The sequence below is a fragment of the Numenius arquata genome, chromosome 5, assembly GCF_964106895.1.
Source record: "Numenius arquata chromosome 5, bNumArq3.hap1.1, whole genome shotgun sequence".
NCBI classification, from domain to species: domain Eukaryota; kingdom Metazoa; phylum Chordata; class Aves; order Charadriiformes; family Scolopacidae; genus Numenius; species Numenius arquata.
Window position 1 is genome coordinate 51,223,166 of NC_133580.1, and position 63,999 is coordinate 51,287,164.

Below are 63,999 nucleotides of genomic sequence, written 5' to 3' on the forward strand. Positions count from 1 at the left end.
TGCAGCTTGGAGGCAGCCAGCCTATAGGATACTGCCACAGAGGTTTTAAAAAGAGAAAAAGCTGAGAAAAGTGCCATATTTCATCTCAGTGCTGTCTTGGTAATTCAGCACAATGAAAGCTTGTTGAAAACCAAGATGGACCAAGAGTTCATGGCAGCAGCATGATCTTTTCCCATTCCATCCAACCTTTCAAAGCAATGCAGCCATGTGGCCTGCTGCAGAAACCTTTGTTCCTCAAGTCCGAAAATAATCAGACCAAAGATGTGAAAACTGGGGAGCAGACCAAGTTCCCAGCTACAAGCAAGGCAGGAATATGAATGACCCAAGCAAAAATATGGGCTGAGACAGAGGGAAGCCCAGCTGTGATTGGCAAGCTTGTGACCAAGCTCTTCAAAAAATGGCTAAGGGCTCTTGGGTTGTCCAGCTGGACTTGCATTGGAGAAATCCATGACTGAATCAACAAAAGCCCTGGCTTGTAGCCTTTCACATTTGGGGTAAGAAAGTCACAGTGTAGAGCCCAGTCTCAGTTCCCAAAGCACTGAGGTGAAACCAAAGGCTTCCCAAAGCCTGGGAAGTCACTGGTGGGATAGATAAGAAGAGCAAGAGAGGAGAGAGAGGCAAGGAACATGAAAACATTCAGAGACCTCCACAAGGCTGCCAGGTACCTTGTCCTGGGATGCATCAAAGTGCCTCTCCCCACACAGTGCTGTAACGTCCTTTTCAGAGTTCAATCAAAATTTTAGTTCAGGCTGGAGGATACAGAGAAGGATTTTTGCTGCAGGAGCCCTGCCACTCAAAATCTTGTTCCCTGCTATAAGACCCAAATCATCAAGAAGCAGGGCACATAGGAGGGTGGTTTCCCAGTGCCCTGGCAGGCACTCAGTGAAAGTGGGAGCTGGGACCAGGAATTCCAGGGAAGGGCTGAAGGAAAGTGATAACAGCCTGCAACTGCTCCGCACCCAGTTACAGAGATGACAGGACCAAACTCTTCTTGGTTATGGCAGATGTTATAACATGAGGCACCAGCCACAAACTGCACTTTGGGAGGTTTGGGTTGAGCACTTCTTCGAGAGGTGGGTGGTGCAGACCCAGGATGGGTATCCAGAGCGGCAGAGGGGGTGGTTTTCGAGATTTAGCCAAAGCCATGGCTGAGCTGTTCTGGTGCTGGTGATGGTATTACTTTGAGCAGGAGGTTGAACCGGAGACCTTCTGAGGTCCCTCCCAGCTGGCTTTTCTCCCACACATCACCTTGGGACATAGAGCATTTGGATACCTCCATGGCTAGGAGGAAGCTGAGAAGTTTTTCATGTCCATAGCTTTGATTCAGGTGCAAAAAGCAGAAATCAGACACTTGTGTCTTTTTTTTCTGACAAGCTTCTAAGATCCTATGCTTTATTTTCAAAGCAACTTAAACATGGAAGTACCTGCTGGCTTCCCAGAAGAAGTAGCCTCCTCAATAATTTTTTGAAATGATCCATGCCTCTTCTCTTTCTACAAACCAGGTCCAGGCTTTAGGGTATGTACTTAGTTTTAATCAAATGGTCAACTGACTTGGCCTTGTGTTAGTGGAAATTGGGCGTGTTTTCTTGCCATGAAAAGTTAAAGTATTGTCAAGTTTTAAAAGATCCTATATTCTGATGGGGAGATGTAAAAGCATTCTGAACTTTGCTATTGAGATTAAGTTTATCTCACCTGGCGTTTGCTCAGCAGACCTGGCTAGGTAATAATTACCCTGGCCAAATTTCATTCAGTAGGGGTTTATTCTTTTTTTTAATAAGAACTTCTGCATTTCTTTACTAGGGGAAATAAAAGAACATGAGTCCAGCAGAATACTCGCAGACAAAACAAAGAGGTTTTGTTTTTTATCATTGATCAAAATCAATTGGCTGCATTTCCAAACCTGCCAGCAGTGATCCGTAGTTCACATTTATCCAACGTACTGAAGCTGGGAGCATAGATATATTATACCTATCCACAGTAAGTGAGAAGAGCAGAGGATCCCTGCAGAAAAGAATTTGGGTCCCAAGTGGGGTGAATTCTCTTGTGAGATGCCCATTTCTGCCAACTACCAAGAGAGTCCTGAACAATTATATTCTCCTTTTAATATTTGGTGCGCAACAACCAGACCTTAGGAGCCTGGCCTGTCCAGGGAGAGTTCTTATCCAATTTCTAGTGGTTTTCTAAGTGGTTCAGCTGCTCAGATTAGGCATAATAATGATCTACTAGTTTGTGGAACCAAACCTGGTGGGCTTTTCCAAATCCTGTCTCATTACCTTGGTGGTCGTATTTCCTTTCAAGCGGGCATGGGTCTCCCATGGATATTGTGAGCCTAGGAATTCTGCAGTGGCTGAGATGGGGGCAGGGTCAGGGAAAACACCAGGCCCTCCTTCAAGGACCTAATATTGGATTCATCTTGGCTAATATGAAACACTTACAAATGTCATGTAGGCTGCTTTTGGAGAGGCTGGAGAGGGATAGGTAGCCCTGGGACACTACTCATGATGTGTTTCTCCTATTTCTTTCCTTGGTCATTGCACTGCGCATAGTGGTGGGTGGTCATTGCACTGCGCATAGCTGGGCTTACCTGAGAAACGTCTGTCCCTACTGACACAGTGGCCACCGCTTCTTCTTAGTCTGCATGTGGAAATGGATGACAACTGGGCATCTACCCCAGCAGTGGAATGTGGTCAGATGTGGCAAGTCCAGGAGTGCATCTCACGGAAAAATGAATGAAAAACACAACTCCAGGCTGCTCTAGTTGACAAAGGTGGGGGGAAAATGAGCTCTGCAGAGCCGGAGCTTTCCCATGGTGACCACCCCACAGTGCACTGAGAGTGCTGGGGTCTAAAATGAGTCAGATGACGGAAAAATATTCAGATGTTTTTCCAAGTCTGAATCTCTCTCCCCATTATGCAAAGAGAGTGGACACAAATTGCCTGGAGGAGCAGCCAGAGGTCCAGGGCATGAATGCGTGGGAGGCACATGTGTGCTTCCAAGTAGCCCATGGCTGGAGGACATTCCCTGGTGGGACACAGGGGTCTGCCAGCTGCGGCTGCTGCCAGAACCCGGCCAGAGAGGTCAGTCACCACTTTCCCCATGAAGAAGATACTGAAAAGGGACGTCTGGCAGCACAGCCCCATGTGATCCCAGGGTATTCACCTGGGGCAGGGGAAAAAATGAAATGCAATTCGTAAAGTGACATCATTCCTGTTGGGAAATGCGATAAAAGGGAAAAAAGCTGAAAAGCTGTTTGGAAAAATTGCTGAATCAACCCCTCCATGAGCGCTCTCTGAACTCTCCGGGCCCAGGCCACAGCACAGAGGGATGATCTCCCCCATGAATGCACCCTTCCCTCAGCCAACTTCACCCACCGCCCGCCCCGCAGGCAGACACCGCCTGTACTAATTAACCAGAAACTGAGGCTGAATCTCGCCCGGGCTGCGTCACTGCTCACCACTGCAGCGCAGAGAGTGCAGGTGGGCAGCTGCAGAAGGCTCTGGCAGCTTCTCCAAATTGGAAGGAGGCAGATTTTTTTCATGCTTATCTGTGATTTTGCTTTAAAAAAGGCCAAAGATGCTATGAGATGGCAGAATGGAAGAATTGCAAAGAGAAGAAGGCATGTGAGTGAAAAGGGGGAAAATCCCTCAGCTGGTGACTTTGCGAAGGAAGAGGAATTCACTGGAGCAGAGGATGATGTGGGAGCAAGAAGCTGAGTCTGGGAGTCCAGACGCAGAGGATGGATGCTCACACACCGTGCCAAAATCCAGGACGCTCAGCCAAGGAGATCACTGGGAGAGGAGCCCAGCCCCAAGTCCTGCCTTGGAGGGAGAAATCAGGCTCAGCTTGGAGACTGCTGCTGGCCCTACTTCTGGGATATCATTTGGGAGAACTGCAGCTCTGAGGGCTGGGATGCTCCTTCAGTACATGAGTGACTGTGGCTCCTCTGGGGAAAGGAGAGGAATGGGGGTTTTGGTGTGGCTCCTGGCAGCAGCCTTGGTTGATGACTAATGGCACCAGTCCATCTTTCCACACAACATCCCTTTCTGGAGGCAAGGCCATAGTGATGGATTCTGAATTAAACTGAAGTCTTCAGGACAGGCCAGTTCAAGTTCAGGATTTGATTGAGAGTTGTGCTTTTGCCCTAGGGGCAAAAGTCCCCTGTGACTCCAGGGGACAGCATAACTTTCACCATTTTCTCCTCTTCCAGATGTGCACTTCCAGACTGCAAGCTCACTAGATAAATTGGCCCATTCCTCTCATAATTAATCTCTCTGCACTATTTTTTTTTTATCAATTGTTTATGGATGCCACGTTGCTACCCCCATAAAATGGGCTTATGGGATTTTCCCTGCCCCCACATTGTAAATCGAGGTCCGTAAAATGTAGAGCAATTTATCACTGAACATTGCCCAGTTTTATGTTAATGTTTGAACATGGCCATAAAAGAATTACATCATCTTACCTCTGACCAACTTTTAGGGCAAAAGGACCTATAAAACCAAGCTCCGCTTACCAGCAAGGCACCTTCTCTTGTCTTGGGAGCACTGAGTGCCTTTCCATCATGAGCTTCACTGGAAAGTATGAGCTCCAGTCCCAGGAAAACTTTGAGCCTTTTATGAAAGCCCTTGGTAAGTGCCTGCATGTGCTGTGTGCTGCTTTTCCTCCACAGATCCCACCGATATTTGGGACTCCAACTGTGCTGATGTGCTGATGACATAGATTGAAAACATCTCTCAGACTTCCTATTTCTGTCTGCCATCTTGCAGTTGTATTTCTGTGTGTTTTTTAAATACTTGTGCATGGAGATGTGATCTCAAAATAGAAGAGAAAACATCTCTCAGGCTGGTGGCTGGAGGTCAAGAGATGCTGGGTGAAATTTTATGGCTTGCAGGAGAACGATCCCAGCAGTCTCTGCAGCCACAGGCCAGCGCGGCAGTGCTGCACACACGTGCTAAGCCAGCGAGACCTTGGTGGCTTAGGGTGACTGCAGGTCTGCCCCATCAGGCTGTGAGATTTAAGGGTGAGCAGGACATCACTCAGCCTACTGTGCTGCTTCTCAGTGATGCTGCAAAGCCCACCATTCATCAGAAAAATAGTTGTTGGGTTGTTTAAATGCTTAAAGATGAATGTGGCTAGGAAGATTTCCACCAGTGTCCATGCCAGGGAATGTGCTCCTGCAGAGATTTAGGGGACTTTGCACTACTTCTGCACAGTTATGTGCCCGAGGGGTTCTATCTGTCAGATCAGCTTCAGGCTTTGGGAGAAGACTTAAGTGAGCTAGTTCTGAAGGACCCTGAATCTCATTAAAAAACCCCTACTTGGTTCCCTCCTTCTGCCTCAATGTATTCCATTTTCTCTGCTTGCCTGTCAGTGAAAGAAGGAAAGCAGGGGTCTTTCTTTCCCTCTGATGCTTGGCCAGGGAAGTAGCTGTTCTGCTCACAGTCAAGTTGGTGGCACAAGGGAGAAGTCTAGTTCCCACACAAACCCAGGACGATAGCATTTGTTATACTTCCTCCCCAGCAGACTCAGGGCCATGTGGCCCTTGGGGAACCATCATCCCTGTGAGGCTTTTCCACACGAGATTAGAAATCCTCCCAGCTATGGGTCCCCAAATCCCACCGCATTTATACAGCAGCAGCAATCTACCCACTGATGGCTCCAAGGTCCATCTAACTCTCTTGTTCCTGGGCAGGGCTTCCTGATGACCAGATCCAGAAGGGCAAGGACATCAAGAGCATCTCAGAAATCGTGCAGGATGGGAAAAAGTTCAAGGTTACCGTGACCACTGGCTCCAAAGTGCTGCAAAATGAGTTCACCATCGGGGAGGAATGCGAGATAGAGATGCTGACAGGAGAGAAAGTCAAGGTGAGTGATCAGCTCCTCTTCTGCCAGGAATAGGGCTCAGGGACATTAAATTAAATTAGCCAACCCCCCCACTCTTGAGCCAAAGGGGACCAGACCACAGATGTTAAAGCTGACAAGGACAAAGACCTGGGTAATTCCCCAGCCTGGTTCTGTGTCTCACAGTTTGCATGCATGATTTAATATAATGGGAAGGGGCCAATTGCTGAAACCAAGTCTGTAGGTGTGACACCCACTGCCTTGCTCCCTGTAGGTCCTCACCAAATCTCTCAGGGACACATTTCCAAAAATGACAGTCCATTTCTGAGCCACGCTCCTAAGAAACTCAGAGCCCAAGACTGAAGTTCCCACCCCCCCTCTTCACTTTTACAAAACAAGATCCCCAACCCACACTTCTGCAGATGAAGCCTTGCATTTCTGAAGCTATTTTAATAGCTAGATTGGAAAACGCAGGAAGCCAGTGTTTAAATAGCCCATTTGGAAAAGGAGGATAGAGATGCTTTGATAAATTTTTCTGACAGCAAAAGGTCTGAAAGATTTGAGGTGGAAAAGGGTCAACTTTCTGTCATGTTGCAACACGAAACATACCCCCACCTTCGTTTTGTTGACTTAAAGGTATTGCAGGAAAGTCAGCCAATGAATCATAAACCAATAAATCTCTCCTTTTAAATCCCAGCGGCTGTTAGCTTTTCTGCTAGCCTTTTCCACTGCTTCTGTTTACACTGGGTGAGATAATTTGGCAAGGTGAGGATTTATCACCCTTGAAATTGGGTCAGCTCCTGTTCCTGGACATTAGTTTCCAATAGCTCATAAAATGTCAAGACAGCGCCACCAGCAAATATTGCCTCTCACCGTTACCTCGGGAGAAGATGATATTGCAGTGACTTTTGAAAGCAGGAGGGATGATCACCAAAGAAATGCCCCAGTGAATTGGGCTCTGAGAGCCGTACGGACTCTATTACGCTTTCCAGCACCACTGAAGTCACTCGCACATAAACTAGGAGGAAACAGCTATTAGAAGAGTCTTACTCTCTAGATCAGCAGCTCAAGGGCAGATGAACATGTCTTATAGCTGGACAGACAGATGAACAGAAATGGGTTTTGCTGGGCCATTTGTTTGAGTAATTTCAATGATCAGTGATAGCTGCCCTGGGGGTGCTGGTGGTTTCTGTAGCCTTTTTAGATGTGCATCTTCTGGGGTTCTCAGCAGACAGATGTGCCTGTCCCTTTGAGAGCTTTGCAGCCATGATTGAGTTTCTGGAAGCTCCTTAAACAGTTTCCCATCTTGACCAAGATTCCCCCCAGCCCCATATTGTTGCCCATCTCCCTGTCACCTGACCCCAAAGGAGGTTGCTGCAGCAATGTGCAATAGGAGAGTGGTGGAGAGGAGACAACATGACACACCCTGGCCCAGCTGAGATGGTTCTGCAGTCCTCTCCCTGGAGGTGTGCAGCTCCTCTTCTTCTGGGTGCTGCATGAGGAACTGCCCCAAGGAGCATCAGGGCTTCATGGAGGCAGCAGCATTGGCAGGGTGAAGAGCCTTCCTTCTTCTCCCCCAAAACTCCTCATCCCTGGAAATGTTCAAGGCTAGTTTGGATGGGACTTTAAGCAACCTGTTCTAGTGGAAAGTTGTCCCTGCTCAGGGAAGGGGAGTTGGAACTAGATGATCTTTAAGGTCACTTCCAACTCTAACCATTCTATGATTATTCTATGATTCTGTGAAAAGTCAAGGATGCCAAGGGGTGCCAGGGGAGCTCTGGCATCTAACAGTGCAAGGAGCTGTGATTGAGTCTCAGTTTGAAGGGGAGAGAATAGTCTCCAGCAATAACCTGAATGCCTCTGTCTCCTCCTACCAGGCTGTTGTTCAGATGGAGGGTAACAACAAACTGGTCACAAGCCTGAAAGGGCTGAAATCCGTCACTGAACTCAACGGAGACACCATCACCCATGTAAGTGTAGAAGAGAGGGGCAATGGCCACCATTACAGTGCCTAGTGAAGCCCTACAAAGCCTACAGAGATGCTGGGCACCTTACAGAGGTGCTGGAGATGAACACGTGCTTGCACTCAGGCTCTGTAGCCAAAGCCGGTCAGCTGGCCAGGCACTGAAGGCAGTTTTTCAGAATAGTCTGATTATAAAAGTACTCTTTGAGACTTTAATAGGTATTTTTGATCAAAGTTTCATGCAATGAGAGCATGTTCTCACCCACCCAGATGTATATATTTGTGGCACTTATAAAGAAGAGAGGCGCAGCAGACTGATGCCAGTTGAGGGATGCCAGATTATCCCTACCTGCTTTGGCATATTCATGAAGACATCCTAAGCTTTAATAATTCAGTTTATAGGAGATAGACTGGGGGCCAGTCCTGTTTTGATTTTCAATACAAGATCCTTTCCAAGTAGAGTTTGTGGCCAAGTGTCATGAAAAGCTAATGCTTTCCATTTGTATTTCAGACAATGACCATGGGAGACCTCACCTTCAAGAGAATCAGCAAGAGAATCTAGAGACCCTGCACATGCCAACCATTTTACTGTGTAAAATGTCTCCATTAAAGTAAAATTTGTATTAAAGGCCTCTTCATTATCATCAACCTCTTCACTGTTGCTATAAATAGATGCAAGCCTCCAAAATTCACGCAAGCCCTGGTAGAAATTGGGCAACAGGCTAAGCCAAGGCTATGCTGCTGTCAGTGAAGGGAGCCAGGCTAGGGAGCAGGCTCAGAGCCATTGAGTGACCCTCTGCGATGTGCTCCATGCTGATGAGTGCTCTTCCAGCCCCTTCCTGGGGACACATGCGCAGTTTGTCATGCATCCATGGCTGGCCTGGCTGGGTGGATGGAGGAGCATTGGGCAGGGAAAGGGCTCAGTTCCCTTTCCTTACAAATATAGCCAAAGTGACCACAAAGTGAGTCTGAGAGGACCACAAAGTGAGACTGAGAGGACCAAAGGATAGGGAGGCTTAGGTGGGCTCAAGCAAATATCAGTGATCCTGCCTAGGAAGCTGTCTTGGGGAAGCAACCAGCATGGGGACAGTTTGAGTGTCCCAGCAACTGTCCCCATTCTCACACTTCTGCAACAGAATCCAGTCCTATGCGCTCTGGCCACCCCAACCTCATCTCCTCCCCATCCCTTCCCACCAGCAGGAGGGTCCTGGACAGCCTGCAGGTGTTCAGTGTGTGTTTTGCCCCAAACTATGCCTGATAAATTAGGTTGAACTGGAACTGAACTCTCTTTCCAGGGTGAAATACAGGTTTTCTCTCCTGGTAGGAGATGCACACTGGTTGTTCACAGCGTAGACACAGAAGGAGCACCAAAGTCATCTCCTGTGCTCTCACTTGGCGCTGCAGGTTGAATGGAGATGTGGTTTTCTGATGCACACAGGCAAGAAAACTCTTGCTTCTGAGCTGCCTTTCCCAAGCTCTGCGCTTGGATGATGATTGGGAATCATCACTGGGAAACGGATATATGGCTGTTGTGATCTACCTAGGTGGGATGATCTTCTTACAACTGCTCAAAGCTGATCAGGATGCTAGGAAAACACCACAAGTGCTTCTCCACCTCCTCCCGCAACCCCAACATGTGCCCCTAAAGGACCAATTTGTCCTTGCGTGCATCTCTCCCATGACTCCCCTCTCCTCAGGGAAGGTTTTCATGTTACTGATCAACATTGATCCTCATGCTGAGAACTGAACCAATACGGATTGTTGCACAGGACATCAGATGGGCATCTCATGGACAAATGAAAGGACTTAGCTCAATGGCGCCCAAAGAGCAAATGTTGGTCTCCAGGGAACTCATCTTAGATCTGGAGAAACATCAGCAAAATCACTGAGAAATGTCAGAGAGGAAAAGCCATGGTTTGGTTTTCTCACTATTGTGCTGAAAAGCAGCCAGGGGATTCTTGAACAAACCATTCCTTTTCATCTCTTGGCTGCCACTGGAGGTCTGGAGTAAACCAGTTGCATTTTGAGATAGGTGGGCAGGCAGCAAAGACTTTTATCTATAAATCCAGCCATTGCCTTTAGACCTTTCCTTAGCTCCGTTGGCTGCCGACTGGCAGCTGATCCATGGACTATCCCTTTTTTTGCTTAGCGCAAAACTGATTAAGCACCTGTCTGAGCTGAAAGGCAAGTGCTGAAAGGCATCAGAGCCCCCAGCTCACCCTGAAGGTGAGCAAAGGTGGATCCGCTTGTTCAGTTAGAACAATCAAGACAGCCAGTGCACCACACCAGCGCAACTGCCTTCTGGCACGGACTCGTCTTATGTCCACCTGCTGCTGCCACTGCAGTCATTTTCTGATTTTTAACTAAAGAAACTAATTTACCCTAATTAATTTATCCTCATGTAGGAATTCCACTTAGTTTCGCTTGCAAAGTGCCTACAGTTTGATGTTGCACGTTTTCAGCTGCAGAATCATTTTTCAGCAGTTTTTCATCAGAAAAACACCACTTTACACAAAACACCCTCTGTGGGTCTTATTCAGTTTGCACTTAATGCCCACAGACATACATGACACGTTCTGGAACCAGCTTCCCACTTCTACCATCCCTTGGTCAACCACCCATGGACATCACTGGAAAGAAATTATGTCATTAGGAAGTAATGGGAAAGAAACGCTTAGGAAAGAATCAATTAAAAATTTAACCCAGGACTTCAAGATTAGGAGTTATGTAGAGAGAAACAGACTTCCAATAAGAATGTAAACAATTTTATAACAGGTTTTTTGCTTTGATTTTTAATGCTAGTGGTAGAAAAGTGATGTTGTTTCTGCCAAGATCTCTTCTGCTTTGAGTGCTCAGAAGATAATTTTCAGGACTCTCTCCTAGCAGGTCCATGCTCTCAGACTGGTGCCACTGGGAACAATCCTTATGGATATATCACATTCCTATATCACATGCCCCATGTTTGGAGGTGCCACAAGTGATGTTATCCAACAGGCATGAATTTGTCTCAAGCTCAGGGTTATTCCTTCTTGTGGAAGAGGCTTGGTGAGGTCTCATTGCTGGGTTCAGGCATGACTTGAATCTTTTGGTTTTTGAGGGCAGCTTCCCTCATTTTGTAATACATGAACTCATTCTGCTGGAACATGCGCAGCTCCATCTCCGTCTGGACACGCATGACCTGAGGGACACAACAGATTATAAAACCTGTGATGCAGGGGATCTCAAAGCAAGAGAATAAAAAAACATGGACTGTCCTTCAGGGATGTACTACACCATGTAATAACTCATACAACTTAATCTAGGTGTCCCACCAGCAGGACCAAAGCTGACTGGACACAGATATCCAGTTACTTTCTCAAACTTGGTTGCCTGTATACTGTGAAGGTAAAGAAGGCACCAGCCCTTCATGCACCAAGCTCTTCCACAGGCTGCTGGGAAGCCTCACACTCCCAAACATGATGCACGACCTAGAGGTGATGCTGTGCAGAGCCAGGGAGTGAACGCACTTCCCATCCACACCCTGGGCCTGCCCCTTGGTGTGACCCACCACCTCATATGGAAGGAGGTAGGAGAGAAGGAGATGCTCAGCCCCTCTTCACCCACGTCACAGTTGCACCCCCTGCATCCCAGGATTCACCATGAAGAGAGTCATTCCTAGAGCTGCATTATGGCAGAGGCTCAGAAGGGATTTTAGGAAATTTTTACAGCTGTCTGTGAGTTTATTCAACCCTTTCTTTAGGAGCACAGAGATAAGTATGTGCCATATATCCACTGTTTTCCTCCTAAAGTAAGTGGGAAAGGAAATGGAGGTGCTGAGATCTCACCCTCTGCTATATATAGGGAAACAGTCAACAGGCAGGTTGGCTTTAGGTACTAGATACTCATTTTTCTGATGATGTAAAATTCCACTAATAAAGGTTATAGCTCTGCTATAATGGGGACTGAGACATCAATAAGAGATTTCATTTGGTATCGTGCAATTTTTTTTGGCTAATACAGGAGAATGCTGTAAAGCCAACAGGTCACATCAGGTGAAATGATGGGTCCCGAGCTGCAATTGTAAATAATTCATCATATCTGAGCAGCTGTAATTCCCTGGGATCTGCAGCTCTTAACCCTAAGCTGGGAAACAGATCTATTAGTCATTTGAGGAAAAAATACACTGCAGCTTAGAAGGACTGGGGAGGGATAAATAAAGAAGAACGGACACCGATAAAGAAAATCAGTTGGTAAACTGGGAACATCCACCATACATAGTTTGATATAGTCAAATTGTAATGCCAACCATCCAAGAGCAGCGAAAGTGGGAGGCTCTGTCCTCAATCACAGCATTTTCAAAGAAGATTTAGCGGCTCAGTGACCATTTTTAGTATATGTCTCGGAGCAGGATAAAAGCTATTTCTCAGGGATGAAAATTTCCCATAAGAAGGGACATGCATTTCCCAGCAGACTATAATATAATCTAGAGAAAACCACAGCACTAGTAAGAAGCAGTCAGTACTTGATAGATCTCTCAGCTCTTATGGATGGATTGTTTCGAGAGCTTGAATGTAATTTTGCCCAGAAAGACAGCAGAGACAACACAGGAGACGATACCTACCTCCAGGTCTTTGGTAATTGGGTGGGAAGGTCCATGGGTTATCAGGAGAATGGCATAGGCTTTACAGATCAAGCCATGCCCGGCTTCAATGAGACCAGCATGCCAGTGAGTCACTCCTGCCCGCATCACGGCCATCCCTAGCTGTGCATTGTTGGGATGGTATATTTTCCTGGAAACATGTTGAGTAATTTTAGTTCAGGAAAGCCCTGGGTTCCCAAATGTTTGTTAGTGACATGATGTGTTTGCCAAACAGCAGACTGTTTACTCAAGTGAAGGGCCTATTGCATTCGGTGCCACTGACACGTGCAGCACTGCTTAGAAAGGGGCAGGCATGAGTTACACAAGGACATGAGTTGTTGTGAAAGAGGATGAACAACCTGCAAACGGGGACAGTTGGACACCTGGATTGGAAAATGCCAAGCTCTGTCATTCCACATTATTTTGTCACAAAACAAAACCCAGATCTGACCCTACAGCCTAGACAGCACTAACTTAACTTCAGAAGCTGAATGCAGTGCCTAAATTAAGAATGCAGCAATCACCAGCTTCTCATTCAAAGTGGGGAGAGAAGCAGGTGGTTCCAGAAATTCCAGAAATTTTCATCTCACACCCTGGAGATGCATCCCTGCCTCTAGGGACTGTCAGATCACGCCCCTACGGTCAGTACCCTAGGTGGGCAAGATGAATTCTGGCCGCTACATTCAACTTTAGAAGCACAGGCAGAGTTAGAGTCGCTTGGATTTACCTGAAAACCTGCCTTCAAGGGCTTATTTGGCATATTGAATTGGCAGATCTTAAAGCAAGGAAGGAAAATACTGCAGTCCCCACTCTGGACTGAAACAGGGAGGGGAAGCAATTTCATCTGTGTCATTCAATTAACTCAGTGCCACGGCTGGGACACAAAGTGCCTTGTCAAGTTTGCAAGCCAGGGAGGTTCACTCTAGACTCTGTCACCCTTTTGAAAAAGAACAAATTATCACAGGCCTTTTGGGATAGAACTGACCAAAAAGGCAAGAAATGGCAATGAGATGCTCTCAGCAGGAGGGTGCACAAGATGGCAAAATAGGTGTTTCTTTCTTCTGTGCTCTATGGTTTCCATTCTTGTTAATATTATTTTTTTGTTGATTAATACTCATCAGTCCTGTAGTAAAACCTCAGTAATAACAAAGTATATCATTCTTACTCAGAGGTTTGCCCTGGATCTACGGGAACTAAGCCTGAATTTCTTTATTCTCACTGAGCCTTTACCACAGGACTTGTGCATACTAATTAGTCAAGACAAAAATCCATGTATTATTCAAGAGCAAAGGGATATCCTGAATCACAGCCATTTGACACAGTTTCTCTTTTCTCTGCAGCTTTTCCTTCCTCCAGGGTGCAGGGGAACAGACCATCTCCTGCAGTGACAGCCTCTCTGTGTCTTGCTACCAGGGCAGCCCTGAGATGATTCTGAGACAAACTGAAGAGGTTAATGAAAGATGTACCCAAACCATTTGCCAGTTACAGATTAGCAGCTCTTGTGCATTTAGGAAGGGTCTGGTGATATAATCAGGTCCCAATCTGAATGCCAGCACTGCTACCCTGATGGGAGCAGGCTAAGGAAGTTATTCCTATAACAAACTGCCTAACATTGCATAATCAGAGAGAGCTGCCAAAAATAGGGCACAGACATACATGTAGCCATCCACCATCCTCTTGGCATAGTCAGCTGCTTCCTCAAACATCTGGAGGTAGGAAAGCACCTCAGAGGCAATGCTGAGGATCCTCAGGAGGTAGATGTTCGTGTCCCCCAGCACGGGCTCCTGTTTCTTCAGGCATTCACGGCACAGCTTCACAACCTGCGCTCGGGGGAAGCAGGGAGAGGAAGGGAAAGTCAGAGCACCTTTGGCCCTGAACCTGCCACACCAAAGCCTCTGGGTTGCATGGTCCATACCAGTCCTAGAGGCCAAGTCAGCCTCCATGAAAGTTGGGGAAGATAGGATATGCTTTGATTTGTTGAGAAAATCAGCCTACCAAAATTATTGCTGCTCAAAGCATTCTCTCCCACGGTTACATTCATAAAACTGCTTTTCCTGGCAGTGCATATACAGCAAGAGAGCAAATGCAGCAGGACTCACTTCGTGGTAAAGTCCCTCCATGCGGGCCTTGTTGATCTTCTCCAGCGTGTCCTTGGAGAACTGGATGACCTCCTTCACCGTCTCTGCAGATGGCTGGGGACAACGTCAGGAAAACCAGTGAGGAAAATGCACTGCCTCATGCACGCCAAAATACCCTGATTGAAGGGATGCTTGTTCCACAGTCTGGGAACACAAATCAGCTCAGCAAGATGCTTCCCACATCACTCACTACCTTCTTACCACTGGCTGTATATCCCAGCACGCCTCCTCAGACCTGCCTAAGACTCAGTGCCACTACCTAATGGAAAGGTGAAGCTCCTGATGGCTTCAGCGAGAGTTGCTCATCAGGGTTGCAGCCGTGTACATTTGGCATGCATAACTGGGTTCCTTGACTCTTCCCTCCGCTTCTCTCCTCTGGAAAAGGGACAGAACTGACCCTGCAACTGGGAGGTCTCACAAGATGGCAAAGAGCCTATGAAAGCCACTGGTTGGCATGTATCAGGTGCTCCTAGTGCAGCTGCTTGAGAGAATGAGGCTCTTGAATACCAGATGGGTGGAATAAGGGTAGGAAAGATCACTAAACTTCACCCATCCTGAGAAATGCTGAGAAATAGGTCCAACCATCATAAGGGTTGACCTCAGATTTCAGTTGCATCCAGAGTGAAATGTGTTTTCTCACACTCCTCAAAGAAGTTTGGATTTTATCATTTTGAAGGCACGATGCACATCTAGACATACCTGACAAAACACTACCCAGCTCCTAATCAGCTGCCTCCTTTCCCTTCATTCAATGCTGAAATACAGCATTATGATATCCAGTACCATCATTCATCTTCCATTTTTCTGAGCCTTTCAAATTTGCATTTACAAATTATTCCTTTCCATAAATGGGAAATCTGAAATCAGCCCATAATCGCCTGACTCCAGGAGCTTGCAGGAAGAGTCTGGTCTGGAGACGCACAATAGAGCCAGAGCACAGGCATGTGCCCAGTAGCCAGGAAGGACCTCTGAGTGTGAATCAAAAGCAGAGACCCAACGTTGCAACGAAGGATGCAAATATTTGGAGTCAGGACCGTGGGGCTGTCCTGTTGTCTTTTTCCCACACCTAGTCAAACAGATTTTTGAGGAATCTGTGAAACTCAGCTAGTCAGGAAAAGCTCTTGAAAGTTTTGTATGGAAGGAAAACCAGTAGCTTTTCAGAGCCATATACCCCCCATCTCTTTATGGATAAATATGTGTTACGATTTATTACTCTATATTATTAGATTGAAGTTATCACAGCTACTCAGATCCTGGCAGCTGTTTGAGCAGCATGCAGGGTGTCCTGATACACAGAGCACATTCAAAGGCAATGTTAACATCAGTGCAAATCACATCACTCTGCTGTCTGAGTAAAGACTCCCAGAATAGGTACTTCAACCAGCACTTCCACAGCAGCTTTGTCTAATAAAAATCCTCTCTTGCATTTACTAGACCCCTAAGCCTGTTGCCATTATAAACAATGGGAACAATGCTACTATTTGGAAGGGGTGAAGGACTGGAGGTCGGAGCAGCTGTTGAGGATGTAAGCTGTCAATCTTGCATATATTCATAGCGCTTTTTCCACACAGCTGTGAGTGTTGCCACTCTCAGGCAAGCGAGTCTGAATTCAGAAAATGTGATACAGCCTGTGGCCAGCAGTCATGCTCTGCGGGTGAGGTCAGTCTGGGTACGTATTGTCTGTGGATGAAGTGTATTTTTAATAGCTGAAATCATGCACCTTGCATAGTTACAGGTTTTTTCTATACAAGCACTTCACATTGCAGAGGACATTTACCTAAAAGTGCATGTCTTCCCGCTGCATGCTGCAGAGCACCTCTAATGCTCATGAAAAGGGGATGGTGCATCTCACTGCTTGGTCAAAGCTTGATAGCAGGTGTTGAATGAGAGCTGAGATTTTTTTACACTATCCACTGGAGGAGATGTTCAAAAATACTTCTACAGAAAGTCAGATGAAAATGCTTCTGCATCAGAGGACTCAGCTCTGGGACAGCTTTACATTAGAAGTGGGGAGTTTCAGTAGTCATGATTAGCTTAAAGATGGAGCTTGATAATTTAGTAATAAGATTATATAGCAGAGATTTTTCACTAGTGGGGAACCCAACAAACAAAAGGTTTCTTCTATTCCCGTGTCCTACTTCCCATGGGAGCTCCCTGATATCAGTTCTATCCCATTTCTCCAAACCTTGCTGAAGAAGAGACTTTTGTTCTGCAATACCCAGCCTTTTCTGACCGCCACCTACCTGAAAGAAGAGTCACAGGACTGAGCTTGGCTTTCTGGCAACTGTGCTAAGCTGGAGGCTGAGGGTTTTGGACTCATTTCCAGGAAGGTGCAGCTGCACGGGCCTTTCCCGGTGGCAGTGCTGGTTTAAGAGGTCATGGTTCCTCATCCCACCTTTGCTGTTTGGTCCTGCCCCACATCAGCCCCTGAGCTGTACTCTCTGGCTCATTAAGTGAGTGTTTGATAGTGCACATCCATAACTTGATAATACATTAAAATGCTCTTGTCCTGCCTTGCCCTCCTTTATACGCTTTGTAAAGCTTGCAGGAGTAGAAACTCCTAAGCTAACACTGCAACAGAGGACAAAAGATATGAGCAATTATATGCTTGGACAGAGGAACCAAAAAGAAACTCTTAGAGCTACCAGCATGCTCATAAACTGGAGCCACTGGCCAAGCAACACATCCCACTGCCGACAGCAAGACACAGCCTTACACCCTCCCACTCAATGACTTGTGAGACCTCCAAGGAAAACACAGATTACTTAAAAATGAACAGTCAAACACATTAATTCTTCACAGTCAGTCTGCCCACAGCAATGGTACAAACTCCCTGTGACAGGCTTTTGCAAGGAGGGACTGGAAGTTCAGGCTTCCCACCTTCCTGGAGCCAAGGTGATGGTACACATTTTTACAAACTGAACAGTGAGTCCTGTCACCACAAATCACCTGCAACACATTTTCCTTTCTGCTGTTCAAAACTTGGATTCCCTTTCAGTTCCTTCAGAAACCCCCACAATCTGAATGCCAGCAGTTTTTCTCAGCTCTGGACCTAATTTTCCAATATTTTAGTATTCTGTTTGTTGACGGACTTTTAGGTCAGAGTTAAAGACAACTTTTGTGGGTTTTTTTAAATTAAAAACTGGACTTATGTTGCATAATAGGGATTAAACTGGCCTTGCATGGTGGGCTTGAATTGGTGTTGTGCTCAATCAAGGTTCAGTTCTGTTCTTATTTTTTACATTGACACTAGTCAGGCTTCTGCCTAAATCTGACTCTGTTTCTATTGAGAGTGTCTGTGGGCTGAGAAACCACGATCACAGAGACACACAGATGCCTTAGTGGAGGAGATTCAGCTGCCTCTGGGTTTGGACACAGCAGGACAAACCATACCTTGCTTTCTCCCTCCTTCGCTGCCAGCATCAGGTCATCCTTAATCTGTTTCTTGCAGTGCTCGCAGGCACAGTCAAAGTAATACTGCTTCTTCAGCTGCTTCCGCCGCTCCTCACTCACATTGAGGAAATCCACGTAGGAAACTGTCAGCTCGTCACCAGGAGAAATCTTGCTCAGTGCCCGCAGCTCAATCCTGGGTGCAAAGGAGATGAGATGTCGACTTGGAGAAGCAGCAGAAGCAAAGGTGCAGCCATAGAGCCATCAGAGACAAATCCTGTGACCTGCTCCTGCCTTGCAGAGGTGAGCCCTTGCCCTAAAGTACTGTGTTAGCTTTTCAGGGAGGCAATGTAGAGATGGGCAGCAGTCTGGTTAGCTGAATACAGAGTAAAAACACGGTCACACCAGTTTCTCCTGCCCCTCTGCCCATCCCTGGCAAGGATACGTAAGGATCTGAGCTATAAACAGATAAAAGCCCCACTACTCTATGTGGGCAGGCGCTGAATCTAGGCATAAACTTTTATTGTGTTGCTGGAGATCTGTCTGGAAGAAAACCCTGAGATCAGAAATACAAAACGAGCCTAGCAAAATGCTGAGTTTGGACTTCAGGTCTTTTTTTAAGTACTCCTTTGCATGCTACCCGCACATCCCTGGCTAGACTCCCAGATCCTGAGCCATGCTGCTTTCGGTATCATTTTTGCTCTCAAAAGTTAAGACACATTCCCTTTGGGTTCTGGGAAAGAGATGCCCTCACCCTGTTCATGCATATCTACATAAAGGCTTACAAACAATTCTCTGGAAATTCTCTGGCTATATTTTTTATACAGCCCATTTGATCTGAAATTGCTAATATCAAACAAAAGGAAATCACTAGTCTCTGTTACTAAACCAAAATCCACAGCAAATCCTTAATGACAGGCTTTTGGAAAGTCAGATCTTTGCACCTGCCTTGCTCTCATGTCTTTCCCTGTAAAAGGTCTTAAATAACATGGACACTCAAAACTATTCCCTTACTGTTTCACTCTACACACTTAATCTCCTGATTACTCTGGGCCATCTCTCAGTCATGCAGTCTGGACAGACACAACTGGCTGAAGAATTTGGCCAGACTGAGAAAACCCTCTATCAAATGCCAATTTGCATGGTGGTTCTTCTGTACCCATCTACTCCCCCATCTGCTAGTGACACTACCCACAGTTAGAAATGATTCACTTGAGACCAGCAACCTTGGGCTCTCGGCTCAGACCAGTTAGTTGTTTAAATATATTTTTGCAGCTAGGCATACTAACAGGTTACCAAAATGAAGCCAGTCCCATGGTCTGAGCTCCCACCCTACTGTTACCCTACAGTGTGGTACATCAGTCCCAGGACTCCATCACCTCAGGCAGCATGTGCCTTGATCATCCTCCTGCTGAGCTCAACAGCATGTTTCATGAACACACCTGCTACAAGATGGACCTGGGGGGCACCTGCTGGCTCCCACCTGAACGTGAGGGGCTTTAGATGGGACCCCATGAAAGGTCTCACCAAAGATATAGGTGACATAGAACCCAAAGGTCTCACCAGGTACATTAAAAGTAAGTGTTTTGGGGAGGACATGACTTTTTCTGACATTATCTTTTCTGTGTGATCACATTTCTGCAAAGGGACTGTAATTCCCTTGTAATTCCCGTTACAAGCTCTCAGCACCAAAGGCATAGCTCTGAGCCTTTCAGCTGTGCTAAAGCTGCTATGAAAACTACTCCCTGAGGCTGGTCTTGACCTTCTCTGGCTGTTAGATCATATCAACAGTGTATTTCATACAAAATTTATCACTAAACGTGCCATCGTCACAAAGGGCAGCTATTAGTTAAGTTGCAACCATGGGAAAATTCCAGCCAGAGAAAGGTGCAACCTGGTACTCCAGGAGAAAGTGCATGAAAAAGAGCAATTCCCATCAGAAAAATTTACACATATAAACATTCCTGTTCACACTTAATGGGATCCTCATTAAAGGGAGTCATGCAACAAGAGAAGCAAAATCAAGCCTCTGACTTTTATGATGCCCCTGATAGCCTAAGCACCACAGGTATATTTTAAGCAGCCATCCCTTGTGCAGAGGGGATTGATAGCATTTGGGATAAGCCTGGAAACACATGGCATATTTTAAATGCTATAGTTAAAGAGACACTGTCAGCCGAGAGCAACCCACCGAGCTTGTCCTGTGCTCTTTCCCCAGTGTCTGCCCCAAGCACCAAGGACCTTCAAAGACACACACACAGGCACAGCGAGTGCCTGATAGCTCAAAACTCAAATTGCCCCAAACAGCAACTCTAATCAGAAGTTAAACTTATTTGCTTGTTTTTATGGTCCTATCTACAATGCATCAAGTAAGTGTCAATGGTGAAGAAGAGCACTTCAAAAGTATTTCACATCTTATTTGAGGAAATTGTATGTTTGCTTGAAATTAAAGTTTGAAGACAACAGTGTCCCTTTAACAGGACTGACTGTAATATACCAAGTGCAGTGAGCTAAGCAGACAACTTCTTTTTTTGCACATATTCTTGTGATTTCCTTAGTTTGGATCAGGTAACAGTGGCATCATTAAAAGGTAAAACATTAATCAGGTATTATGATAAAAAAGGATGAAACCTACATCTCATGGTATTGCTACTGTAGTCAACACATTCAACAGGCACCGTTTGTTGCAGAAGAAACGTGGACTATTTAGTATGTCAGTAATGCAATCATTTCTCATCTCCTAATACGCAAGGTTTTATTTTGGGCTGTACAAGATTAGCAAGACCTTGTTCTGACTTTCATGCTCTTGCCGTAGTCAGGGGAGGAGAAATGAGAAGTGGAGAGGGAAAATACTGACTGGGAGAAAGCCAAGGGAGAGAGTGGGAAGGCAGAGAGGGAATTTGCAGTGGGGGAGACAGTCACAGTATTACTATTATCATTTTAATTTACTACAAAATGCAGAGTTAAGTAAGGTTTAGGTTTAGTGGGGCTTTACACAGGGAGGAGCAGAAGTTCAGAAAATGGGGAAACTCAAATTTCTGCAAACAGAGGGAGACCCTTGGGCTGTTTGCAGTTTTTCCATTAAATACGGGGCATGAGGGGTACAGGGTAAGGGGGGAAGATGATGCTTTCAAGACCAACCCACCTCATCTGTGTGTGGAACATTGATCTTACAGCCTCATGACTGAAAGACAAAACAAACATCTGCAGTTTACACAGGTACAAGTACAACAAAAAAAATGGGTACACGGCATAGGGCATCAGGACATTCCTGATAGAGACAAGGGGGTTCCCTGTGCCTGGCTCATGTTTCACTGCGTGAGAGCTTTGCTTTTGCTATGCAGCTGCCATAACTAAATTGCCCATCACTGAGCCATGGAGGACTAGGTGGAGAACTGTCCTGGCACTGTGATTTTAGGAGTGGTCTCAGCCAGGGGGTGAGCAAAACCCACCTCTGATGTTTGGCAGGCACAAGAGGACTAGTTCTCCTGTACAGAAATGTCTCCACTGACATCAGTAGTCATGCTCTCTAAAACACAGCTTGATATGGAAATCAGACTGGGATATCAGCAACAACGACTGTGCTCTGTGTGATGAGTTTAGCGGGTCCTCAAGTCCGATATCGTGCCTTAAGTGCTGATAGAGAGCTCAGTGCCCACAACAGGGGCTTATCATTAGGCTATTAAGAAAACTTCATAATTTATCTAGCCAAAAAACAGATGTTCAAGTTTAAAGTCAGTTACAAGATACATGTGGGAGCTTTGACAAGCTGCCAGGCAAACAAAATGCCATTCCTCTACTTACTGCCCAGAAACTCAGACTTCAGGGTTGCTATCCCTGCTAGTTACCTCCTCTGCTTCCCTGGTGGGTTGGAGAGGGTCTCCTCATCCCACTATGAATCTGATCCAGGGCCATTGGATATCAGAGCACAGACTCCAATCTAACTTTGGATCAGACTTCATTTCCCACCAAGGTAATCATCCTAATGCAGTTTTGTTTTCCAGTTGCTCGTTTACCAGCTGCTTGATAAATACTGATATAGTTTTATCAGGTAAAACCAGCAGCGAGAACCAGAGGGCACAAGCAATGTGTTAGTTAAAGAAGGCAAAGTTGGATGGTTAACTTCAGCACTGAAGTTTGGTAAACACAGTATTTTGTAAAATCTTAAGACCTAGTGGAAAATTCGGATGAAATACTGCGGCTGTGCAGTTTTTGGCAAGCAGTTTCCTACAGTTAATGTCTTGCACACAATGCAACTTGCTGGATCAGCAGCAGTTTTACCTGTTCTGGTCTGGGAGGAGACTGGGAAGGGCAGAGCATCCTTCCTGCAGGCTGCCCTGAGCACTGAGAGCAGCAGCCTCCACTCCCAGCTCTGCTGAAACATCCCTGCATTTCCCACTTAATCGCTTTCCATCTCACATGTCCCACAGAAGTTTTCCTATAGGACTTGGGTGAGAATGGGGAATGCCCAGCAGCTTAGGGCATCCTGCACTTGCATGTGACTCGGTTTGCAGATAACAGTCACTAAGATCCCCTTGCTAAAGAGTTAATCGGTGACTAATAGAGATGGTACACTCTCACAAAGATGAGGGTTTGTGTTAGGGATGGTTATAAACACATCACAGATAGTGATACACAGCTGATTGCAAGCTTTGGTTACAAGAAACTCTTGGACTGTGGACTCAGTATAATCTTGAATTATTTGTTAATCATATCTGTTCCTTAACTATTTATAAATAAAGCCTGAAGATAAGGGGTGATCCAGGCAGCTACTTAGTACTTTATCTGCCTATTTTGAGTCCGGTTTCAAAACTCACAGAAACCAGGGAAAAATTATTTGCTGGTTCACTGGATTGGGGGTCAAACCTTATGTATATGTTTAGTGCATCAGACAGTAATTTTTAAAATGACAGTAATGAGAGAGAAAACAGTTCCCCTTCAGAAAAAAAAAAAATTTTTTTTTCTTCTGAGCTAGAAAAGGAAACAAGAATGAATAGATTTTCTGGGGTAGGGATCTGACACTGTGGGGCTAGCAAAGTCTGCTGAGTTGCCTGTTAGGATGCATCCCTACTGTGCCCAAATACAGAAATGCACTCACTTGCCGTTGTTGAAGATGACGGTACAGTTGGGCCAGCAGTCATGGTTGGCCTGGCAGAGGTTGGGGAAGATTCCCACACCAACAGCCTGCAGTCCTCTTTGGTCACTGAGGGTAAAGCCGTTGCAGCTGATCTAGTCCCAAAACACAGGGAGGAAGAAGCATTAGAGAAAAAGCTGAACTCAGCTACATCCAGGATTTCTCAATTCCTGCCAATGCTTTAGAAGAGGTATATCACCAGCACCCCATCTCCAAACTCTGAGAAAGGAGTGCCTACGAGATCACTGCAGAAAGTAGTTGTAGAAACAACATCTTGAGATAAAACAGCAGAAGAGATGCAATGCAGGACTCATGCAGATGGACCAGCCCAGAGCAGAGCTGAGTAAATGTTGCAGAATATCAGAAGTTAATATTCATTCGGGATGTCTAAGATAAATTTGGTTTGACCATGCATTGGTTTCCTTATGTTCGCTTCCTGCAAATAATTCAGAAAAAGGTCACAGGAAAATGAAGCTGAGGCAATTCAAGCAGAGCACTGGCAGAAAGCAAAGTTCACAGTTTTTAAAACGGGTATGTTAGAAATCAACCTCAAGAGCTGCATTCAACCTGGTCATGTTTGCCAGGTGGCCACAGAGTTTATAAAAAACAATTACTATTGTTTGTTATGAGTCCCAAACAATTTTCAGCATGACTACTTTTGCATGACATATATACCAAGAATGAATTATACTTTTCTATATGGTACATTATCATCACATATGAATGGAACAGTTTTTAGTCACAAACATAAACAAAGGAAGTATTTGCAAAGAGAAAATGCGACAGGATATACCAAAGGAAATAATAACTTGGCTGCTAATTATTTTACTCTGTTAAAAGTTTTATTTCCTTTCTTAACAGATTCTGTACTTCCTTACTTCTGCATGGGCAAGATAGGCTAGTCACTAGTACATAGGTCTCCCTACGCCCGGTGGACTGGATTTTTTGTTTTGGGTTGGGTACCAAAGGATGCTTCATGTCCTCCCTGTGCTAGGGCTGGCAAAGTTGACTTCTCCATCACACCAGCCATCAGCAGAGGTGTGAGCAGAGCGTGTGTCTCATCTCAGCTCACCCTGGCCCCTTTGGCAGTGCTGCTGGGTGAGGGGTTAGTGCAGCCCAGGATACACCGACTATTACCAGGGCTGGGGGCAGAGCAGCTCAGCCTGAACTGGCTTCTGGGAATTTCCCTCTCTGCTAGACTGAGAACAGAAATTTGTAGTTAACAAGTTAGTAATAGATATTATTATTATATTATTATCATTTACCTATTTTTATTTTATATATATACAAATATATATTTATAATATACACATAAAAATCTAATGCACACAATATATAAAAGACATGAATGTATCTATGAAAACAGATCTGCTGTATTCAAATATATTCTAAGTATATTTACTAAAACTGTATTTAAATAGATTTTCTCAGCTCTCCCAGGTGCAGAGAGATGCCCACTGGGACTTGTGATGACAGTGCAGCACCTATGGTTGAGTGAGCCACTTTTCTGAATGGTTTGACAGATAAAAGGTTTCAGACCTTGCCCTTTCCGTGCCTCAGTTTCCCAGTGTCAGTGCAGAAGTGATGCAGATGGGGAACGAGCAGTGTTCAAACCACCTGCAGCAAATATCAATCTCAGCTATCCCAGCCGCTATGGCCTCTTAAGGGCAAGAGAGGGATGAACTTGGGCATCCTCAACTCAGGCTGTTTGGAGACTTTCACTGTGAAGCTGGCATTAAAAGCAGCCCCCCCTCTGACATACCACTCCAAATATGTGGGAGATGAACTGCATGCCGAACTGCTGGCTCTGGGACGGCCAAAACTCAAGGAAGCTCTCCACATCGGCTCGGAGTTCCTTCTTCTCCTCCTCGCCGAAGCTGTCCACGTGGTTCTGCAGGTCATCAATAGAGACCAGGCAGCCTTCTGCCAGCCCGCTGCCTTCCCTCTCTATCTTCCACATGATGCGGGCAGCCAGCCTGGCCAGGAGAGAGCCCCAGGCATTAGCACCACCACCACCCAGAGCAAGGAGAGGGGCCAAAGGACCATCCAAATTCTTTTTAATGTGGGGAAAATAGTGTGCAGACAGCCTGAGACAGGCTCAGAATTGAATGGCTGACAGCTGGTCACCACCCATGGGCTTTTGAAAGAAAGGGAAACAGAAGCAGGGTTTTGCCCTGGCATCTATGTTCTTATCTGGAGAAGTGCTACAGACCCCCTGGTCCCCAGCCCTCCACAATGGCTCTCATTTCCTTGGGATTTCTCTCATTTTCTTGTAATGGAGCCAGGACGTGAATCCAAGTCAATGCATCCTGTAGACAAATTGGGGAAGAGCCCATCTCCTCTTCCACTTTTCCACCTACTCCCCATTTTCCCACACCTCCTAAACCACTACGGGTGAGTTTGCCTCATCACGTTTAGCTGAAGTAAAGTTTTTGGGGCCCAGCTCCAAAAAAAAACAGGAGCATGACCGCCTTGCACCCTGGATGCTCTTCCAAGTCCCCATCCCAGCTGCTCAGGGATGTTTCTGGCCTTTCCCAAACTGTCTCCCACCTCCATCCCATCCAAATCAGGCCACTCAGCTCTTCTTCATCACCCTCCAGAGGGATGCACTGCCCTCTCCCATCCTCCCCAAGCTGCTGGATCAGCCCCTGGGGACCAGCTCTCACCTGATGTTTTCGGTGGGTGCCTTGCCGTGCTTCTTGATGGCAGAGCACTCATTTTTGTGGTTCAGCCAAGCCGCTCTCTGGCAGGTCCGGTCGCAGTAGTAGGCAAACTTGCACTGGCCACAGCGGTGGAGCCTCTCCTGTCGTTTGAAGCAGGTGTGACAGATGACGTGCGTCAGGCTGGAAGGACAGAAGGACCTGTTGGCTTGTGCCTCAGTGACGGGCTAGCTCCACCCAGTGAGGGTCCTGCCAGCTTTGCATTCCTGAGTTCCCCACACCCACTAAGGATGGATCCTCTGAGATTTTTTGGGAGGATGGAGAAACCTCCAACCTAGCATAATGCTTGTGCACTTTCCTAATGCTGTTGCTTTTCTGTTTGGCTATGCCAAAGAGGCAAATATTTTGTTTAAAGGAGGACAGCAATAAAGCATTCCCCAGCTCTCAGCCCTCTTGTCTGCAGCTCATCTGCTCCTCCTCAGCACCGCCACCATTAACAGGATTTTCAGTTTGTTTTCATTTTCTGTCTGGCCCGTGCTGAAGCACCAGCCACCCATTTGCTGAGCAGAAAGCAGATGCCTAATGAGTCTGTGGCTCCGGCGAGCACAAAGAAGAACGTGAAGGCAAAGAGCCAGTCTGAGAGCTTCACCTGCCTGCAAAGCCTCTGAATTTGGCTGAAGGGAACCCCTGCTGAGCACTAAGGCTTTCCAGGGCTTCACACGGACCAGGTCACAAAATGGAGCAGCGGCCACCACCATGTCTGAGACTAAGGAAAACATTGGGTGAGGGGTACTACAGCTCTGAGCAGTCCTCACTACTCTCCTAAGCTTTTCTCAGGCACAGGCATGCTGTAGGGATAAAAATATACATCAGAAATGTGCTCTGTTAGTGAGCAGACCAGAGGTGTACCGCAATGAAGAAGACTGACAGATAGAAGTGGTTGCATAAAGAAACCCTGTGTTTGTGCTGCTTGAATTCAACATATGTTTCCATGGATTAAAAAGCAGCTTTGGTTGCCATTTCTTTTTGTCACCAGGCCAAAGGTGTAGTTGTACTTGAGGCATTGCACTTGGCAATTGTGGCATTGTGTTGGAAATGACAAGAGGAAACCAAAAGACCAGCCTCCTTCAGTGTAGATCTTCTCATAGACCACAGAGTAGATTATGTCTTCTCCTCCTTCCTTCAGTCATGGTACATGAAGGAGACCATCAGGAGACAGCAGTACAGAGCCCCAGGCTGGATGGGTTTCGGGTTTTCCTGGTCTCAGTGACTCCAGATAGACGCTCAGTGGGGATTAGTGAAGGTCTGAGGGACCAGGGCAGGCTCCCAGCCATTCAGCAGGCCCCCAAGCACAAATGCTGGGGCACTAATGGATTTTTAGCTGCCCAGGGATGGACAAGGAACACCAAACAGGTGAAGACGGAGGAAAGATGAACTCTAAAGAGCTCCCAGGAGCAGTGGCTGGGGTAGGACCTGGGGTGACCTAGTTGTAATGCCAAGTTTAGGGAGAAGTACTTCCATTTATGACCACCATAAGGTTTTATTAATAAATCCAGGGGATCTTTCATCTTCACAAGGCTGATATGTTGCTGAGCTGAGAGCATCAATGATTTAGTGCTTGTCAGCAACCCAGAATATGCCACCCATGGGGCTGTTGTTAAAGATAATGAGCACAGTGCCTGATGTGAGGCTGTGCTCTGCTCTGAGGGCATGAAGTCCTCCCTGTATAGTCCCGCGTCAGCATTAGCACTGTGCTCTTTAGGCCACTTAAAGTCTTCCTGCAGACGGGCTAGCGATGCAGATTGTTCCTCCAAGTCAAAAAGCCTGACGTGTCTTTCTCTGGTGCCAGCAGCAATAAGTGCTGCTCACCAGCTACTCCTGCTCCTGGCTCTGCAGTTTAACTAGTTGAGAGGTTACTGTGAGTTAGATGGTCATGGGATAACTGGGAAACACCTTTCAAAAGGAGCAGGTTTCTTCTTTGGGGAGTTCAAAGCAGGATTTCCAAGAAGCATCCTACAATTGTATGTACGTAACTATAACCAAGGGCTGGGGGGGCAGAATACATCAGAGGATACTGATGAAGAAGTCTAACCTGATATCCTCCTTCTGAGAGTATTCAGGGTCCTGGACAATGAGGAAACCTCCCCTATGTTCCCCTTTCACATGTCCAGCTGCTTGCTCCTTCATTCGGAAGGAAGGGGAGACACTTTGATCTCCTGCCCAAACAATTTCAGGACTTTCACCATGCTGCTAGAGAAGGCTTTTTACTGCCTGATTTGGTTCCCCCAGCTGTCTGCTTCTCCAGGCAACTGCCCACTTTACGTCTGTCTCCAGCCAGGCTCAACAGTGCAGGAAAATTTAAATTCCCATCACTCAGACACTGCCGGCCCCAGGAGGGAGGTTCTCATTGCAAAAAGCTCACTGACCACAAAGGCTTCATGACCAAGGGAACATTATCATCACCCACAGCCCATAGTGGGAAACTGAGGCACAAGGAAATAAAAAATGTATTGATGATCACATGAGAAGGCTGTGCCACAGGCAAGAATCAGACTCACTGCCCCAGAGTACCCAGCCCCAAGACTGTCCTGCCTCTCTACTATACAGATATATATATAAACATACATATGCATATTTGTATCTATCACAGGACACTTAAGATGCCCTTTCGTTCCTCTGGCACTATTGCATGAGCTGCTGACACAATCCACCCTGTGCCTTGGCTCTTGCGGGATGAAGAGGGCCATTGATTTAAAGCAGAAGGCCATTGATTTAAAGCAGGATGACTTGCAGCAGACAAAACCCACATGCAAAAATGAGGTTTGGAAAATGACAGTGACCAGTGCTGGCGCACGGGAGGGAGCCCAATGCAAGGTAAGCAGCTGGGATGGGGCAGGGGGGAGCACGTGTCTGGGAAGGGGGATGCAGCCAACTCCATTAAGTCAAATGAACGAGTCAGGAACTGGTGAGAAATGTGAGGCTGTGCTCTGTCAGCTGTCAAGTCAGAGGGGCAGAGAGGTGCAAGAGAGATTACGCTCCTTGTAAGGCAAAGGAGAGCCAGACAGCTGATAAAACCTGCATGGTTACATCGTGCCGGGAAGCATGGGGAGATATCTCACCCAGGGAATGGGGCTCCCTTCTGCTGCCTGCATGCTTGGAGAGCAGTCAGAAAGCGAAAAGGCAGTTAAGGAAGTTTCTCTGTAAAGAGGAGTGACAAGCTGGAGGGGAATATGGTGCAGTAAAACCCAAGTCCTCAAACAGAGGCTCGTCTTCCCCCAGCTCTCTCTCTGAGAACAGAAAAATACTAAAATGTTGGCTTTGCATTTTGATGGTTTTTGCATAAGGAGTCCAGAGATTCCAAAGCAAACACAACTGGTAGAACTTACCACCAGCCCTGGAGAGCCCTCGTTTCTAAGGAGATGCAGAAATGCACAAAAAAAAAAGTTACACAAGACTTCCCGAGGAGCCGAAGGAACAGTTCATATGGTATTGAAACTGCAGACACAATTACTCACAGGTAGTTTGACTGGAAGGTATAAGAAATACCACATCTCTCACAAAATCCTCGTGGGATCCTCCATGCTCAGAAATGGTTTAAAAGAAGACTGGATTTGTTGATAATGTGCGTTACCAGGACTCCAGAGGCCTGGGCTCAACTCTTGGCACAGTAATAAAACCAGGAGACACAGGTATTTGAAATCTATTGCCTATATCTTCAACAAGCATTGCTCTAGTACTGCCTGACCCTGGAAGCACGTAAATCCCCCAGGTGCCCCTAGGCAGTTGTGCAAGCTCTTGCTGCCTCAGAGGAGCTCAGCACCAGATGCCCTGAATAGGGATGGCAAACTGGGCCTCTTCCTTGGCCCCAGGGCTGGACCTTATGACAGGCTCTGATCCCATCTGTCTTGGAGGCAGACAACACCAAGGACACCAAAGGCTTGCAGTGGTTCACAGTGTCCCATCATCCCCTCTACAATGGTTAAGGTTCCCCAAGGACAGGGGGAGCAGCAGGTTAAACCCAAGTCATTCAGCCTGTGGAAATCACTGATCTATAAAGCCTTCTCTGTCTGGTCTAGAAAGTGTTTAACACAAGCCAAGATGGCTCCAGGTGGCCCAGATGGAGCTTCCTCTCTCTGTAAAGAGAGCAGCCCATGTTCATGTGGTCGGGATGCTGCATGGCCAGGCAGCACTGGAGGTTTCTGGAGATACATGTGGTACCTACACAGGAGCCCTGGAGGTTTGAACCCTTAGAAACTCAGTGCTCGGCTTCCCTTGCTTTAAAACGGGGACAATACAGCTGCTTTAACACGGGGACAATACAACTGCTTTCTGCTGCGTCTATGTACACCATGGCCTCTGGGGTGATCTCTGGCCATTCATTCACTGCCATCTTCCACACATAGTGAGAACTTCTTTTTTTCACCCTGCCCAAAAGAAGGAACTTTATTAGCACAGTGATTTCTCCAGCCTGTCCAAGCCTTGCCAGGTCAGGGATTTAGGACCGACTTGGAGGGCAGGTGCCACTGACCGACTCACTAAATTACTTTCTGGAGAGCCTCAGGTTTCCTTGGCCTCTCATCCAAGAGTTAATCAAGCTCAACTCCCAGGGGCTCATGAGCTCAGATGTTATGTAGATGAGACACACAACTGCTACTAATCCTGGACGTAGCTACAGTCACAAAAAGAATGATTCAATGTGCCAGCCAACAAATGCAAGAGGTGACAGAGCACTGTCAACTAAACCATAGCACCTGCAAGCATGGCTCTCAGTGAAAGCAGAAGAAACAAATAGCTCTTGTGACTGCCTGGATTGGATTCAGATGGATTAAGATCTGTTGGACCTGCCAGGACAGAGGGCTGAGCACTGCCACAGGAATAGATTAACCTCATCTCTGAGACATGCACAACCCAAACATCTGCCAATCATTTCCCATTCAGCACGAACAGCATCTCATTCACTGATCTGGAAAAGCAAGGTGAGATGGCTGTAGTGGAGAGGAATAAAAAGAGGATTTCATTGAATAGCTAATGGACATGGTGAGAAGCTCACAAACTATTTGAGTTTATGCTACTCTGTACATGACAGATGACACACACAGACAACCTAAGTCCACCTGCTTCATATTTATTATTGGCTGGCTAGACAACTCTCTCCTCAACGTCCTACAGAGGACAGCACAAGAATAACCTAAGATGTAGGTAAGTCCACTTGGCTTTCAAAGCAGAAGCTATAACACTTTATTAAACACATCAGCCTAAGGGAATGCACCTACTCTTTCAGCAGTGAAAGCAAAAGGGAGGTATTCAATAGCTGGTTTCTACTGAGGATACCTATCATGGTGAATTATTAGCACAAGAATAGTTTTGCTCCTTTAAAAAAGGGGATTGGAAATTAATGCTTTTATCTTTAAAATGTGAGAGATGACACATCCTAGTTTGTCCGATTTGAGTGGAGGATTTATTTCAGACTTTCAGGCTATTTTACTTTTAGTCTTTCATTACAAGCTTTCTCAGCCTCTTCTTAAAGAGATGTGAATGTGGTTTCCTTTTAAAAATCTAGAGTTTCTCCCAGGTTTTATTTAAACTTTTGAACAAATGAGATAATAATAAAAAATCAAACCCCATAAAATTTTAGACAATATGAATATGATCACATTAACTCTCAGTTTTTATTGGTATCAACTCAAAGAATTTGCTTCCATAATCTTTTCAGAGTCATACTGTTACGGAAAATTTTGCATTTCTTACATCCCTAGGTCATCCCAGCTACAATAATGCAGCTCCCCCCATTTCCTTGGAAAATGTTTAGGTCCTGCTTCATACATCAAAAAAGAGTGCAAAAATCCAATGATCTCAAGTTTATAGCAATTTGCAGATCACTCATCAAGCAGATTTTCAGGTGATCTTGGCTTTCTACCACATGACACTGTTTGCCTTGACTACTGTCTCTCAAACGTCACTGGTTAAAGAGCAAACCTTCTCTTGATGAGGTTGACAGAGATATATCAGGCATCCCCATGTCCATAGGAAATGCAAACTCTTACGGGCTTGAGAGCCAACTGACATGCCATAAGAGAAGGTCACATACTGTACACTGATCCCAGGCAATGGGAATGCCGTCATCCTGAAGGTGGCAGTGAGGAAAGGAGACCTGGGATCTTCAGAGAGAAAGTAAAGAGGAAAGAGGGAAGGATTAAAACCCAGCACGTAAGCAGAGCACTAGAGAAAGCTTCAGTGAGAAGTAATGTCAATGGGGAATGCACAGGGGCTTTGGAAATGGAAAAACGACCACAACAAATGCAAAAAATACCTTAAAAAAATATATTTCCAACCTTCTGCACTTATTCTAGGGCAAAGTAGGCCTGACACTGGTGTTTTCTAAGTGCTATATCAGCTGATAACAACAAGGCTGATTCAAACACAGATCAGAGAGTGTGTCTGCACTTTATCCAAACAGCAAAATACTAGAGATCACACTGAGCTCTGCACCCCATTTCAATCAGTATTCACTGTCTCTCTAAACAAGCTGCTCTAGTTCAGGTAGAAGTAACAGATTTGATGCAGGAGTCAATGCCAGGTAACCACTATGTTAAGCAAAATGTTATACAAAGCTTTGGGTTGGAAGGAATCTTTAAAGGTCATATAGTCCAACCCCCCTGCAATGTGCAGGGTTAGCCTTGTGGGTCATACCCTGGCCTTAAAATCTAAGAAACTAGGAGCTGGCTGATAACTGTAGGAACCTTCTTTAGCTTCACTTTGACTTTTATGTACTTCTGGACTAAAAGTCTCTGGCACCAGGTCAGAAACTGCCGCTCAGATGACCATCATCGGGTCTAACAGTACAAGCCTTAACGACTTCAGGGACCTTCAGGGTCCCTGTGACCTTCAGGGGCTTCCAGGATGGGATGCAGTCTGCAGATTTAGACACCAAGATATCTAAATCATCTGTACCTTCAGTTTTTAAGTAGAGATCACATCAAAATACTCAGTGGGGTCTGGAAAGCCATTCAGCTCAAGGGCAAGTGTCTGTGTTCAGTCCACACTATAGTGCTCCATTCATTATAAAGGGCACTTAGGGTCGGTTTCACTTGACTGGACACAGGAGCCTACTGTTATTTTAGGCCCTGCAGGGACACCCATCTGGCCTGAGAGGAGGGCTGATTCTCATAAATCCTGTTTTGTACCTGTCAGCCCTAAGAGGACGTCTCAGACACCCTGGAGCATCTCAAATGACACTAAACACCTATATCAACTGAATCCTGCCCTTAGCTCTATGCAGACACTTATAACAGACCTTAGTTTTGGGTGTCTTAAGTTGTAAGCTGAGTCCCAAAGCACATTGCTGGACAAGCCATTCAGTTAGGTTGGTCCAGTTAAACTGAGGGGTCTTACTGGCTCAGAATATGATGGCTGATTATAGAGTTTTGTCAAAGAAAACATTTCTCTTTTTCCTGGCATAATAAAATTCTCATCACCTCCACAAACTCATCTTCCTACTGAAAGACAGACATTCCTACAGTGCAGTTGGGTGACAACCTTAGGTCCAAATTACTTCCACAGTTCCTCACATCAATATATAGAGAAGGGCATTTGCATCATTTAAGCCCAAAATACAGCATACCCACACTTTCTGCTGTGAACACCTAACACTGGGTGTCAAGATCAGTTGTTCAGGCTCACTAGATCCCTGTACAGTCAGGGAAAAGAGGTTAGTTCTGATAATTTCTCACAGTATGAAAGATAGGTTTCTGCTCTGTGACAGCCCTATGGAGGGGTTTCTCACACACTTGAAGTTAAATGCTTATGGCAGATAATTTTTCATTTCATAATTATGTTCTTCACCAGGTCAAATGATGATCAGCTTTTATGGGACTCTCCCATTTCTGAACAGTAATGTCTCCCATCTCTTGACAGCTTCGTGCCTGGGCGCAAACACAAGCAGCTTTCCATCCTGTAGTACAGCCACACCAAGAAAACCATGTTGTATGTCTGAAGAGCTGCTCCTACTAATCTGAAATAGAGACCTTTGCTTCACCTGCTGTGTTCCCACATCACGTTTGGTCACACAGGAGACTGTAGTGTGGCCACAACAGTATGACGGACATCCATATAGAAGTTGGTTTAAACAGCAAAATCAGGGGCAGGATTTCAGGGGCTCAGCATTCACACTGGGACCAGACTCCCCAAAGAACTAAGCTCCTCAAAAGGCTGCAAAGTATGGACCAACTTTTCCAAGTACTCTGAACCCTTGTGTTTCCGTGGTGGCCTTTCTACACAAAGAAAGCACAGCTCTGAGGTTACCTATTTGGTAGGACCCGAGCTGAAAAATTAAGGCTACCCCTCATATTGGAATCCCCTTTCCATGGTACACATATACATTGCTTTCAGCAAGAGATGAAGATGCTGAGTGCCGTTAGGATGATGAGCTCTGGACTTTGGGTTTCTCAGTGCAGGGTGAGATCCGTGTGTGTGTGAAAAACATCAGAGCAGTTTTCACAAGAAAAATGGATGTTTCCATTATATCTCAGGCCCAGGATATTCCCTGCTGAGCACTAACCAACAAGCATTTAGTTGGCACTGCCTGCTTTGGAGATTTTGGGAATGCAGTTCACCACTGACATATATAAATTGCTTTGGGATGAAATGTGCCACAGGAGGGTAAGAGTCCGTTGTTTACCACACGGCAGCATGAAGAAGAAGCAGAGATAAGAATGACTGAAGCCATCTCCATCCTCTGCAGTCGCAGAGAAGGGATGTGGCTACCTCATCTTGCTGCTCAGTGTCTGGACCTGCCCTCTGGGAGCTCAACAAACACAGACTGGGGAAGGAGGGAGGGAGGGAGGGAGGGAGGGAGGGAGAGAGGGAGGGAGGGAGAGAGGGAAGCACATCTCTCCCCATCTGAGGTTTTCTGTTGGAAACCTAAGCCTAAGACACAGTCTGCAGTCTGAGGGTCGATGTGGTCAGAGTCCCTTCCCTTATCTCACATTACACAAGTGACATTTGAAAATGCAGTGAAGTTGTAGCTCTTCAACATGGGCAGCTCTACTCTGTGCATGATGCTCGCAACATTTCACATAGAAGAAAAAAGGTTCTCAACCAGCAATCAAATGGCAAAATGTTTTCAATGGTTTAAAAGATAATTAGTATTTTTAATGGGGCATATGGGAGAAATAATTGTCTGTAGGCATTTCCGAAGCAAACATAGTATCACAGCAAGATTCCAGCTAGTGACACAAGTGAAACTGAAGTACAAGAGCTAAAAGGACACGTCAAGGAGAGGTGGTTTTGTCACTAAGTACTGTAATTGAACTCAGAGTTAAGAATTCAAGAACTTAACATTTTAAAATTAAAAAATGACATTTTTAATGTGTGCTCTTGCAATGACATTAAAATAAAAACTAAAAAGTGTCATTGCTGCTGTTATGAAGATTCATAAACATGTTCACCCACTGACAGTATAAGGGGAAGGAAAAAGTGAATGAAAGACACAAAAAACCTTATTTCCTGCTCCGTCCATTTAATCTCCAATTCTCCGCTATTGCCAAATCACACAGTAGCACGAATCAGCTTCAGCTACAAAATGACCGGGATTAAAACAGCAGCATGAGCTCTGCTTGCGTCCCAGACTTCATTAGCAGAGTTTATTCAATCAGGGAAAGCTCAGCTAGGCAAAATCATTCACTGCCCTATTTAGTGTGCAGAACATTCACTAAAATTACTGGCAGTTTGGGGCAAAAATATCAGTCTCGGGACTCACCATGTCGCCCTTGAAGAATGCTCACAAATTTCCTAAGCCCAGAACGAAACCTTCATCTGACAGCTAGCTCCTCGGTTTAAAACTTCGGGCCAAATTCTGTTCTCAGTTAGCATATTATAAGGCTGCACAAATTCCATTCATGCTTGGGCTTTATTCTAGATTTATTTCATGGGAGATTAACATAGAAATTGGTTCTTTTTGCCTTTTGGCTTTCAGGGTATTTAAGCAAATCTTCCACTGATTTGAAGGGCAGAAGTGGGCACCTACCAGCCACACTGGCAGTACAGGTTGATTCAATGTTGTTCGTCCTCAAAACAAGCAGCAGAAAAGAAAAACACTTTGGGCCAGAATTCAGTTTCTGGCTACATCAGTGTGAACAAAAACTTAAAACCAGCCTCGTGCAAGAGTGAAAGCAGAAACTTGTCTCCAGTTAACTCAGCTAGCTACAAATATAAAATCACTTTAACAGAAACAATATCACTTGCAGATCTCCACTAGCTTTTAGTTTGAAGGCAGCGGGTAATGAAGTAGCGTGTACAGCTGGGAGGTGGTACACGTGAGCAGAGCACAACTTAACTCTTATCACGCATTACACATCAGAGGCTTCTGCAAAGTCAGTCTGAAATTGCTGTACCTAAATCACACCCTGAATGCACACAATTTTCACCGCATTTGGTAAAAGCTGAGAGCACCAAGCACCTTGAAGATCACATCCTAGAAACACATATTAAAAGTAAAAAAGCTGATCTGAGCCCTGGGAGACACATTCACTGTACACTGTGAATGTGTCCTTACAGAAGTGCTTCTGACTTCCCTTTGCACCCTTCTTTGATGCTGTCCAGATGCTTTAAAATTTTTACCCACCCGGCCAAATGAAATTTTGCATCAAGATAACTTTCAGTCTGTGTTTCACAAGTGCTTTTCTCTTACCTGTCAAAAACCACGGCAGCGTAGGCTGGCTCCGCAAAGATGACATCCCCGGGCAAGAATTCCTTCTGTGCTTTCAAGCCCCTGCCTTTGCCTTCAGATGTGAACACTTCAACTGACTCCATTCCCCCTTTGGTCATCCCAGGGACTCCAAGGCTTGGGAGGTGGGTATCTCAGAGCGAGCCAGGTCTCCTGTCACTCCTGTCAACTTCGACTTGCTGCAAGACCACACTTATAAAAGGGCTGGCCTTCCCCCCACCCCCGGCCACACCATTTTCCATAGGAGGGCGAGGGGGTGGGAGCAGGAGAGGCAGGAGGCGATGATCCTCTGCGCAATATCACCAACCTACGCAGGGAAGGCACAGGGCTGGGACTTCTGCTTCATTAGGAAACCCCCCTCTGAAAGCCACGTTTGGAATTGTTTCTCCCAGCCACAAGCAGTTGTATATGTTACAACTCTGATTAATTTATAGTCTCTCATTGGAAAGAGAATGTATTCTCTTTGCAGGGTATTTTTAGCAACCACATGCTTCTGTCTCTCAGGAAGCAACAGCTGAGACAGTGGGACAGGGAGGGCTGGCATGCATATTTCTGACCCCTTCCACTGTCATCTGGCTTTTTCCAGAAATTAAACAATGCTGCTTTATTTTTACCCTCTAGGAGATGGATGGCGTGTTTAGAGGCAGCCATAACAGCGAAATACACACTCCGAAATTCTCGGCATCTTCCATTGCCACCAGAGCCTGGAAAAGGGGTGTCACTTCCCAAACACTGGTGGCAGTGGGCGCACAGAGCAGCGTAGAAGGAGCTGGAAGGACAGCAGTGGTTTGGCATGGGCTGTGGAAGCAAGCAGGACAGCTTAGATATTCACACAATTTTGGATGCAGTAAACCTCTTTGAAACGGCACTGCATTTGAGAGCTTTCCCCACCTCCAATGCTTAGCCACGGAAGAGACAGGGGAATTTGAGCCACCTGAGTGGAAAAGGAGGGTAGACCCGACAGACCAAACCCATGAGAAGCCAGGCCCTTGCTTTGCTCTCTGCCCCCAGCAGCCAGTACAAGTTTGGGGTGATGCAAGGAAAGGCCTCCATGTATAAGAGTGAACCTCGCTGTGGAAATTGAACCCAGCCCATATCGTTCTTCAGCACTTTTTTATCATTTAATAGCATTTCACGGGGTTCCTGCTAATATTACCCTCCCACCCCTAGGAAATCTGATGCTATTTCCTCCTGGATCCCTAACGACGACATAGATACCAGTGTTTGCAAACCTATTCCTACACCTCCTTGCTGCACAGAAAAACCTGTCTGGTTTAACAGGGAAAAGTGAGGTGTAGAGAAGTAAAGAGGGTAATTCTTGTTCATCCCTAGACTGTAAAAGAAATGCTTTACCTTGCCAAGGCAGTGGGAAGTATCATTGTGCTCTTTAAGACAGCCACAGAACTGCTCAGCATCTTCTGCTAAAAGCTTCTGGCAATTTTCCTTGCCTGCAAATGAAGAATTGTAGCACGCTTCAGCAGAAATCTCCTGTGTTATAGTTTACCCGTGTGTGCCAAGCACAAACAATATCAATCCACAACTCCTTAAATTCAGGGTGATCTGGGCGTTCATGTGATTATGAGCAATCTTCTCAAAACAACCAGACTCCTCCACTCTTACTGAGGAGGGCCAGAGCCATCGCAGAGCTGTCAGCACAAACCTCCCAGCGTTTACGCTGAGCAGCATAGAAAAGTCACTACAGGCAACTAGCCACTACAAGTAATTACAATTTTAATTGCAATGCTCCACTTATGTGATATGTGATGTCAGGATGCTCTGGTCTCACCTGTTACCCATGTTTAATTCCCCTGCATGTAAATGCCTTTCAGATACATATATTTGCAAGCAGTGCTTTAGCACCTAAAAATTAGGTACTGAGTATTTTTTTTTTTTTCCCAAAAAACCCCCCTGATTTGGAGTGTGGCTATATTGAACTCAGTCATTAATCACACTAAACACTGTTTCTGATTCCCAGATAACAAAGAGTATGGAATAGAATAGAATAGAATAGAATAGAATAGAATAACAAAGAGTAAATTATAACAACGAATATAATTATATCTTTTCAAAGTAGACAACTAAAACCAACAGATCAAAGTCCTTCTAGGATGGAGTTACAACAGAGCAGGTCTCTGCACAGTAAGACATCCGTGGTGTACCCAGTACAATGCACCCCTCACCTGATCAGATCACAAAGGAAAAAAAAAACAGTTTGGCTGAGACAGAGTGTAACAAAAGTCTCATTTCTCCCCTTCCAGCCTGGTGAATGCCACAGTGGTTGGCCACAGCCGGGTTGTACAGGAGGAGATCACCCATCTGGCTGAGTATCACACCTTTGGTACCACCTGGGCATGGTTTCAGACCCAGCTGTGTGCAGAAATATGACGGTAAAACTGTCAATCTGAAGAGAAAGCATCGAGAAAGTTGGAAAGGGCCAAGAGAGGCAGGATAACAGGGATTCCCTCTTAAACATCTATTTGGAGAAACGACCCTACTTTCAACCCCTTGGAAACACATTGAATTTCAAAGCCAGCCAGACAGGCACGACAATTTTGGAGCGCTGAGCAAGGCTGACCCTTCAACAGCAGGTTATTCTGCGCTCTGAGTCTGTCTGGATATTGGGCTGGAGGGGTGAGTGGCCTCCTCCTGACAGGAGAACAAACAGCACCCTCTACTGCCCTCTAAAAAATTATCTAAAGCACTATGTTACCAAATTTAACCGCTGCTGCTCTGGACTGTGCTGAGCAGTACTCAGACAAACTGTGCATTAGAGAGGAAAAAAGAAAAAAAGAGGAAGAAAAAACCTGTCCTAGGCAGGTGCTCCTCAGACTCATCCTGTCATTATAATTCAGCATTAAACGTTAAATGTAATCACAATCCTGCAGGGCAAGGATCAGCCCTGCGTCCCAATGAAACCAGTTTTTGGGGTGACAGTGGGGAAAATTTGGGGGAAACTCGACTGCCTGTTCTCCTGGGGGTGAGTGCAACAGGGGCTGGGGGGAATTCAGCCCTGAAGAAGGACGGATCCACGGGGTGATGGAGGGGAGGGACAGCTGGTGGATGTGCAGCCATTTGGGGGACTTTGGGGGTGTTTTGGGTGCCAGGGGCAGAGAGGAGCCACCCAAGCTGAGGGGAGAGGCCTGCAGTTACTAGTTGTTGCTAGACAGATATTTGGTAGTAACTAGTAGATACTAGGCAGTTACTAGTAGTAACTAGGCAGACACTAAGCTGTTACTAGTAGTTATTGAGCAGTTATTAGGCTGTCACTAGGCTCTCACTAGTAGTTTCTGGGCTGTTTTTAGGTACCAGTATTTCTGAGGCAGTTACTAGTAGTTCCGAGGCAGATACCAGGCTGATACTGGTAGTTACTAGAAGCTATTGTGCAGTTACAAGGCAGTTACTAGCCGTTGCTAGGCCGTTATTAGTCCCTAGTCAGGCCGCAGGGCTGTGGGCCGCTGAGGGGGAGGCCCGGGGTTGGCCGCGCAGGGCTCGAGGGGCCGGTGAGGTGAAGGCGGCCCGCATAAGGAGCTCGTTACGGGAGAGGAGGCGGCGGCCGGGGCCCGTTAAGGTGTCTCGGCCCTGAAGGCCCCGCCGGCGGCGCCCTGCTCTCAAAGGGCTTCAGAGGGAGTAGCTCCTCCCCGCCGGCAGCGCTGGGGCCATGGCGGCGGAGCGGGGCGGGAAAGCGGCTCCTCCGCCCCCTCTCACCGCCCGCCGCCGCGAAGGTGAGTGGGGCCCCGCCCGGCCTCGGCGGAGCTGTGAGGGGAAAGGTGGTGACAGGGGCCTGTCAGAACACGGCAGAAACGTGGTAGAGCGGTTCCCTCTGTGAAATAAAGTACATTCTCATGGTGCTAGTACTGAAAAGTGATAGGCCTTTGATGGAAAAGGCAGAAATAACGAGAAGCGAAATGCAACGCGAGTCTTGTCTGTGTTTTGCGTGCAGAAGGAGTGGGCAGGGTATCTGCAATAGGTCCAAGCTGCTTGATACGCAGTTTGTAAAAGGTAGTCTTGTGTTTAATTCTTCAGTGCAAAGAGGTCTTGCTCTATCTTCATAAACTAATCTCATGCTTGTGGGACAGCAAGGTGACAAACAGGTTACTTTTACACACCAAACCTGTGATGTTCAGCCCTGGAATTGAATCTTAAGATTGTGGCTGAGAAGTGATGGGAGCTTCCCATGCCCTTGCCTTCCTGGGTAATCTCTCCTGAAATCTAGCAAATAGCACCCAGAAATAAAGTGTTGAGCTTCCAGCAATGCCAAGTTGTTCGTACAATGGGTATAAAATACTTGCATGTTGAAAGACTTTGGTCAGTGGTTTATAAGCGTTGACTGTATAATGAAAATCAAGCTAAAAAAAACAAAAATAGCCACAAACTTAGCAATGCATAAACATGGGCTTTCTTTAAATATGGAAAACATCCATTAACAGCAGATTTCTCCATTGTCAGTTAAATGTAGTAGTGCTCTTGAACAGAAATAACTGCTGGAATGAATCTCTAAAAAGCTGGCAGCTATTTTAAGGAAGAAAAAAAACCCAGATCTATGCTCTTCAAAGGAATATACTAGGGTAAAGTTAGGAATGCAGTCTTGCTATGTTTAGGTTTAAATTCCATTTTTCACGCTTATTTCTTGAACCGAGTTGTCATGTTCCTGAACTCCAAAATGTTCTTTGGTGCAACAAGGTCTTTAAAAGTACTTTGACCTCCTGGGAATCTCAAGGGAGTTTAAGGTCTGAAGGTTGTTTCTTAAATTCTCAGTGTTTAGAGGTAGCTCACACCCTTATTTTTAGCGCACAGCTGGTACAGGTTTTATCGTGACCCAGACACAGCAAGGATTGCTGGTTATGTTTGTCAGTTCATATCAGTGCCAAATAGAGCTGCAGCACGGGATATTATGGGTAATTTCTGGTTTGACAGCCTGTGGAGGAGGGAGGGTATACTTTTCTTAAATACAAAATTAGCAGTAACTTTTGGCTTTGGAAACTCCGTGGCAACAGTTCTTGCTAATTCCTTCACACACACATACACTTTGGATTTTTGGTTTGTTTGCTTTAGCCTAAGGGTTTCTTTTGTCTCAGTGTCAACAAAATAAAATCCCATGGTACCTGTAAGAGAGTAGTTAATCTGTAGTTACAACCATGCATCCTTTCTCAAGACTCAATGTATAGTGCTCTTATGTTATAAATGGCTGATTTTCCCCTCTCCCTCCTTTTCTATTCTACACATCTTCACTTACTGGAGAGGAAAAAAAAGCGTCGGGTACCAATTCACTGATTATATGCTTCTCACGCAGCATTCCACAAGCCCGTCTTAAATAGTGCTGGGAGTAGGCTGAAAAAATAACATTGCACAAATTACTATCATACAATTGCATGGGAGCATTTTTATGTCAAAGCGAGGCAGGCAGAAGGGTAAGTAACTTGCCTTAACCTGCCTCAGAGAGTGCAAAGTGGGGATTGGAAGGTGTATTTCTTATGTGTTTATAAGACCCAAGGAGGGTTAAACCATGACAGTTGGGTGCAGAGGTCAGTGTGATGTTCAGCAGAGACAGAAACTTGGACCAACAGGAAGAAAAATGAAGAGAATCGAGGAACTGTGTTGCAAGAAGCACACACCTTAATTTTATTAGTAGTGATTTGATACATTGTACTTCAGTCTTAATGCTTCAAAATATTTTCTGTGTCCTGGATGAGTTCAGAGCAGGCAAAGTGTCTTGCTGCTTGCTCACCCCGGGGCAAAAGGGGGAGCATTATGTTTCACATCAATTGCAAGCTGCTTCTGTTGTGTATCAAGGCAGATCACAGATCCAGCTGGCCATCAGGGCTTTTAGCACTGTTTTGGTTTAGCTTTGCATTTGAGAAGGTTTGGGCAGTGCTAGGTTTAACCCCTGTTTTGGTAGTGTAGGTGTACGTTTCAAAGGCCTTGTGCATGCATACAGGCCTAGCCATGTGTCTTAGTGAAATTTGTGATAATATGTAGCGTTCAAAGATGCATATAAACGCTTGTAAGTTAACTTGTTATAGTATTCTGTGGGGAAAAATCTTATAGCTTGCATGATGAAACTAGTTTATGGAAATACGTAAGCATTAACAGCATTCGTTTTCAAACAGCAGAGTCCAGTTTGGCATTTCATTTTTTTACAATGACCTGAGCTTTCAAAACAAAACAAAATCATTCAAAAGCATGCTCAGGGACTAAACTCGCTGAGAAAATGAAAATTTAGTGCTACTACAGTATTGTTTCCTTGGAGAAACACCTTTCACCTAACTGTAGAAATCGAACTCTGTCTGGTACGAGGAATCTGTCCTTTCCTCGTATAGGAATTCAGTGCTGTAATACTGCACTTCAGTGTGTTTGATAAGGGTTTTTAAGTTTGTTATCTTTGCCTGCCCTTTCTAAGTTGAGTATCTGTGGATATTTGAGTTTATTTCTAAGGTTGTTTTCTGTCTTCCACTGTACAGTGACCATGCTGTACCACAACCAAAAGTGACTCGATTTCAGTGATGATGTTTGCCCGCAGTTTCAGACAGCTGATACTCTAAGCAATCAGGCTTTTGGTCATCTTTGGTCTTGTTACAGAGTAGGAATATTGTGATTACAAGCAATAGAGTTTGGACATCATGTAAAGTTACAGCCAGTCAGCTGAGATGAGGTAACTCCTCATAAGCTCCTGCCTTTCTTGCTTGCAGAGTAAAGCAAGCTAATGTAGTGCACGTGATGTAAATTAACCTGTTTTACTTTGCAGTTGGGACAGGCTTTGGCATGCACACTCAGTTTCTGGGAGGCTGACAGGTGGTAGCCTGGTGAGATACGCTACCCCCATTGCCTGTGTGCCTTGGAGCCAGCCATGCGAAAATAAGAAAATATGTGGGTCAATATTTGCTCTTGACGACTTGCAGTTGTTGAACTTGATTCATGAATATTCGTCTATTTCTCATTAAAATGCTATGTTTGCTGCTGGCATTTGAGGGCAGAATTTGGCTGTGTCATTTTGTGGATTTAGTACCTTGAACTTGAAACTTTATACCTTTGCCTTAAGGGATTTGTCTAGCCTAGACTTTTTCTTTACTACATTATTCTGCTTTCTGTCTTCTCCAGCCTCAAGAATCAGGAAAGAAAAATTAGTAATAGACTAAAGCTGGGAGCATTTCCTTTTTAATCAAGTGGTAGAAAGTCCTGGGCTGAACAGGCATTTTTAAAATTACCTGGTCTCTGATATTCTAATTACCGTTAGTATTTTTCATACCACATTTATACTGCCCTGAGGAAAGCCTTTTTTCTCCTGCCTTTCCTACCTGGCTTGCCACAAAGATTCCTCTACAATTAACCTAGTAAAAGTAAGAAAAGAGATAGCAAAGGTTTAAAGTTGAAAAGACATTCTCGAACTCTCAAGCAGTAAAATATACAAGCACAATAATGTTAAAATGCCCCTGAGCCTTCTTACGTCAGTGCTTTAATGCCTTAACTGAATTGCTGTTTCATTGAAGAATATAAAAAAAAAATAAATGCTGGGTGTGCTTCTAGGATCGTAACTGAGAATTGAAAACAGTAAGCAAATCATTATCTTTCAATGTAGACGCTATAAGAGTCTGATTTATTAATTTAGGCAACCTGTTTTGTTCTAGATTTCCAAAATCCACCTCTGTTATTTTGATTTTTTTAAAAAAAATTATTTAAATTGCTTCAGTTCTCTTGTTAAGAGAGATGCCGAGCACCTGCAGTTTACACTGTCTTTTCAATGCCCATATTTCAGTGTTCTAACATTAAAACAATCAAGTTGATCTTGTTTTAAGAATGTGTCCCTCATTGCCTATTGATTGTGCTCCTCATTCTCTGGTGATTTAGGCTGGGTTTATTCTCTACATTAAAAAAAATAATTGTATAAAACACACCTCTGGAGAAGTATTTTTATAAATGCTAAATGAATGAGCAAGAATGTAAGTATATTGGATATCACCTGGATATTCAGGTGGTGCTTGATGTTCTCTCTCTTCACTCACCAATGTTATTCGCTATTACGTCAGACTGCTTTTAATTTGACTGCATATGAAATATTTACTTCTTTGTCTTCTAAAGGCTTTCAGAAGATGTCAGTCAGAAAATTATACCAATTAAATGTATGCTGGGGTTTAAGCATACATTTATTGTTCTGATCTACTTCTGCTTTAATAACAGACTTTTCTATTTACTCAGACATTTTTATAAGTTGCATTGGAGATAAGAATGAGAAGTCATTTTAGTGAAAGTGGATGTGTTTAGGAAACTTGTCTTGCACCAGTCTGTAAAGTTGGAGTGGTTTTTGGTAATCAATAAATCTTCATTGATTCATGACTTGTCTTAACGATGGAGGACTTGTAACAGTGAAACCAACTCATTAAAACATTAGATTTGAATCAAATTACTAGGTTACGTCTCAATCTCAAGTTTCGAAGGTGGCATCATAAAAAATAAAATCATGAAGCAGTACTCCGGCAACTGCGACTTAAATAGAGCATTGACTCAGAAGGCAGGGTAATGCGCTGACTGTATTTCTTTGAAGAAGAATAGAAGACATGATCTTTTTGCCCTGTGGTTTGCTTCTTTGCAAACATCTGAAAACGTACTCATTTTTTTTTCCTGTGGAACCGTATCATTTTCTTTAACTACCGACTATGAATTAAGATTACACAGCATTTTGTCCCTTCTGTATCAGGTATAGGTTTGCCATCTGGAGTGTGAAGATAATAACTCCTCCTAGGCTGGGCTGACCTCAAGCCAGGACAATCTGACTTTGCTACATGTGTTCAGGGCTGGCCGTATGTACCTGTCTACAACCGTAGCTCACCAGGCTCCATGTTCCAGTACACTCTGATCCCTGCGAAGTTGAGCTGGTGTTACTGACTTTGACCAGGACCCGATGGGACTTGCAGTCTCTTGAGGCTGCAGCACCATTAGAAAGAGGAACAATTCCCTCTCTTGCATGAGTGTGGAGCAACCACCATAGAATCATAGAATGGTTAGAGTTGGAAGGTACCTTAAAGATCATCTAGTTCCAACCCTGCTGCCACAGTGAGAAGTTAATAGTGGAGGTGTGTTTTATTGGCAGTAACTCACTAAGTGCTTTTCAAAAGGTAACTTGTAAAATGCAGCTCAGGTGGGTAGAAGGAATTGTGTCCTTCTCTGCTAATTTCTACTTATTTCATCCTTAAATAGCAAGAGGCTGGTATCTGCAGTCATTTACAAAAGCACTTGGTTTGAAACACTTGTTTTCTAAGAAAACCAAGGAATTTAAACCAAGATTGTTCGTACTCTAACTGAAAATAGTAATTTAAAGTGATGCTGCTTATGCCAATTCTGCTGCTTAGGATAATATCAAAAGGACCCATCAAAGTGAAGAACGGTTATGTTCATAAAAATTAGTTTTAACCCATCCCTTTGCAGTAGGTAACTAATTCCTCCCATGGTACTGTTGCAGGAATCGCAGGTGCACAGAAATGAAACCCAGAGTTTTCAAGCTTAAATGCCTAGAGGCCAAATGTACATGCATCTGAGAATGTAGGTTTACGGGTGTCGGCGAAGTTTAACAAGTAGGCAGCACAGCTGAGAGTAGACCCAGTCTCCCAGTCAGACCCTCACACTGAACAGTTTTGGGTTTGTTTTGCTTTAAGTCATTTTTGGATGCAACTAAAGGACATTAACAGTTAAGTCCTCCTTTCCATAGATTATCTGCATATTTGATATTCACTTCCTTGATCTCATCCTTAGGTTTTGAGTAAGCTGTTTTTATTGCAGTCCTGCAACGTAATTTTAACAGAGGCATCCACAATTATCAATAATTATATATGTTTATAAATCCACACTACTAAAACAGGGATTCGGGTGGCTGGGGAATTAATTTTTAGTGGGATAGCAAATAGTCTTAGCATTCATTTGAAACATGACCAGAGGTGGTGCATCCCTTTCACCTGAGATATGCATGACATGAGATATTTAACACCCAGATCATTTTGAATTTAGCATCAGTAAGGATCTTTAAGGTCCCTTCCAACCCAAACGATTTTATGATTCTAATTTTAAAAAAATCTTTTTGGCATCTATTCTGTGTCCTAGACTTTAAGCTCTTGAATCATAATAACAGCTCAAGTAATCACAAGAAATACTATAGTGATTGCTAAGAATTAGTACTCACAAGAATCAAAAATATTTTATTCCTATCTTTGAAAAGAAAATGGAAGCCTTCACCTGTTTTTTCGGTTTTCCGTTTGAGACTATGCTAATTCTAACAGGTCATCATTAAGGGTAGCAGTTGTCTCCCAGGTCCACTTTCTTTGGCCTTGAAAGTTCAACAACAATAATATTCTCTGTGTATGTGAATATCAGGTTTTTTAAGGACAGCTTGTAGGTAGTACATTCATGGAAGTCCAGACTGTCACGTTTTCTTTCTGGGCATACAACTGAAGCATGATGAAACAGGAAGACGTTACCTGGCTTATGAGATGGATTTTTCCCTTTATGCCTGGGTGGTACTTGCATGCTCATTTCTCATTCTATCTAATCAATCAGCTTTGACAGATACGTTTCTCAGCCCAGTTCCCTCTGAAAAGAAGTATTTGTTAAGAGGTTAGGAAGGGTAACGCAAAAGCAAATGGTACAGGTGAGGCAGATGGTGTGTTGGTGAGCTGATAATTATGTTTGCTTGAAATAAGTCTATAAATACACATGGTAACGTGCAGCCTAGTGTTTCTGTAATTGTCCCTTGTCATCCTGACTCTTTCTCGCTTCTGTGCATCCTTTTGCTGTGGTCAGTGCCACCTTAATTGGGAGCATTAGAAATGGGCTCTAATCCATCTTGGTGCTTCTAGACACTTAAAAATCAAGAACTGCACTCTTGTTTTTAGCCCTGTGTCTTCACGTAAACAAGTCACCTTCATGACTACTGAAGCCCCACAGCTAATCATTTTAATCTACCATACAAAACCCCATGTCTTTTAGTGACAGCCTTACTTGATGTTAACACCCATAAGCACCAACAAAGTGTGGATCACCTGTGCTTTCAGAAGCTATGCTCCCCAGGACCAGTCTTTGCAATCTTGTTGCTGTGAGGTGACAGTGAAAACAGGGCCATTACTGAACAGAGGTACCAATCTGGTCGGTGGGATTTCTGAGCCAAAAAGCCAGAGGGAATTGTTACAGTGCTCCATGCTTCCCATGAACATTGAGTTAAATCCTTGAGGAATCTTTGCACTTCCTTTCATGGGACCTTATGAGTATCTGAGGTTAATTGGCTGTGCTAAAGTCACTTGCAAAGCTCTTCTTAACATTTCAGTAGGATCAGATTCATCCTTTGATTGCCAGAAACTCCTATGTGTGCTGCTTCAATTTGTGTATCACTTTAGATACGTAAACTATTGTTAATAATTGTTGTTGCTATAGTATGTCTTTTCTTAGGGTGTCAGTGGATTTCACAAAACATGAGATCTCACAGCATGTCTGTGGCAGTACCAAGTATTGTAGGTTTCATAACATAGCTGAGAAAACTGTCGCAATGACAGACCATAAAACCTACTAAGAATCACAGGAGAAAATACTGCCATTGGGTCATTAGTAAATAGGAGGCGTGGGCTGGATTAATGTCTACAGTCCAGATAGTCTAAAGACCTATTTTTTTCCTCCAAAATATGGGCTGTTGACAAACATAAACAGTTTTTTGTGGAATAGCCTAAAAATAAAAGAAAAGCTTCACTGAAAATTACCAATTGACTTCATCCTGTGACATGAATGTGGGAAAAAAATAATCTCATGTTTTATGGATAAAAATGTTTTAAAAATACATCCTTTTATTAAGGAGCAGCCTCTTTGTGACAAACAGTAGGTGGTCTGTTCGTCAGTGAACCATTTCTTAATGACAGAAAGTTGATCCGAACAGTTGCTCCAAATTTACGATACCAGTACCTTTATTTAAACATTTTGGAGGCATAAAAATGACAGGGGCAATATGGCAGTTCTGCAAGGCTTTTGATTCATTCTCTGAAAAGTTTCTGAGGGTATGGTTGCAAACTATAAGGTAAGCTATTTTTTTAAAAATGTTTTTCTTGGTTGCCATGAAAGATGTCTTGTGAATCTGAAAGCTGAAGATCTCAAGTTCAGCTTAATATTTAGAGAACTGGTTGCACACAGGCAGTGGTAGCATAGATCTCCCCGTGCTCTGTCGTTTTTGTGTGTCGCAAATGGTCTTGAGGCATAGTTAAAAGGAGAAAGGGCAGACTTGTTCATGACACTTCTCTGGAAGTGAGCAGAGATGTGTCATTTAGCAAAGAGGGCTGTTGATGTGCGTAGTTGCCATTGGGAAGGAGTCTGCAGTTGCCCAGGCTGGACTGAAGACCATTTATGACTTACTGCCCAGTTGGGATTTGAGTGAGAGACCCATCAGCTTGTTCCTGAATTTGATTTTATGCAGTTCACCAGAAGACCACATAGAAGTAAGTTATCCAAGGCATATATATTTGCCTAAAAATCCAGTAACTATACAGAAAATAAAAAAAAGCTATGTTTATATGTACGGGTTTTCATGTGGTTTGAGGCTGAAATTATCAGATACGGGTTCTTAAAGGTGGCTACCCAGTGTTTTTAGAAGGTAGCTGTGCTTCTAACCGACTTGGGTAGCAGCTGCTGTATCCTTTCTGTGGATGAGGATGTTCTGTCCTTGTTTGGTCTAAGGAAAGCAGACAGGGTTATGCTGTGCTTTGCTGTATGGTACTGACAAAGCTGGAACTGAGCTCCCAGGCTATTGCTAATATAATAGCAGATGAATGCCAAGAGCTGCATTAGAACAGGTTATGTTACTCACGCTCATGGTTTGTATTCCCCAGCCAAGTTATTGTTTGGGTACCCTGCCTGTTTCATGTGAGATGTGTTAATAGTCATCTTGCGATCATGCAGAAAAACTGAGTAGAGCAGCTCTTCAGGTTCCAAAATCAAGGCAAATGTTGTGAACTCCATGTCTTTATTTTAGTAGATATCTCTCTCTTGGGGTAAACCAATTCTTGGGCTTACAGTGCTACAAGTGTTAGACTGAGGTAGCTCTGCACTCCTCACTGCTGACTCTGCTGTAGAAGCATAGCCTTATTTTGAGAAAAGATAGAGCCAAAACAGAGGGACAACAGTGTTAGGTGAAAAATTGAAAGACTTAAGGAGAAATAGAAAACAATAGTATAAATAGAAAAGAGATCTAAGATGTGGTAAGTTTACAAAGAAGAAAGAATCTGAGTAAGTCCTGTCAACTTCTATACGATACTGAAGAATGAAAACAACTCTTGAAACAATGAAGAGCAATATTTAAAATTGTCCCTAGAATATATATTAGTGCAATTCATCAGTTACTGCAAAATGCCATTGAGGACAAGGGCACAGCAGGGTTCAGGATGGCTTGAAGAGGCACAATAGGAGTTACTTGGACAACCAGACTTCTGGTACCTATAATCCAGTCTTTTCATTGCAGTGGTCCACCAAGAATGTGAATTTAAAACCCGATTTTAATTTCACGTGACAATGGTTTTTAGGTTTATTTTTTTGTAGCATGTACTTTGTTGGGGTTTATCTGTGAAGGATGCTGTGCAGTTCACTGTTAAATCAAGGAAAATATGCATAGAATACTGTCCTTAACTAATATAAAGAAGTCTGTCTTTGAAACCAAGATCTGTTTTGCAGTGAGAGGTTATGCAAATTGAAATATAGTGAATACTGCCTATGGCAGTAGTATTTCATAGATTTGTGCCTGGTTGCATTGCAATTTGCTTTTTGTTGTTTTTTAATAGAGAATATTGTTCCATTTATCTTTCTCTAGGTAGCTATGTTTTTACAGTTCCATACACTTGAGCAAACTGGTGTAATTTTCCTCTGTAAGTGGCTTTTTCTGCTACAAACATTGGCAATTCATGCATCTCAGGTGCAAGATGGGCTTTCAGCTAATGTCCAGAACCAAGTTATTGGATTTTCTTGTGTGGATTTACATTGTTTATTGTGGGGCAAAGCTATGTGAATCAGTAACTGTAGAATATTGAAGATTTCTATAGGACATACTACAGAATAACGAAGTTCTAAAGGACTAGTCATCTGGCCATTTACCTTATGGAAATGTAGTCTTTATTAGAAAATTAATTCTTCTATCAGGGACTGATGGTAAACCATGCCAGACAGCAGCATTTTGATACCCAATTGTTGTTGCAACCTCAGCCAAAACCCTCATTAGAGCCAGCTTTAATTAAGATCTGTATGTTAAACAGTTCAGGAGTGCTGCTTTGGGAATGCAAAGTGGGGTTAAACACGCACACAGTCTGAGAAGAATCTCTGCATCTGCCATTCCTCAGGTTTTGTCAGCACCCATAGAGCTGCTGATAGGTTTTCAGCTGGTTGCACGCATTAATGTTGCCTTGTCAAAGCAGTTTGGCATTCCTTGTTTCAGGCTTCCACTGGAGCCACATTCCTGGGGTGGTACTGGCTCAGTTAAAATATGTCATACAGCTTATACTGAAATTCATGCTCTGTTTTTAAGGGGCTTTTTACTTGTGCAAAGATGGCAGTCATATGTTGTCCAGGGCAAAAGCAGGGGACTCTAGTCCTTCCTTAATCGTTTGTGAACTGGTCATCCCACATCTTAGTGCTGTTATTTGCAGTTACAGGACACACTACACAGTATTTCATTCTGTTTTTTCATGTCTCTTTGGATTTGACTTTCCTTTGGTAAGGGGTCAAAAGAACAGTCCTTAGAAATAAGGGTAAAGGCTGATTGCTTTCATGGTTTCTAGATGCCTTTTGGCACTGAGCCTTAGGACCACAGGGAGTGATGCTTTCGCTGCCCACGATCTCTCCAGGCTGTGTGCAAAGCACAGAAAGCCACCTGCTCCACATGTGGCTTCCAGGATGGATTGACTGTTGGGTGAACTTACAGGGAGTAAGCTCAGTTAAGACATCACAATACTTTCCCCAATGTTTTCCCTTTAACCTCAGCTTCATTTGAAGAGGCACAGTTTAGTGTCACTGTGTAGTTATCACAGAATCATGGAATTGTCAGAGTTGGAAGGGACCTCTAGAGATCATCTAGTCCAACTCCCCTGCTGAAGCAGGATTGCCTAGAGCACATTACGTTATGTTGCCTTACATTAAGTTATGTTGCTTCTTTTATTTTTGCTTTAAACTGGTTTAACTTGGGCTTATATTTAAGAGCAGAGCATGCCAAAAAGTAAAATTCTAGCTTAATTGGAATTAAAGTGAGACCCACTGGGGATGAAAAAGAAACAGGTAGTCTTAGAGTTTGTCAGCACAGAAGGAGATTTGCTGGTAGAATAGCGTGGGTAAACCTGCTCCCTGAAAGTATAGCCTGTACCAGCGAACAATTTCAAGCAATATGAGTTAAACTGGTTTCCGTAATGAATTAAAGTGTATTAATAGGAGAAAGAACTGGGCTGATGATGTAGCTTTATCTTTGTGAGGTTTTGCCAACACAGCTATGCTTGATTGAAGAGTGTTTTTAACTCTCTTAGTTTACATGATGTTGGCACTACTTTTAAGTGCGTGTTAGAGTGTCCCCCCACTCAGATCCAACGTGCCTGTACATGCAATTATTTAGAAATAATTTCAAGCCTGGGCCAATTTTAATGTGAGTTGAAGTGTATACAGGCTGTGAGTTAGCTGGGAACAGGATAAAGAAAATCAAAACAAGCCATTGGAGCAGTTTTCCTCCATATGACTAAATCAGTTAAACTGGCATATGGGGCACAGGTACAAGTTCGTAGGCCAGGAGGTCTCAGAAGCTTTTCTGATCTACTGAGCTGTTTCCAGACTTTCTTTAAGCCTCTTCTTTAAGGAGTATTCCCCTATTTAACTAGCTGTATGACTTAGTCCAGTTAAAATCCTTCTTTTTAGGCTATTAATCAAGTTTTTTGGACATTGTGCCTTATTTGAAATGGACTGAAAACCCAATGAAGAGTCTCTGTCTTCTTTGTCTTTAAAGTTTAGGTACTATTATAGTAATACTTTTTAAGTCCATGAGAGCAATACTGCTGCAAGTAGGAAGGTTTAGGTGGCTTTTCAGCATTCCTTTGAAGCCACAATGAGGCATGGTGTGATTCAGTGGATGAACATTGGTTTCTTCATCTTGTGCTGTGTGTGAATATTCAAGTGGTTGATATTTTGTTTAAGCAAAGACATACAAATATATCTTGTCCTGACTACTGGCTGATTTTTGTCTTTTGCTCTTTCCGTTTAGACGACATTTTAGATGAGGCAACAAGGAAAGACCTGTTCACCGACACTTTCTGTAAGGTTTGCAAGGCAGTGCTGCAGTTTAAGACTCAAAGGGTGTCACACTATAAGGTAGGCTGGAAGGGAGGATTTCTCCTAGCAAGCACTGGGGCTTTGGTTTGTTTGTCTGGGATTTCTACATAGTGTTATAAAAGGCCACTTTTTATAGTGTGTTTCCCAAGGCCTATGCTAGGCTTAGTCATTAACCAGACTTGAATGTGAAAGCTGTGGATTTAGTATAGTAAGATGCAATCACCTGCATATTGCAGCATGATTTTAGAAGGAACTGAGCAGTGTCAGGCCATGCTGTATATGGGATTGAAGCAGATCTGTACCACGTGAGCTAGAACATACGTATGGCACAGGGCAGTGCTAGCTACAGCGGACCAAGGTCACGCCTTCTGATGCTTCACCCAGCGATACACACGCGCTGCTCTGTGCACCAGTGTCTGCTGGAGGCAGGTTGTATGAATCGTGCTGAAGGCATTTCTTGGAACAACTGTGTGCCTTGGAATATTGCTGTAGACATGGGAAAGTATGCTTTATTTTGAAACTTGATCTTGAGGGAGTGCAGGTTTGCAGGCACAGATGTTTCTGTCTTTTTCCTTCTTCTTGCAAAAGTTAAAGTGTCAGTTGCTGTCAGGAGTCTTTCTTGCTATTCACATTAAGACTTAGGCTTCACAAGGTGTTGTGTTTCCTTACTTTGATTTAACTTAGTTGTACTGTCAGAACTTAACAGAGTTCAGACCCTCAATTTGATTTCCTATTTCTCGGATCAAGATCCAGTTGAGGATAATAGATGCAATTGTTAAGTTACCCGACCTCACCATTACAAAATGAATTGATGGAAATAACCGACTCTCTCTTCTCAGTTGTCCCTGTATTGTCTAGCCAGGTACGGTAGGTCTTCTTTCTCTTTGATAATATTGTTATAATATCCTGCACTGCTCCTCAGAATCCTTAACAGACATCTGAAAAGCATCAGGTAAGAGAAGACAAATTACTTGTTTTGCTTTGTAGGTTACCACTGTATTGCGTGGTACTCACGTGTATAGTGTGGCACGTGAGTAAGTACATGGCAAGTCCATGGGTTTGAAGATCATGGGTTCAGAGAATTAAAAAATAATTGTATCTGAGGGAAGTATACGTTAACACCCAATTTTAGTCACCTCTACTATCGTATCATCAGTAGAAAGGTGTAGAAATTTCCATAGACTGGAGATACTTAAACTCACCTTCCAGAGAAACTTGTTTCTCTCCGCTGACTGTATGGGGAGACTAGGCTTCTTTTTTAGGAAGGTAAGTTAAGTTGTGCTGCCTGTCATTCTTTTGTGTCACGGCATGGGATGGCTGTCAAGTCCCCCAAGCACAGCAGACTTGTTCTGTGGCATGGCTGCATTCCTTTCCTTACCTATCTTAGCATCCCTGTTTATAAGGGAACATACCAGGATTTTTGATTCCCCAAAGAGTAGATGACTCTGAGGGGTGCTTGAGGCAAAATGTTATATTATTGATTAAAGTATAGTATTGTTACATGAGTTGGCATTTGTCTGCTTGTGGCTCTGCTTTATATAAAAACAATTTGGCAAGTGTTGAATGCAGTTTTTGATGAATGAAGTCCCGGTCACTGGATATATCACTGCTCGGATCACTGTTACTGAAACAGGAATAATTCTAGTCTCTTCCCAGGGCAAAAAACATGCTCAGAAAGTTCATCATTACATCCAAATGCATGGTGAGAAAGATGAGAGACAGGAGCATGGCAAACAGAAGAAAATGGATTGTGTGAATTTTCAGGTGACTATTCCTCATAAAATGTTTCCTTGTATACTTCAGTGAATGCTAATAATTGAGCCTGCCCTTGCTTGGTTTCAGATGGATGGGAGTGGAGTAGTAGACAAAAACAACTACTGCAATCTCTGCAATGTGAGTTTTACTTCCCCAGTTGTGGGTTTGTCTCACTGCTTGGGAAAGATCCATGCTAAAAAGCTGAAGCAGTTATCGAGAGACCAAGCCCACGTGCCAGCACAGAGCATGCAGCCTGTTTCTGGTAAGAACTAAATAGTTTGCTTTGCATGTGTTTCCTGTCACACTCTGAAACAAACATATAGAAGTATCTTCCTACACTTGCTATGTCTCTATGCCTTTCTATTCTACCAAAGTCATGGAGCTGTCATGTGGTGACTCTGTAGGCGGATAAACGAAAATATTACCCTGTGCAACTCTGAAGCCATGGAACCTTGCTTTCAGATTCCCTATCCTTTATTGACCAAAACTAAAGGCAAATATTTCTAGTTTTTTATTAATGAAAGGTGTTTATTGTTGTTCTGAGAATTCACTGCAGTTCCAACAAGATGTTCCTCTGCTAAATTAATATAAGAAATTAAAAAACAATTAGTCCACAAGCAACACTTAGCTGGTGTGTCCTGTACAAGTTGTAGAACTGTATTTAAAGATGGAGCATAGTGTATGTGCTCTGAATCACCCTCTGCAGAGTAAATCTCTCTTCTTAGACTGCATATGGACCTTAGAGTGACCAGCCATCACACACAGCTGTTTTGTAGGCATCTAATGTGGGTGGGGTTTCTGAATATTCCACGGCTGTCTTCCTTATCTGTACTTTCATATCCTTGCAAGGACTAAGATATTTTATAGTCTCTTGCAAGTAGTTCAGCACCCAGCAGCTCTGTAGTTCTGCAGTCACCTGTTTTGCTCCATGGACTTGGCCTTTCATTAGCTGTGCTGTCAGCAGATTTATCCTCTGCTTCCATGTTTCCAGCTTTACAAAAGCCAGTGGCTGAGAAACCCTTGCTGCCTTCAAAAGCTGAAGAGTCTTCATCAACCTCCAACATAAGGTTGAAGTTAAATGATGCAGACAAGTACTGTAAGCTCTGTTGTGCTCCCTTCAATAATCCACTTGTGGCCCAGGAGCATTATAATGGTAAGAAACACAGAAGAAATGAAGCACGGAGAAAGATTCTGGAGGAGCTGGGAGACAAGGTCATCCCTGGAGAATACAGCACAAATGGTAAGCAGAACATAAGCAAGTGTTACAGTCTCTGAGTGTAGCTCACGTACTCGGCTCTTATTTGTTCAAGGAACTGCCTGAAATGATAGTCTTTTCCTGTGTTACAGAACAAGTTCATTTCTTCCTTTCTGTTTGGTGAACTGCTAAAGTTCTATCTCTGGCAACTGTAGGTTGGAAAATTTTTCTTACTGACTTTGAGACTCAAATCCAGTCCTCACCAAGTTCTGCAATCGAATTCAAAGCATTATAGAAAATAGCCCAGTCCCCCAAATCCAAGGCCAGGTTCAGTTGTATCTGTGTCATTATTAAAATGTTCATCTCCGTTGTTCTTTAAAACCTTCTGTGCTGGAAACTCCACAACCTTCATAAGGAATATCTCCCAGGACTTCTTGATCTTTGCCTTCTCCATCTTAAAACCTTCTACTGACATTGAACTCAGCTCTCTGACCACAATGTATTTCTTCAATGTACACAGAACAAGAAGCAGAGGAGAGAATTGAATCATTTGTTTCTCTTTGGTTTTATTCTTTAAATAATTGAAAACTGGTGTTATGTCTTCCCTTAATCTTTTGATCATTAAACTGGTTGTTGTAATTTCAATCTTACCACAAAAGGAAATTTGTTTCCTAAACAGCCATTGTTCTCTAGCCTCCCATCAGGACTGTCTCCAGCTCAAGCACTACGTCCGAAGCCAAGACCCTGGTGCTTGAGGGGGCATCACCTGGTCCCATGCAACAAAACTGTCAATCCTTTCTTTAGTAAGAAATTCAAAATCCTACCTGATAGTCAAAAGTCATTGTTAGTTAAAACATCTCTCATTAAGTCATGCTATAATTTAAACAAAATAATACATTTTGATGCAAAGCAATAGCCCATTGGAATTAATGTTGCATTTTTCTAATGGATGAAGCTCTTGGGTTTGCATGGGGGAAGAGGTTACTCACTGGTTTCGGAACACGTGGGTCTATGGATGACGTAGCTTATAGGAGAGGAGAAAATGACAACCTAAAAAACACAAGGGCTTTCCTCATCTGACCTTACCTTATATTTCCCTGAGACTCTGTGTACCATATTTGTAATATACTGTATTGACAATTCCCTCAGCATCTTCACAGGCTTGAACCAACACTACATGAACGTTTGAGCGGTAATGTTTAAACTGATCTTACTTTAATTAAATTTGGGCTGACTAGATTGGTATCTGTTGGCGCTTACTTTGGGTCAGGTATTTAAAATAGTATTTAGTTTTTCAGTACAGTTCATTCTCATCAGCACTTGACAACAGTTTACTGGAACTATCTTGTATCACTTCAGTCATCAGAAATACTCTTTGTTAATGTTTAAACCATGGGTATGCTGCAACTGGACCAGCTCCCTTGATAAATATTATCCTACTGTAAAATTGCAGCAGAGACTTTGTATCTCTCTGAACATTGTTTATAGGAACATTATGGTAGGACCCTTGCATGGGATGGGATTGTGATGTGCTTTGAGTTTTGCCTTTCATTTGTAGCCTTTCTAACCTCTCTAACCTTCTTTTCAGCTCTTGGGGTTGGTTATTATGTGTGCTCCATATGTAATGTCATAGTTACATCTATAGAAACATACCAGGACCATGTGCAAGGAAATAAGCACCGGATTAAGTAAGTCAATAAGTCTTTTGTTACTGTTGCTCTGTAGTTTGTACTTTCACACTTTTTCATTAGCCCTGTTGTCTGCTGTTAAGTGACTTTGACTAGTTCATGGGGGTTTTGATTTTGGTTGGGGTTTTTTGTTGTTGTTTAGTTTACTGGTTTAAAAGGGTACTGTCCATTTAAACATTATATTTTGTGGCTGAAATTCAGTCTTAGAGTTCCCACAGTTGCATCTTCAGTGACAACCCACAGGGGAAACGTCCTGAAACCTGTATGGTTTTCCCATTTATTTTGCTGTCTGGGGATAGCAGCACCTATTTTGGTACAGGATCTCCAGTGCTCAGTGCTAGAAGGAAATGGTCTGAACTTAAAGATTCCTACTGACAGGGCAAAGAAGACCTTAATCCTGAAAAGTGCCAAGTCTCCATCAATTGTGTTGCTTTTGGGATTCATTAATGTGTATCTTAAATTTGGCATAAGATCATTTATGGGATAGATGATAGCTCTTGTACTTTCCCTTTTACCCAGAAGAGGGCTTGTAGACTGTGTTAATTGCAGAATTGATATTGTGGTGATTTAAGATGTAGTTTTTAGAGGTTGCTGTGCACATAGGCTAAATACTAAAATTGCTTACATGTTAGGCATTTTAGGCATTAGGCATTAGGCAACATGATACATGTTTTAAGTGAAGGTACAATAATAATATAACCACCAGAGCCTGATGTAAACTGATATGATTTTCAATGTCAACAGAATTAGAGTCCCCAAAAACAGGAGTGTAGGGAACTGCTACAGGCCTATCTATAGTTTAACAAAATGAATGTATAAAACTGGTGAATTAAGGTAGAACAAGATGCATTTGAGGGATAGATCTTCAGAGCTGCCCTTCCCATAGGGGATATCTTTGTCATCTAACCACTTTATCTTCCGTCCTGAGGAAAGGGAGAGTAGAAGATAAACTAATAGGTAGTTTTGCCTTGGGAGCACATTTATCTTGTGTGGGGTTTTTAGCAATCCATGTTGGTTGTTTCTGTTCAGTTTTGTTTCTGCTGTGGAGTCACAGTTTCCCAGTAATTTTCAGTTTGCCTGAAATTACTGTACTGCAACTGTTCAATAGAATGAATCTCATAAAGAAATTAGTAACTTTATTACTTGACAGTCAGTATATAATTTAGTTGCTTCCTATCTGCTGCTAATTGGAGATGTGTTAGTAAGAGAGAATCTTAAATTTTCTTTTTAAAAGTAGTTTTAAAAAAGTATGCAGTCATTTTAAATGCATCTTATTCTTCAATAAAACGCATTTATTCATCTAAAGAGCATCTAGGTCATAAGAAACTCATTTGGTCTTCGTGAAGTTATTCCAGATTTTCAGTTTTCACAAAGAGTAGAATCTGTTCCCTGTAACTTCAGCTTTACACATAATGATTGTGTGTAACAGGGTCCATGTAGTTATACAGAACAACACACTTGGAATATGTTCTTTTTGTAACTCTGGAAATAAGAGTTTTGGGGGGGTTTTTTAACTCAACAGATGCTAAGCAAATTGGTCAGTATTAATAACTAAGATTTTCTATCCAGTTTATGCAGAGAAACAGTGCTTGCTAATCTCATGAAGAAATCAAAGAAAACATATGGCTCCTTTCAAGATGAATTAACTGATCATGTTAAAGTTCGGAAAGCTAAAGGTCTAGAGCCAAGAAGGTATTTAGGAAAAGCAGAAGAGGAAGAGTTTCAAGATAAAAACATTGAAGGAGAAAGTGTCCTCAGTGAGGTTATATCTTCAAACTTTAAGCGTGAACAAGGCCAGCATTCCAGCCTTTTCTCAGAAACCCCGTCACCTACAAATACTGGGGAAAACAAAATGCCGAGCTGGCCATCAGCTTCTGAGCAAGCACTAGAAAAGACACCTAATTATGGCTATAACAAGGGCTACTGTAAAGAAGAGCAAGCATCTGAGGTAGAGATAGACACCATCAGAGAGAAAAGCTTCAGGCTATCAGCTGCAGAATCGAAAGACTGCTACATACCTGTGCTTGCTGACACTTCTACCAGCTCCTACAGAAAAGAACAGAAATTTCAGATAAAACATTTTGAAGTGGAAAAATACATCATTGAAGAGCTGAAGAATGAGAAAGAAGCCACAAAGCAGAAAAGAAAGAAAAATAGCGAAGGTGCAGTTTTTGGAAAAGAAAATGTGAAGCAGAAGAGAATTAAATTTGAGATAGACTTGGAAAATGAAAAGAAATCAAGACCTTATAAAGGCAAAAGACTTAAAGAAAATTCCACTGAGAAAGAGAGCAAAAAGCACAAAAAGGATAAAGAGAAGCCACAGATATATATCAAAAAAGAAGAGGAGCTACTTTGGGATGAATCTGTCTTGGGATATTGACAAAGCTTTTGCTTAGCTTTAAGAAGTTGATTCTGTTTGTAGCCTCACTTAACCATTTTGTATTATACTATCACTGTTGGTGTGGGGGTTTTTTTAGCTGTTTTTGTTCCAACCTGGAAGCGAGAAAAAGCCTGTTTTCTGAAATTTTTGAGCAGTAGATAGGCATCAATTTTTAATCACCTTACACATAGAGCAGCCATTGCAGTGATGCAAGTTTGAAAGTCTGTAATCTCTTATGGAATTTAACAGAAATAAGGGTCAGTAGCTCACCAAAGTGTATAGCTTCTTTCTAATGTTAATGGTGCCTGTTTATTCTTCTAGGAAGGTTTCTGTTATTCTTTTAGGAAAGTACATAAACTCTTAAAATAAATAAGGGCACTACAGTGTCCCCAGCCATGTATGTAACCGTTTCTCTCACGGATTTAAAAGGAGAATTTGCAAGTCTTTTGATTCTAGACCTTATTTGCTATTGGGGTTTTTTGGGAGTTGGTTTGGGTTTTTTTGTCACCCAGTTCTGAATTCAAAATGAGTCCATTAAAAATGCAAATGCTTGTCATATATACATTGTCTAGTAGATTTTTCTCATTGTAATCCTTATTTTTAGTCCAATTTAAGAAACACAGAAAAGGTGCAATATGCAAAAATAATTGCTACCATGAGGGTATTTTCTGCTTCATTCACTCAAGGTCATGTACAGAAGAATTGTTAGAGTGAAGCTAGATTTGTGATCCAAACAACACCCTGAAAAATCAGTAACAACTTTGTATTTCCATTTTAAATGCCATGTCACCAGACCTTCACTCACAACATGAATTTACATTATTGTGTCATGAGCACAGAATTCCTACATATGTGGAATTAACTGAGAAACTCAGATGATGGTGTTCAAGCTCTTGGGTTGCTCCCGGGACTTCCGTGAGCCATGAACACTGGAAATCTTCATCCTCTACAGGGCCTGGGACAAGGGAGGCTGCCAAAGAGGAAGAGGGGGGAGGGATTGCATTGTCCACCTGCACTGTGCAGAGTTGAGGTTGTGTAAAGGATTTGAAGCCTGTGTGATGTCTCACTGAAAGCCACTGGATTGAGTAAATACAGTTAAGCTCTAAAAAACGATCATTTAAAAGCAAAGTCATAAGACAACATTTAGCATCTCTCTTAATGCCTTCGGGTTGCAAGAAAGCTTTTTCTGAGCCTTGATGTGGGATCTGAAAGCCAGCACGCTGTTGGTTTGTACCACTTAGACTACGCTTTCCAGTGGGTTAATCTGTTTGTAGAGGCACCTGTGCTGAGCTGCTGCACTCTCAGTAAACCTGCCCAACTGAAATCTTCTGTTGTGGGTTGTTGTGGTGTGGGATGGAGTAGAGACCAGGGCCCTCAAGTCTTGAATTTTATCCAATTTGTCTTAGTTTTAGTTTTGCGGGTGTGAGTAGGTTGAAAAGCCCTGAAAATTATGTAGTCTGCTTTATTTTTAAAGGATTTGTGTTATGTGGTTGATTGCAATCTTGGATTTAGATGTTTGCTGCTGCTGCTGAAGTTATAAATCTGAGTAGTTAACATCTAAGCCATCAAGAAACTTAGTCCATCCTCTAATAGACAAGCTTTTGGGGAGTGAAGTCAGAGGTTCATGGGGATTCAGCTTGAAGTTCAAAGTGTACATAGGGTTGTTTTTCTCGTCGCCTTTTCTCATCTCCCCTGGTCTTTGTCTCAGGCTGATAATGCTCTGTTTTCTTCAGTGGCTCTTTTTCCTCGCTCAGGAGTTACATATCTTTCTGTGTCTTTCCAAGGACTCATTCGCTGCTTTTTCCTTAGCCCCTCCTCGTCTAATGAGTGCGTCTCAAGTCACTCATGATAACTACTTTTCTTATTTACTTGGGAAGAGAGCGGATTCAATCGTAACTTACTTACGCTAACTGTTGATGACAGTTGTGAGCTGTTGTAAGCTGCCAACTGCAGGCTGCTTGTATCTTCCTACAGTGTAACAGAGGAGGTGATTTCAAGCTCTCTCTCCTATATATACTCCTTGCTGCGAGAAAAACAGCAACACTGCAGCTTGTCTCCCATGTAAGACAAATAATGACTTTCTCTTCACCCACAACACCTAGTTTAGCAAATCTTGGGGCACTGTAAGGTCTCTTGGATATTTCTGCCACCCTGATAAATAGGACTGTACAAACATGGCCAATTATTAGTAAGGACCCCTTGTTCCAATATGGTCACGTACACCTCCTTTCCTTTGGAAGTCAGTCTAAGAAAACAATTAGAGCTCCACCAAATGGAAAGGCCACAGTGTAGTATGCTGCTTGTACACAGGGAACTGGGTAATTGAAGGGGAGTAAGCATCAGTTTACTTGCTTTTGAAATAAGAGTTGCACTTTTGGAAGTTGGGAGAAGGAGATTAACAGCTCTGAAATATGGTAGAAGCAAGAGTTGGCAGAACAGGGAGCTGGTTTTGGTTTTTTCAGTGATCATTCCCAAATCTGTACTTGAACTCCATACCCTCCTTGTCCACCCACTGGCAAGTGGTTTCACAAACTACATAGAATAGCTCTAAACAAAGTTTCTTGGTATCAAACATGAAAGATAAGATCCCAAAAGAAGTGTTCTTGCCACATTTTGATTAAAAAATGATTAATCTATGATGTAAATGCTGCGAATGAGACATGGCAGAGTCTCATCTAGCTCTAATTTAGGTAAGTGTTATCCAATTTTCTAAGGTCATAAATAATTGTTATTGTTCATGTGTTTCCTGATTGCCTTGTTCCTAGCCTTTCACATTTGAACCAATAGTTATCTACGTACTAGACATCTTAAAATACGAGGCACAGAAATTGATGATTTTACCCTTTTACTGTAAATATGTGTTTTTTCACTTTTTAGTAGCAAAGAAATCCACATTGTCTGTAATGAAAGCTAATTCTTCTCATCTGTTCCTCCCATTAAAACTACCAAAGCGTTACAATTCTGATTTGAGAACAAATTAAATCACAGCTCTTTCTGTCATATGTGAGGAGCTAGACTTGCAGAGCTGACTGGAGACCCCTTGGAGTCAGTGGTATTTTATGCAGGTACGAGGGTTCCTCTGTGAAGGCACAACAGCACTAAATTTGATCTGTCTCCTCTTTCAGTAAACCTGTGTGCTGCTTGCCTTCGTGAAAGAGCTGCTGTATATGAAAAAGGCAAATTAAAACTGTGTCCAAGTAGCTGAGCACAGAAACAAGGTTAAAACTGCTCTTTAAAGCTGGGTTTAAGTGAAGACTTCCAGACCTGAATCAAGTACTGAATTCTCCTGAGGCCTCTTTTATTCATCTACAAATGGTGCAGAAGGGGACTCTGGCAGATTTATCCTGCCCATGATAGGGATAGGCACTCTATCCCACTGTCTTTGTCGGCGACGTGGACAGTGGGATAGAGTGCACCCTCAGCAAGTTTGCTGACAACACCAAGCTCGGTGGCATGGTCGACACGCTGGAGGGAAGGGATGCCATCCAGAGGGACCTGGACAGGCTTGAGAGGTGGGCCCGTGCAAACTGCATGAAGTTCAACCAGGCCAAATGCAGGGTCCTGCACCTGGGACATGGCAATCCCAGGCACAAATACAGGTTGGGAGGAGAATGGCTAGAGAGCAGCCCTGAGGAGAAGGACTTGGGGGTGTTGGTGGATGAGAAGCTCAACGTGAGCCAGCAGTGTGCACTGGCAGCCCAGAAAGCCAACCGCATCCTGGGCTGCATCAAGAGAAGTGTGGCCAGCAGAGCGCGGGAGGTGATTCTACCCCTCTACTCTGCGCTCATGAGACCCCACCTGGAGTACTGTGTCCAGCTTTGGAGTCCTCAACACAGGAAGGACATGGACCTGTTGGAACCTGGAACAGGTTGCCCAGGGAAGTTGTGGATGCCCCATCCCTGGAAGTGTTCAAGGCCAGGCTGGATGGGGCTTTGAGCAACCTGGTCTAGTGGAGGTGTCCCTGCCCATGGCAGGGGGATTGGAACTCAATGATCTTTAAGGTCCCTTCCAACTCTAACCATTCTATGATTCTATGATGTGTCCCTGAAGCGGAGTGCTGCTGCCAGTTTCCCCTCCTTTCTCCAGAAGGTTACCATCCCTGTGACATCTTTGTGTCCCTGCATCTGCTGTTCTTATTCATAGGCAAACAGATCAGCTTGAACTCCCTGTAAGGGGAGCTGACTTTAGAGGGAGGCAAGGCCACCC

General features: G+C 43.8%; 3 protein-coding genes across 4 annotated transcripts; 2 read left to right on the forward strand and 1 right to left on the reverse strand.

Moving 5' to 3' along the window:
• The first annotated feature begins 4,561 nt into the window (after nucleotides 1-4,561).
• On the forward strand, nucleotides 4,562-8,366 carry FABP1 (fatty acid binding protein 1). Its single transcript, XM_074148177.1, has 4 exons — nucleotides 4,562-4,628; nucleotides 5,693-5,865; nucleotides 7,719-7,811; nucleotides 8,316-8,366. Exons 1-4 carry the CDS (start codon nucleotides 4,562-4,564, stop codon nucleotides 8,364-8,366), a joined length of 384 nt encoding a protein of 127 aa, XP_074004278.1.
• Nucleotides 8,367-10,483: 2,117 nt separating this feature from the next.
• On the reverse strand, nucleotides 10,484-36,836 carry SMYD1 (SET and MYND domain containing 1). Of its 2 annotated transcripts, XM_074147038.1 has the most exons (10): nucleotides 36,432-36,836; nucleotides 25,751-25,927; nucleotides 24,847-25,060; nucleotides 23,049-23,179; nucleotides 21,096-21,134; nucleotides 17,954-18,146; nucleotides 14,522-14,614; nucleotides 14,079-14,242; nucleotides 12,405-12,573; nucleotides 10,484-10,982 (listed from the first exon to the last, which is right to left on the reverse strand). In XM_074147038.1, the coding sequence occupies exons 1-10, from the start codon at nucleotides 36,566-36,568 to the stop codon at nucleotides 10,824-10,826; spliced, it is 1,476 nt and encodes a 491-aa protein (XP_074003139.1). In that variant the 5' UTR covers nucleotides 36,569-36,836; the 3' UTR covers nucleotides 10,484-10,823. The 2 variants fall into 2 exon arrangements, with proteins under 2 accessions (XP_074003139.1, XP_074003140.1); XM_074147039.1 differs by lacking the exon at nucleotides 21,096-21,134 and having other exon boundaries at nucleotides 10,485-10,982.
• A 3,289-nt stretch (nucleotides 36,837-40,125) lies between these two features.
• Nucleotides 40,126-59,793, forward strand: KRCC1 (lysine rich coiled-coil 1). The gene is made up of 7 exons (XM_074147615.1): nucleotides 40,126-40,189; nucleotides 52,708-52,814; nucleotides 54,432-54,539; nucleotides 54,618-54,792; nucleotides 55,522-55,770; nucleotides 57,314-57,413; nucleotides 58,992-59,793. Exons 1-7 carry the CDS (start codon nucleotides 40,126-40,128, stop codon nucleotides 59,791-59,793), a joined length of 1,605 nt encoding a protein of 534 aa, XP_074003716.1.
• The last annotated feature ends 4,206 nt before the right edge of the window (nucleotides 59,794-63,999 follow it).

Bases quoted from the DNA above. Each gene is read 5' to 3' on its own strand.
- FABP1 (XM_074148177.1), top strand. From the start codon at position 4,562: ATGAGCTTCACTGGAAAGTATGAGCTCCAGTCCCAGGAAAACTTTGAG. The intron at 4,629-5,692 runs GTAAGTGCCTGC...GTTCCTGGGCAG, and splicing joins GCCTTTTATGAAAGCCCTTG to GGCTTCCTGATGACCAGATC. The intron at 7,812-8,315 runs GTAAGTGTAGAA...TTTGTATTTCAG, and splicing joins ACGGAGACACCATCACCCAT to ACAATGACCATGGGAGACCT.
- SMYD1 (XM_074147038.1), bottom strand. From the start codon at position 36,568: ATGACCAAAGGGGGAATGGAGTCAGTTGAAGTGTTCACATCTGAAGGC. The intron at 14,615-17,953 runs GTATGGTTTGTC...CGTTGTCCCCAG, and splicing joins CGAAGGAGGGAGAAAGCAAG to CCATCTGCAGAGACGGTGAA. The intron at 10,983-12,404 runs GTAGGTATCGTC...TGTGTCCCTCAG, and splicing joins CAATTACCAAAGACCTGGAG to GTCATGCGTGTCCAGACGGA.
- KRCC1 (XM_074147615.1), top strand. From the start codon at position 40,126: ATGGCGGCGGAGCGGGGCGGGAAAGCGGCTCCTCCGCCCCCTCTCACC. The intron at 52,815-54,431 runs GTAGGCTGGAAG...GTCTCTTCCCAG, and splicing joins AAAGGGTGTCACACTATAAG to GGCAAAAAACATGCTCAGAA. The intron at 57,414-58,991 runs GTAAGTCAATAA...CAGTTTATGCAG, and splicing joins GGAAATAAGCACCGGATTAA to AGAAACAGTGCTTGCTAATC.